A 72,089-nucleotide genomic window follows, 5' to 3' on the forward strand; every position below is an offset into this window, starting at 1 on the left:
AAGTCGTTCACCTCATTCAAGTTCTTCCCAATTTGATAAGGTACACTAAAACTTGCTTCTAAAGACTCAACTGTTACTGGAAGTAACACGAATACCTTATTCCCAATTGCAAAATTGCGAAGTTGTGATTTCTGATCCACTTCCTGTTTCATTGTACGCTGCAATACTTTTAAATGCTGTATAGCCAACTCTCCAGCTCTATTTAAGCGTTTCCTAAATTTTGACACATCGTTCAAATGTGTGGTCTCTGAATTCTGATTTATTAATTTCTCGTTAACCAATAGTAATGGTCCTTTTACTTCATGCCCACAAATTAATTCAAATAGTCTAGATTTGGTCAATTCATTCCGTGCGTCTGTGAATTTCCTTATCGCATTCATCTGGATAATCCTGACCATAAACCCTCAACATTTTCTTCACTGTTTGATACCATCTCGCTCACGCTCACTGTGATTCCGAATACTACGTGGTAGACTTGAATTGCTTTATTCCTAAGTTATCCATCACCTGCTTGAATAGTTCAGATGTGAGGTTTGATCTGTCTGAATCTGTATTGGTAGTCCGTACCTAGTTAAAAAATAAGCTTTTTTTTCTACAACACTTTTAGCTGTAATGTTGCATAACGGGTCTGCCTCTGGAAATCTAGTCGACACATCCATTATTGTTAATAAATACTTATTCCCACTTTTGGGTTGAGATAGGGGACCTACACAATCTATCAACACTCTTGGGAAAGGTTCCTCAAATGCTGGAATCGGTATTAAAGTTGCAGGTTTTATTACTGCCTGTGTGACATGTTTGAGATGTCTGGCAATATTCAACTACAAATTTTGTGTAGTCCAGGCCAATGAAAATAGCTTTGTATTTCAGCCTGTATTGTCCTCACCCCGAAATGATCTCCAAGTGGTCGCTCATGTGTCACTCGCAGCACCTCCTTTCTACACTCAACAGACAAAACAATTTGATGAATTTCTGTCCACGTCTGACCTGCTTCAGTGTGTGCTGATCTCCATATCCGCATTAAAACATCATTTATTAAGTAATAACACACAGGAATGCATTCATTTTCTTTCTTGTTAAATATCTTTTGAGATAACTTTTTTAACTCCTCATCTTTCTACTGTAATTCAATCAACTTAGCAGAGCTAAAAATACGTTCATGTTTTCCTACTTGCTCCTTCTCTGTTCCACTTATCAGATCAAAAAGAAACGTTCAGATAACTCTACGTCAGCTTCCTTGTCTGTGCCTTTTGCCTGCTTAAACCTGTGTATCTGTGATTTTCTGATCACGCAATCAGGGGAAATTCCTGGATAAACATTTTCCAGGTCTTCAGTTGCCTGCATCTCCACTGGCTTTTCAACTAGAGTAGGCAGCACGCCTACCAGTGAATCAGCTATATTATTTGCAAGGACAAATTTTATTCCGGGAGCTGAGAGTTAGGGGTCCAGTACTCCTACCACACATTCTCCACACTTCTCTGTACTCTCCAGCCTCACTTTACATAACTGAGCACTTTTTGGCTCACTATGAATTCCTGTTACCAGCATATTTTCTGGTAATAGTCTCTCAATAGTGCATAAAGCCTCACCCCTCAGCATTACAGATTGCAAAGATGCTGTGTCAATTAATATTGGAACCTCCTTACCAATTACTGCTGGCCTATGTGAATAAACTTTACCCTTTCATGTAAGTTTATTATGCAGAATTGGCATGTCCACTGATCATCTTGTACACTCTGAGGCAGTAGCCTAACTTCCCTTACGCTTTTTGTTACGAGTCCAACAAAACTTCCAGGCTTGTCTAGTTATCCTACATAGTTATCCTATATCTCCCACCTCATCAACACTGTGATTTTGTGTGGCCCACTTCATTACAATGAAAACACCATAGTATTTTAACTTCTTTGTCCCCCTCAAGGTTTTCTTTATTACTGTGGTAAATTATCCTTATGATCTACGCTGTGATCTACCTTTCCCTTTGCACGTGAGGATATCTCTTTGCTCCAATTTCTGTCCCTCAGAGACCATAACTGGTTCTGGAAGCCAAACCAAGTTTATGGACCAGTTCATAATCATCAGCCATTTCAGCAGCTAACCTTGCTGCTTACACTCTCTGCTCTTCCACCTGAGTTTGCACTACTTCAGGCAGTGATTTTTTTGAATTCCTCCAAGTACTAACCTCTCTAAGGGCATTATAGCTTTGTTCGAATTTTAAAGCTCATATCCAACTATCGAAATTAGTCTGTTTGATCCTTACAAACTCAGTGTAGGTTTGACCAGGATTCCTCATTAGATTCCTGGAAGGTTGCCAATGCAGACAAAATGTTTTTTTAACCTCCTCGTTTTTCCAGATACCTCCTCTGATAGGGATGTGAGTACCTCACCAGTCCGACCTACACATTTGGTTTGGATCAACAAAACCCGCAATGCCCCTGGCCACTACATTTGTTTAGCCAACCTTTCAAATGAGATGCAAAGGTCTTCTGACTACCAGGGGCTTGCTCATCCTCACTCTCTTCCTAACTAAGCGCACCCTCAGCCGTTATCTCCAGCCTTTTACACTGACTTTCCTTTTCAAGTGTCAGTTTTTGCTATTCAAAAGCTGTCTCTTTCTCTCTCCCCTGTTGCTCTCCCTTTTGCCAATTTTTTTACTCTCTGTTCTCCTGCTCTCTTCCACACCCCCACACCCCCACCACCCTCTGCATTTTATCGAATGTCAAATGTTTCATTTTGGCTGCCCTTTCCTTGCCTCTCGACGTTAACTCAAGATGTTTCATTTGCAACTGAATTCTTGCCATCTCTGTAGATTCTGATGGTTTCTCCAGTCTGTTTAAGTGACGAGCTACTGCTGTAATTATCTCTCCGTTCCTCACAGAAGCAGTCACTTCCAATTCCAGCTTCTCAGCTAATTCTTGCAAGTTGGTCTTATTCACTTTTCGTAAAATTTCCAAAGTCACTGCATGCCCACCCAGGAAACGTTTGGCGACTGAAATAGCCATTACTATTCGAAGCTTTGTCAACCCAATCAAACTAATACCCGAAATAAAGACACTAGCACCTCCCACTCGCTGCTGAAAATCCAGCAATGAGTCCCCACTCTGTTATGGACAAGGCTAGACCACTCAAATCATTCTTAAGCAAGCAGCCCTGAGCATAACTTTGCAGTTTGTTTTGTTCATTATCCAATGAAAATTACCGGGAGTACTTTAGCTAGGATGTTTTTAAATCAAACAAAAACGTTATTCACAAAGTTACACAATGAAACACAATGAACAGAATAAAGAACACCTACAGAATTCAACCTATCCAGCTAGACTTAATTATGCTATTCCAAATACACACAATAGTCCCAATAATCAAACTTCCTTGAAAAAACGTTATAATGGAATGCATGCTTCCAGGTTGAAGCTGAAGGGCAGAAAAGAGAGAGAGTTTCCACACAGCTCCCAGTTGAACTTCCCAGTTCAAGACTTAACTGAAAACTGCTCAGCTCAGCTCAACTCAGCTAGCTCAGCGAAAAGAGCTGACCATTCCCAGTTCATTATACAGGTTACTTCGAAAGCATGACAACTTTGCCATGTAGTTTCTTCTGTTTATATATAAATAAAAGGCCTCTGAAAATCTCTTTCGTGTCTGCACCAAACCAGACTGATCGCAGCCTGACCCCGTTTTATTGACCCTCTGAAAAACATCAAGGACAGAGTCTACTTGAGCCAATGAACAGCTTTTAGCAAAAACGAAATCAGAGAAGACAGGCTAGTGTTCTGTGTGGAGGTAAGAGCTGTTGGGAATGGCTCATACTATCTGATGACAGATTTGTGAACAACATGACGTTCAATACAGGGTCACATACCAACTGTACATCCAGACGGTGAGACTTCATTCAGAACCTGGAGCTCTCTCTCAACCAACATGGGGGCTCAATATATCTCTTAAACTTTCATCGAGTCATAGAATCCCACAGCACAGAGACAGGCCCATTATCTCAAACAGGTTCATGCTGATCAAAATGTCCATCCATGCAAACCCCATTTCCCTGCGCTTGGTCCATATCCTTCTAAACCTTTCCTATCTATACATTTGTCCAAATGTGAAGGCACGTATCATGGAAAACATGTTCTATCCAATGCTATCCGTATTTTGTTTTGGAAATAATGAGTGTTGATTCATAACACTCCAGTGTTAATGCAATCACGTTTCATTCTTTTTGTATCGTTACAGATTAAACACTCATTTCTTTCAAACTCTCCTCATGGTATCATCACCGCAGGAATTAGTCTGGTGAAACTCCATCACACCGTCTCTCTGTACCAAGGAGATCATTGATTATAAATGAAAGAAAATACTGTCTCAAGTACACTCCACAACTGCAGGACGGTGTCTTCACTCATACTTTAATCATTTGTAATGAACGCACCTACTCATTTATTGTGCTGATTACTTGCTGAGTCATAGAGTCATAGAGATGCACAGCATGGAAACAGATCCTTCGGTCCAACCCGTCCATGCCGACCAGATATCCCAACCCAATCTAGTCCCACATGCCAGTACCCAACTGCTCTGTATGAATTCTGTTAGTGCCCCATGATCAAGGATATCCAGCTCCTTTTCACCAAGAGGACTTCCCATCATCTCGCCTTCTCATAAATACAAAATGCGAAGGATGGCAGTTTTTGCCAATCATTTATTTATGAAGCAAAGTCACACCAACCACAACATCACTGTTGCCATTGGAGTTGATTGGAGATACTGAGGAGGCGATGATCTAGCTGTATTATCTCCGAATATTAATCCAGGGAATCAGGTAATGACCCAGACACCGGATCCGAATCCCACAAAGGCAAATGTTGGGAATTGAATTCAATAAAATATCAGGAATTAAGAATCAAATGAAACAATGAAACCATTGTCGATTGTCCTACCTGGCACCCTCATGCCCTTCAGGAAAGGAAATCTACCATCTTCAGCTGGTCGGGCTTACATGTAATTCCAGACCCACAGCAATGTGGTGAACTCTCAGTTGCAGTTTGAAATAGCTAATCCATCCACTCAGTTATATCAGTCACTTCAAAGCCTCAAAGAAAAGAAACCGCATGGACTTCAGCACTGACTACTAACAGCCCACAGACTGCAGTGGGTCAGGAAGGCAGCTCACCAAAACCTTCTCAAGGACAATGAGGAAAGGGAATTAAATGTTGGCCCAGCATCCCATTCATGAATAAAAGAACATGATCCCACTCAGGGAAGAGAGAAAAACAGACATAAATAACTTTAAACAGGAACTTTGACATATACCTTACATGGTCATATTTATCAGTAATATGGGAACAGGAGAAACATAAGTAAGGTTTAATTTCATTTTTTATTTCCATCCCAGCTGATCATCAACAATCCCTTTGTTTGCTTCTTTCTCTCTATCTCTCTCTTTCTCCATTTATTCAACTCAGTCCTTTTCCCCTTCATAACAGATGTCGGTGTCACCAACATCAATCACGCTATTTCCCAACTGTGTTCAGTTCTGATGTACGGTCATTAGAATCGAATTGCCAATTCTATTTTTCTCTCGACCCGCTGTGGCAGATGGGCTGCCACACCTGCTCAGTTTGTCTTGCACTTTCTCATTCGTTATTGTTTCTGATCTGTTGCATCATTCTTTGCTTTATTTAACCTTCAATTTTGTTATTACTTGGAATGTCTGCATCATGACAGGGGCAGCATTTGTTGACCTAACCAAGTGTCATTTTCTGCGAGGTCATTCTTTCAGGCAGTACAGAACCAAGCACATTGCTGTGGGTCTCACATCAATCTTAAGCCAGACCAGATAATAACACAAGATCTATATACCAAAGGACATCAGTGAAATAGATAAACATATAGACAAAATGCTGGAAATGTTATGGTTGTTATTTCCAATTCCTGTCTTTTGTATTTACTTTCTGACATCGTCTGTGGTAGGATGTGGAACAGTGTCTTTCTGTGTAATAACCTGCGCATCTGAATTACATTCCTTCCGACATGACTGCTCTGAGAGACTGTTCGTGTCATTATGTTATTGTAGAGACAAGAACAAAGTTGTGATCGAAATATTTGCAACTGAAAGAGTGCTTAGAGGAGAGGTGGAACCATAACGTCTGAATTTTACCAAAGTTTAGATAATGGTTTATTAAGCGTCAGATGAAGCCAAGATGGTGACTGGGCATATAATCGAGCTGGTAGTGGATAGGTTTTGTGATGGATAGAATAACGAAACATGAATGAATTTCATTTATTTAAATTCGGTATTGTGAACAGTCTCGTTCTCCGATGCTTGTGAAGGCGGGGGTGTGGGCGGTTCTGAAATTTGTGGGGAACCAATGGAATTTGCATTTGAAACTGAAGACAATAGTTTCCGTCTTTGTCAAATATAGATAACAGAAATAACAACGAAGTTCGCCATGGTTGAAGAGGTTCATAAATGGATGGAGATGAAGAAACTTACCAGGAATACCAACAATAGCGAGGATAGGATAGTAACCCGCCTGGATAATCATCAGTGCACCCCATATCCGAGATGGTAATGTTGACCAAGACCAGGAAAAATAGAAAAGACCCGAGGATAAACTCCTGTCCATTGTTGCAGCATTCCAGTCTAATGTTCTCATATTCTGATCCATTAATGGATCATTCCAGACTATTCTCAGATGTTTAAATCTCCTTTTTTCTGTCTCTGCAGCTTCTGATCCCTTTGAGCGTTGGAGTCGATGCATCTGCTGCTACAATGGCATAAACCATTGCAGGAGGCCCCTTACTAATAGGAGACGGAAAACATCCAGTGACACAACTAGGATCCATGGAGACTGGCATCACTTACAGTCACTGAACAAACAGTTCCATTTAACCCCTTTCAGTATGGTTCCTTCAGTTCACAAAACTACTGGACTGGATTGAATGCTGGCACCGTTGGCTATTGATCACATCTCCCATCACCCATTGCTCTCGTGAAGTTAGTACTGAGGGAGAATGATGCATGTTTTCTTATCTCAGGCTAGATGATTCTGCTGTGTTTTCAGTTTTCAATACAATAACTGGATGGACCTCCCACCACCACCACCCTCAAAAACCTCAATCTACATGCTGTTACCGTGCAGATCTCTCCTCGACTAGAATAGGCACCAGCCAATATACATACATTTGATATATTTGCACACCAATACATAGGGAATGTGAATTTGCCTGGGCATACCTTAATTGATTTAATGAGGCAATTTTGTATCTTCAACACTCAATGTGCTTCAGCATTTTTTTTTAATATAAACTCACAAACACCTTAACACACTTTATAAAGCACAAGTTTCTTCACTTTCTCCTCATGGTAACATCATGCCAGGGTTTAGTCTAGTGGACTGAATCGTTTGGACTGAATCGGGGACGAGATCATTCTTTATAAAGTTGATTCAACCTGTACACAATACACCTAACAGTCTCTCAACAAAACACTATCATTGGGAAAGATAAATTTAGTCTGGTACTTTAATCATTTTGCATGAAGAGCCACATATCATTTACTTCCTGCTGCGTAAATATTCTGTTTGTGACTTATGACCAAGCACTTCCAGGTCTGTTTCAACAACAGCACTTCCCAACCTCTCACTATTTAATGGACATAAACGGGAAATATGATATTTGTTATTCATATCCGAAATATTTTATATCTTGCGAAGAGCTATTGCCCAAACACTGATTCTTCTGATACCCCAAAGCCTTCACTCCAGATAATTATATTATTCTCTTTATTCTCTCGATTATCCCACTTTTAATACATTCGGTGTATTCCACCCCTACCTACCCATGGACTCTAACAATCTCTACTCACCTGTATTCAACCATGTTAAACGTCTGCTGAAAATTTAAATACTTCATTCCCACTGGTTCTCAATTGTCAATGTTACAACGGGCAACCTCCACAAAATCCAGCAGATTTATCATAGATCTAGATCATTTCCCCTTCCTGAATCTAGATTAACTCTACCGAATCATGTCATTATTTTCCAAGTGTCTAGTTGTCACATTCCTCACGAAAGTTTCCAATGTTTTTCTCACAGCTTACATCAAGCTAACCACTGTTTAGTTTGTGTTTGCTCTCTCCGTCCTGTTTTAAATATTTAGGTTTGCAATCGCTGCTTTCCAGTCTGGAGCATCCTTTCCAGAATCTAACCAGCTTTGATGAATAATCAGTAATTCTTTCACTAGCTCTACTGCCACTCCTCAATACTCTGGGATGTAGCTCATCAGATGCAGCAATATACCAACCTTAAATTCAATGAGATTTTGAAAGACGTACCTTTCATTAATTCCCAATTTTTACCGGTCACTCTGTTCCCTTGTACATCAGGAAGTTTTTTCTGTACCTTCCTCAGGGAGATGGACACAATATATTGCTCTTAGCAGACAGATGGGTTCTGTCAGCCTGTGAAGGACTGCACTCCTGTGATGATGGATATGTTACTCACTCCTGCCTGGAAAGTTCCAGAATTAATCCAGTTTAATTCATGGTGAGCATCAGTCCTGTCACTGATTTGAGGCTGCACAGTGACCACCCCAATTTTGAAATAAACTGGTTTCATACCTGACACCTGGTCCAGCTTAGACAAATGTCCCCGGGAATCCCAGGGAGGATAGTGCACTGTACTCCTCCCTATTTATAGAGCTTCCCTTCTGTGGAGTCTCATCTCCATTTGTTTACCATGGACTCAGACACTCTGTAAATGCAATTAATAGAGTCGGTCACCAGACCCACCAGCTAGCAATACAAACCCGAGATAAGTATCCACAGAACCTCAACTGATTTTACAATGACAGGAACAAATCAATTCCCCACACACATGGTGCACGGGTTCAGTGTTGAAAACTATTTCCACTTCTGAGTTTCTCTACCTGGCTGAGAAAGCTGTTGCATCTCTGCACAGTCCCACAGTAACAGTTTCTCTCCTCAAAGACGTAGTTGACAATGTAACATTACGTTTCTCTGTATCTCAGCAACTATAAGGGAAGCACCAATATTGCCAATGGATTTGATCATGACACTCAGAGAAGAGAGACAGAGGGAACCTAACTCGCTATAAACAGGGACATATCTAAACGGACGTGATATTCAAGAATATGGGAAATGGGGAAATGTGAGAATAACTTGCCATTTTGTTTTCCTTTTAGTTTATCAACAGCAATCCATCTGATCACTTTTCATTTCTTTTCCTCTCTTTTTGGCCATTTCTCCATCCATTCTATTTAAACATGCCCCCCACCTCACTCTCCAAACCAACCATCCCTGTTTCCAGGATAAATAATATTATTTCTCAGTTTGCATTCAGTTGTGCAACAGGGTTACTGGACTCAAACTGTTATCTGGGTTGCTCCTGACAGAGGCTGCTATACATGCTGAGATTCTCTAACACTTGCAGATGCTGGAGAATTTTATTTTCGATCTCTCGCACCCACCATTCCTTGGTTTATTTCAACTTGAATGTTGTTGTTTCACGGGATGCCAGCATCACGGGCAAGGGCAGCATTTGTTGTCCATCAGTAATTGTCCTTGATCACGCGGCCATTTGTCAAGAAAAAATGGAGACAACAATTCTGTTGTTGGTCTGAAGTCACACTGAGTACAGACTGGGCAATAATGTTACGTTCCTTTACCAAAGAATATCAGTGAAATAATAAGAATAAATCCTGATAGTTTCTGGTTTCCATGAGTGAAATTAGGTTTCATTCCAATTTTTGTCATTCAAATTTAATCTCTGACAACGGCTGTGGTAGGATTTTAAACACTACCTTGGAGTCACAGCCCATGCCTCTGAAGTGGCCGTCTAGTTGCATTATCACTCTAATTCAGAGTCCTCATTCTCTAGACGGTATTTTCCAGTCCCTGCCAGAGAGAGATGGCGGGGAAGTCAGTTTAATTACCAACAATCAAAAGGATTTTGGGAAAGAAGTGGAAGGGAGATTGAGAGAGAATTTCATGTAAGGTCACAGGTTTGAGAATGCTGAAATGAAGACAGTTTGACTGCATTCTGCAGCATGAACCAATATTCCCAGGAATGATAGGTGAAGGGGAAATTGGTGTAAGTACAGATGATGGAGTGTTTTGGATGAACATTTGTTCTGCAACCATGAAACTGGGTGTGTGGTCAGCAAAGCCTTCAATACATTGGTCTGAATCTAACAATAAATAATCTCAGCGCCATTTTCATTGAGTGTGACAAAGGGATTGTCTGTACGAAGCTGATCTAGTTTCCTGGTTCTATCTTATCGAGCTCACCTCACTAACTAACCACCCAATCTCATAATGTTCATCTCATTTAATGCCAGCCCGATTCTTCAACCCATCATGGCTGGAGGTACTCACCATCGGACTGATGCCCCTGGATATTCCGTGATCACTGGCATTGGTGCCATTTTGCAATGGTCAACGATCACACTGTTGAACTTTCTCAGTTCGGAGCGACACTGCACAGTTGACCCGCGCATGGCAGATAAGGGGAACTAACACGACGATTTTTCATCTCTCTACATCTCTCTCTCTCTCTCTCTCTCTCTCTCTACATATGCTCATATTCTATATCCAATCATAATTAGTTTTCTGGCTATTTCACTTTGTCTCACTTTATTGTATTCAGCTAAACATAGCTTCTAAACACTTGGAGAAAGTGAGGACTGCAGATGCTGGAGACCAGCGTTGAAAAATGTGATGCTGGAAAAACACAGCAGGCCAGGCAGCATCCGAGGAGCAGGAGAATCCAAGTTTCGGGCATAAGCCCTTCTTCAGGACGGTTATGAAATACAATTTGAGCAGTTAACCTTTTATCCTCAGCCGTTTTCTTGACCGTTATCTGAATAGTACCACTTTCCTTGTTATGAACGTTCCTTTTGCCCTTTTTCTGTGACTGTTTCTGTCTGTAACAGTTACACAATCTCCTACTCAGTTGGCTTGATGGCTGGTTTGTGAGGCACAGGGAGGCCAGCAGCGCAGGTTCAATTCCTCACACTGACAGAGGTGACCATGAAGGGGGCGCTCTTTCAACAATGGGCAAACTAGCATGGTCAATCCACTCTAGGCTGCACATCTTTATACTCTGGGAGGAAACTGGAGCATGAGGGGGAACCCACAGAGATACATGGAGAATGTTCAAACTCCACATAGAGGGTCACCTGAGGTTGGAATTGAACCCTGCTCCTTGGTGATGTGAGGCAGCAGTGCTAGCCACATATCCATCATACTCCTCAGTTGGTTCTATTAATTACTTGCAGCTGATTGAAGAAATCTAACTGACTTATTCTGATAACTGATCCTGATCCAGGCTTAGATCTTTATCATCTGCCATATCTGGTTTCATTTAAAATATGCTGCGAGGAGTGGAGGAGTGAAACGAGAGAAGGAAACAGTGACACCCTCCAACTCCAGTCAGAATCGGAGTGAAGAGAAACTCACAAAGTGTGAATTCATTCAAGTGGGAATTCTCTTTCGCAGAAGTTTGGGATGGCTGAATCTTTACATTAAATCGAGGCTGACTTTGACTGTATTTTCATAGTCAGGTGAATCAGGGATAATGTTGCAATGAGAGAAAAGTGCAGCTGGGAACACAATGAGATGAGCCATGACCTTATTGACTGGTGGAATAGTGTCAAAGGTTTTAATGGCCCCCTCGTGTCCGTCAGCGCTATGTTCATATGTTCCATCCAGCCCTTTGGTCCTGCAGTACAGGAGCAGATCGAGGCCAGTCCCATGGTTAAAATGCACTTGGAAAATCTAGGCTGGGTCAGGAAGTGACCCCCACCAAATCCCTCTTTCCAGGCTTCCCCTCTCTGTGACTTCTGCACCAGGTTTAGGTCGTCTTAGAGACCCAGCTTCGCTGTGAATACAGCCCCCATACCCCACATAAGGTCAACTCTGACAAATCCTCTGCTCTCCCTGATTTAACATTTTACATCATGACTTCCAGGAAAATAACCAGTTATTTACCAAAAGCATAAATAAGAACGTAAGAAACAGTAACTGAGACCTGGCTATTCGGCGCCTCAAACTTGCGCTGTCATTCAATAAGAGCATGGCTGATCTACTCCAGGGCTCAACTCCACTTTCCTGCTAACCCCTTGTATCCCTCAACTCGCTGATATGTCAGAAACCAATCCACACCGTCTGTAAATACAATCAGTGACCCAGTTTCCACAACTCTCTGGGTTAGCGAATTCCAGCCATTCACTACCTTCTGAAAGAAGACAATTCTTTGCATCTCAGTTTGAAATCGATATTCCTTATTCTGTATCTATGACCCGGAGTGAGACGCTCTGCCCAGGTGTGGAACCACATTCTCAACATTTACTTTGTCAAGGCCCCCCCCCCCCCTGTATTTTGTCCATTTCAGTAATGCCACCCTCATTCATTTAAACCACAATGAATAATGGCCTCAGCATTTTTGATGTATTCAATAAATCAACACTTTCATTCCAGGAACCAGTCTAATAAACGAACATTTCTACATCAGCATGCTGACGTTATGTTTCATACAGATGAACATTCCAATCCTTTGTACTGCTCCTTTTTTGGGCGTCCTTTCGATTAAATGACAGCCTGCCTTTTTGTTCTCAGTGTCATCCACAAACTCGGATGTATATTGCACTCAGCTCCCGCCGTCAGACTATCAGTATAGATTGTAAGCAGCTCTTGCCATCAGTCTGATATTTCTGGTATTCCAGTCGATACATTTTTTCATAAAGATCGATGAATCCTGACTCTCCGATTTCTAAGTGTTTACCAATTGTCATCCAATGCTAATGCATTATCCGTCATAGTATGAGCTTCTGTCTTGTGTAAGATCCTTTATTTTGTGGAAAATCTCTGGAAAGCCTCATGTCTATCAGTCCACCATTCATCAAGGCCTCTTGATGCATTCTCATGGATCTCCAGAAAAGCTTTGCATGATTTTACAGACAAAATATACTTCGCCTTTAACAAGACCATGCTGACTCTGTGTGAAGCTTTTCTAAATGTCCTCAAGTTCCTTCCATCATAACAGACTCTCACAGATTCCCAGCAATAACGTTGAGGCTTAATGGTTCCTGCTTTCAGTCTCGCTCCTTTCTTGCAGCCAGGCGCCACATTGGATGGTCGCCAGTTTCACTGGAACACTCCTTTAATCCAGTGAGTTATGGAATATTTCACACAGAGCCACCAGCCTGTCTGTGACCATTTCTTACAAAACCAGCTATGAATTGCTTATGATCTGTTTACCCTTGGTCTTATCTGTTTGAGAAATGACTTGCTCCTTTTGTTAGAGACAGTTCAAGAACGTACCTCCTATTACCATGTTGTTTACATCATTGAAATATTTACAGCACCTTCACCTGTGAGGAACGATGTAAAATACTGGTGGAAATGATCTGTCTGTTCCCTGTAGCCAGTTCCCCAGTCACACCCTCCAAATGTCCTCAATAAACTTTCCTGACTTTCTTACTACCAAAGATCACACACACCTCTTGAACTATTCTTATATAAATGGAAAAGCTCGTGCTGCTTGTTTTGATATTTGTTGCCAATTTGTTTTCATCACATCTTTTCTTTCCTTTTGTTTGCTTTCTATATTCATACAGTTATATCGTGCACAAACACAATATTTGGTCCAACTTGTCCATGCCGGCCAGGTTTTCCAATATAAGCTAGTCCCATCTGCTTGCATTTGGCTCAAATGCCTCAAAAAGGTTTCCATTCATATGTTTGTCCAAATGTCTTTTAAATATTGGAGCTATACTTGCATCTGCCAGTCTTCCTCTGGCAGCTCATTTCATAAACATCACTCTCTGTGTAAAAGAAGTTCGCTCTTCCTCCCTTTTAAATCTTCCCTCTTAAATCTATCCACTCTATGATTACATTTTCCTGTCCTTTGGAAAAGTTCTTGGCTTTTCATCTTACCCATGCCTCCCATTATTTTATAAATTTCTACAATGTCACCCCTTAACCTCCTAAACCCCATCAGATACTAACTTCTAGAACAAGCATTTTAAAATAAGCACTGCATATTTAAAACAATATTAAAAGCGACTGGTAAACAGCACTCAGCACAAACGTCATTCTGTTATTTGTTTGTCTATATGTTACAATACAAAGGCAGCATGAAAATCTTACTAGTGCCAATAAGACGTCAAGCACCTGTGTTCCTTTTTCTGGTGGTGGTATGATCTCCACAGTGAAAATATATCTCTGGCCAGATCTGTATAATACCACATGTTCAACATTCTCCCTTCTGGCCTCCCTATGACCTTGTGTGGTTGTTTCTTCATTCTCTTTCACTCAATAGAGGGAACCCCTTTTCCCCAGTCACATCTTAATTTAAAGTCATTTTACATCATCTTCTCGTTCACCACTGCTAAAAACCTGTTCATCTGTTCTTACACCCTCTTTTCTCTGTTTCCTACGCCCTCCCCCTCCACACCTGTGCAAGGGACTAAAATGAAAATGTGTTGCTGGAACAGCGCAGCAGGTCAGGCAGCATCCAGGGAACAGGAGAATCGACGTTTCGGGCAAAAGCCCTTCTTCAGGAATGAGGAAAGTGTGTCCAGCAGGCTAAGATAAAAGGTAGGGAGGAGGGACTTGGGGGAGGGGCGTTGGAATGCGATAGGTGGACGGAGATTAAGGTGAGGATGATAGGTCAGAGTGGGGTGGGGGCGGAGAGGTCAGGAAGAAGATTGCAGTTTAGGAAGGCGGTGCTGAGTTCGAAACGTCGATTTTACTGCTCCTCGAATGCTGCCTGAACTGATGCGTTTTTTCAGCACCACTCTAATCTAGACTCTGGTTTCCAGCATCTGCGTCCTTGTTTTTACTATCTCACCCTAAACCTATGCCCTCTAGTTCCGGACTTCCCGACCCCAGGGAAAGGACTTTGTCCATTTGTCCTATCCATGCCCCTCATAATTTTGTAAACCTCTATAAGGACACCCCTCAGCTTCTGACACTCCAGGGAAAACAGCCACAGCCTATTCAGCCTCTCCCTGTAGCTCAAGTCCTCTAACACTGGCAAACTGATTGTAAATCTTTTCTGAACCCTTTCAAGTTTCACAACATCTTTCCAATAGGAAGGAGACCAAAATTGCACACCATATTCCAACAGTGGCCTAACCAATGTGGGCGGCACGGTGGTGCAGTGGTTAGCACTGCTGCCTTCACAGCGCCAGAGACCCGAGTTCAATTCCCGACTCAGGCGACTGACTGTGTGGAGTTTGCACATTCTCCCTGTGTCTGCGTGGGTTTCCTCCGGGTGCTCCGGTTTCCTCCCACAGTCACAAAGATGTGTGGGTTAGGTGAATTGGCCATGCTAAATTGCCCGTAGTGTTAGGCTAAAAGGGGTAAATGTAGGGGTATGGGTGGGTTGCGCTTCGGCGGGTCGGTGTGGACTTGTTGGGCTGAAGGGCCTGTTTCCACACTGTAAGTAATCTAATCTAATCAATGTCCTGCACAGCCGCATACTCAGTCCCATATCAGGGGAATGACTACAGTCTGACCATTTGCTATGCCCTCAACCCCATCACGATAGTCACATTGGTGGGAGTTCTTTTTGATAGAGCTGGCAAGCAGCACAGAAATAACCTGCTCAGTGTGCTTTCCGATAGGTGGAGATGGTGCTGTTGTGGAAATGGCACTGGATTACTCATCCAGACCAGGCTAATGCTCTGGCAGCTGGTGGAAGTTAACAATAATTAATGAAATATCAAGATGTAAAATCTGGCATCAGTAATAGTGACGTTGAAGCCAATGTCGATTGTAAATACCAATTTGCTTCCTCAATGTACTTTCAAGAAGTGAATCTCCCCTGTTTTAATGGTCTGGACTAAAAGTGACTGCAGACAGAACAGCCATGTGATAACTCTTCAATGCTCTCGGAAACAGCCAAGCAAGACACTCAATTGTATCAAACTGCTCCGAGGTCTTTAAGGATAAACCCGGACAGAGCACCCAGCACCAGTCTCGGCATTGGAAAGGGGAATTGGAAACACAGTCCTATCACCATGCAGAGATCTCCTTCCGAACATCTGAGGGCTTGTGACAACATTTACAGAGCTTTCCCACAGACTGCACAGAAACAGCGGGAAAGGCAGAGGACTTTAAACAGATTGAGCCTTCTCCATTTTAGTTCATAGAGAAAATCTCCTCAATGCAGTTTTCCCCACACAAGATTCATCTCCCTTAGTATGTTTAAACATCGGGACATATAAAATAAAAACTGGTGTCGTCCCCTCGGCCCATTAATTTTGCTCCTCCATTCAATATACAAGCAGTTCTCCAATAATGTGTGCTTATTAACCACGATTTGGCTGCAACACGATTCATGAATTGTGCACTCTTCTTTAAAAAGGGAGCTCCCGTTCACGGTGACATCATTCAATCCCCGGCACCAGCTGAACAGCAAAACCCAACCTCACGGTCCTCTGCCTGCAAAATGCACCCTCAATGTGTTCAGCTAAACCAGGAATATAATCCGCTCTGCACATTTTGCAACTGAGCCTGAGACTGGGAAATGTTAGCGAGGTTTGAGAAGATTTGTAGTTCAGGTTGAGATTATGGATGTATGAACCTTCCAGCTCAGCGAGCAAATCTAAATCCAGAACTGGGAATTGTAGTCGACATTTCGAAGGAACTTCTTTCAAACCAGAGAAAGAATCTTGGGGAGAACTCTTGGGATGAGAGAGTGGCTCAGTGGTTAGCACCATGGACCCGGATGCAATTTCCACATTGAGTTAATTTATGCGTGGAGTTTGCACATCCTCCCTATGTCTCCATGGGTTTCCTCCAGATGCTCCAGTTTCCTCCCACAGTCCAAAGATGTGCTGGTCAGGTGAATTGGTCATTGTGTTAGGTTTGTTAGTCAGGGGCAAATACAGGTTGAGGAATTGGTCTGGCTGGTATGGACTTGTTTTGTTGAAGGGCATCTTTCCTTACTGTCGGGAATCTATTGTAACTGGAATCCCGCAGTAGCGTCATGTGGTCAGTCCGTTCGCGTGCTTTCTGGTGAAGAACTTGGTGAAAGGTAGAGTGCTGTCGTCAGTAACGGTTGTGTGGAAGTGTTACATTTACAACATTATTACATTACAATATATGGTTTCAAGATTTACATAGACTGTGCTGTTGTTTGTGTTAGGCTGACTAATTTTTATGTTTTGATTTTTCCTGACATTATTGGGTCTTCGCCCCTTACTCTCTTTTTCCCATAGCCTTATTATTTATATTGCACCGCTTTCTATAATAGTGTTCCAGAGGAACACAGCTGCCACGTTATCAGAGAACAACCTGTAATGATCGCTGATCCTCTATTTCCACACCATATTCCTGCTCCTTTCCCATCCCCTTCATGTCTAACAATCATTATTTATATTCAGTGCCCTGTCTTCCACAGCCTGATCTGGGAGCGAATTCCCCAGATTCACCAGTCTCTGACAGCAGACATTTATTCTCATCTCAAGACAGAGTGGCCTGCCTGTACCTAATACTGTGGACCCTTGTTTCAGACACCACAGACTGGGGAATCATCATCCCTGCTTCCATACTGTCTCCCCCATCAGAGTTTTATATATTTCACTCATTTTTCTACAGCTCATGGAATACAGATCCAGTCACCCCAAACTCTGATTCCACAACAAGCCTGTCATCCCAGGAATCTGTCTGGTCATCCTTCACTGCTCTCCCTCAATGTCAGATTTGTCATTTATTAGGTAACGACACTAAACCTGCACACAATTCTGCACAATATTTGAGATGGGGTCTCACCAAGGCCCTGTACAGCTGCAGTAAGACGTCCTTACTCCTGTACTCAAATCCCCCTGAAATGATGGTCAACGCACCACTTATCTTCCTAACTGCTTTCACCGTCCATAATCAAACAATCACAGAAGCATATACTCTGTACGGTCAGAAAAGCAGTATGATCTACATTTGTCCCAATTTCTTACATGAGATCTGTAACCATAAATGTTATGATATTTCAAGCACGTTTAATGGTTGTGCGATTACCCATCACAACTATCTTCTCCGGAAGTTTAATCCTGACTCCAATACCCTCTGGGTGATAAAAATCCTCATATCTTGTCTAAACTTCAACCCCTTCACTTTAAAAGTGTGCTCTCTTGTTCTTGTCCCTTTGACTAAAAGGAGCAGATGCTGAATAGCCACTCTGTCCATGCACCTCGTAATCTTACCCTTCTGAATCAAGTCCCCCTCAGCCTTCTCTGTTCCAGTGTAAACAACCCAATCTTATCCAGCCTCTCTCCATAGCTGATATGCTCCATCAAAGGGAACATCCTGGTGAATCTCATCTGCACCCCCTCCAGTGCAATCACATCCTTCCTGTAATGAGGTTCCCAGAACGGTTCACAGTATTCCATCTGTGGCCGAATCAAAGTTTTGTGTAACTGTTATAATCTATGTCTGAATGATTAAAGGATATGCCGACAGTCGCGTGTGACTTCTGAACTAACCTATTACTCTATCTAGTGACATTCAGGGATGTGTGGAGAAGTACACTCTGAGCTTCCTAGTGTGTTGCCATTCATTGAGTCCTCCCCTGTCTGGTTAATTCTTCCAAAGTGCATCTCCTCATAGTTATTCTATCTGCCATTGCTCCGCCCATCTGTATCTTCCTGTAACATAAAACCTTTCTCCTCACTGTCAACCACCTGGATAATCTCTGTGCTCTGGCAGGAGACAGAGAGTAATGGTAGAAAGCTGTGTGTGTGATTGGTGACCAGTGTCCCTTGCGTATCACAGGGACCAGTGCTGTGTCCCTTATTATTTGTGGTATTTAGAAATGATGTCGATGTGAATGTGGAGGGGGGCGGTTGTGGTGAGAGTGTGTTACAGATGCTGGGATCTGTACTGAAACCAACACATGCTGGAGATCACAGTGACTCAGACATCATCCATGGAGAGAGAGCACAGAGCCTTTCATCGCCTATATTCTGATTCCCTTCAAACAAAGCAAACTGAAGTTTTACCTTCCCCAGTTTGTGTATGTTCCTCCCAATACAATTTACTTTATTGTTGTAGGGCTAACTTACTGTATGAATTCTTTTAAAATCCTCCTGATATCCAACTATACCACATCCACTCGTTCTCCATTATTTAGATCGACAAGGGACATTTCAAGCAAACGTTTTGTAAATGTTGCCTTCCCTTTCAGAAATCTAGCATCATTCTCTCGACGTTTGCTATAACATTCCAAGTGTCCAATATCACATTCTTTATAATAAATTCCGACAGATTCCCCACTGTGAGCAATACGTTTACTGGTCTCCCTCTTCTTCACTTCGTAAATCCTTAGAATGCATTTATAACCTTCCAAATTGAATATGTAACGATACAGTGATTCCCAATGCAATTATTATGTCTATTTCTGCTTTCTCTGAAATTCTGGTATGAAGTACATTTGGTCTGCCAGACTTATCAATATCAATACTCAAGGCCAGTTTTCAAACTGTACCTTGTCACTGATATGAATGTTGTTAGTCTTTAGTTACACAAGTCCCATGGTCACTTGGTATTCCCAGGAGATTTTCTGGACCTTCCTCCGTGAAGACAGATATAAAGTAACTGGTTAGTTTCCCGATCATTTTTCTGTTCTCCACAATAAATTATCCTGTCCACACATTCACTCTTCCACATTTGACCTTGCTTTTATTTTCCTTTCAAATATTCAGCGGTTTTTCGTCAGTCTTTTTGTTTCTGGTTAGTTTGTATTGCTGCTCTCTTTATAATTTACTTATCAGTTTATCAGCCCCCTTTTGTTGCAGCCAAAATTTCAATGAATCCACAATAGATGACCCTTCTCTAACGCACTTCCATCGATCTAATGCAATTCTTAACTTCTTTTGTTCACCATCATTGAGTCAACTTTCACTTTTGCGATTTATGCCTTGGAGGTATATATGTACATTGTAGACCTTACAATGTTTCTGTAAAAAGCAGACATTTCCTGTCTTTCATTAAGTCACGTTCATGTACATTTCAAATTCACTAAAGCCAAGTTTATTCTCGTTTCTTAGTGGCTTGTACGACTCAGGTATGTGCCCGTAATATATAAAAAAAACTGCTTGTATTCAGCCGTCATGTAAAATTCAATATATTAAGATCACTATTCCCCAAAGCTCCTCTACAGCAAAGTCTTCGATTTGCTCTTCTGATCACACACCAACTCCAAAATTGCCTGATCAACAGCTCGGTGCTCAATTGACTACGAAAGCAACCCATCTCAGACATGCTCATGATATCCGTTTTCCCAGCATTAACATTCACTTGGGTAAACACTGGTGAGATGTAACTTGAAGCTGTCCATTATTACTCACAAACCTGTATGTCTATTTTCCTGTTTTATAGCATACCCAGCCTTTGTATTGCAGCTTTCACTTTGATACATAACTCTCATAAAGGTTTGCTTCTCCTTGCTGTTTCGAAGATCCACCTTACCAGATTCTGTGGAACCTGAGTGACGTGGGGTCTGGCGAGGTTAATGGTAGATTCAGACAAGATGTTTGGCGAGGCATATCTCAACATGGTTCTTATCTCACCACATCTTCCCCGTTCTTCTCAAGCGTCATTCTGATATTGTCTCCAGATCTCCCGTTATGCTGGTGGAGTAGAGAAGGACAATGATCTTTTAGCAAAGCTGTGTATTCCCCAGACAGCTGAGACTGCTCTAACCTGGGTGAGAACTTTACGGCAGGGTGGTAAAGTGTTCCTGCTGCTATACAGGGTCTTAGTGAGATCACATCTGGAGTAGTGCACACAGATTTAATCTCCTCACCGGAAGTGGGAATGAACTCAAAGATTGTTCCCTCAGCTGATTTCTGCAACGAAGGTGTTAATCATAGAATCGCTGCAGTGTGGAAGCAGGCCATTTGGCTCATCAACTCCACACTGATCCTCCGAAGACCATCACATCTAATCCCACCACCCACCCCACCCAATCTTGTAACCTGGCATTTTCCATGACTGATTCAACTGGCCTCCACATACCCAAACGTTTTGGGTAATTTAGCTTGGCCAATCCACCTGATCTGCATATTTTGGGACTGTGGGAGGAAACTGAATACTGAAATTGTACTAGGATCTCTGGTGCAGTGAGGCAGCAGTGCTAACCTCTGACCTTCCCCATGTGGGCAACACAACTGGCCTGTATAGTTCAGCCCTTGAAAAGTGACATTTGAGCAGGGAGTTTCCATAAGTCCCCAAACCTGTCATTGAGCAACAGGAAGTGGACATTGAGATCTTCAGCGACTTGGTCAGGAACAGGAGCAGGACACAATGTAAGAATACCAGGAAGTGTAAAGCAGGAACAGAATGAGCCCAGACACTTATGCCTCTTACGCAGCAATTGGAGCAGATCTTTTACAGCCTTTTGCCTGTTACACAGGAATTGTGAAAGGAAACATAGAGGTTATAGAAAGGGAAGGACTTCGAATAACCAGCTTCACTGGGGAATGAAAAGTAGTGAGGAAACTTTTGGGATTGAAAACACATTATTAGAATCCATTATGAAGGTATAAATAACAGGAGATTTCCAAAGTCAAGCCACAATCCAGCACAGTCAACATAGTTTCATGAAGGATAAATCATGTTTGAATGATTTGACTAACTTTCTTTAAATAAAACGTAACAAGCAAGGTGGATAATGGGGATCCTATAGATGTATTATATCTGGACTTCCAGACATCAATGCATAACATGCGTCGCAAAAGATTAATATGCAAGACAAGACCACATGGTGTTAGGAACAATTTACTTGCTAGAGGAGAGGATTAGCTAACCAGTAAAAACCATGATATGGAGCCGCTGGTTTTGGAATGAGTGGGACAAGATCAAAAATCAAACGACACCAGAATAGAGTCCAATGGGTTTATTTATAAACACAATGTTTTATTGCGCTGTTCCTTCATGGGTGTAAGAGAGAGGATGACCTTAAACACAGAAGTTTTATGCACATGAATTGGACATACCTAAGATGGCTCTTAAATACTTAATTAGTTAGAATGGAGGTGCAAGTTTGATTGATTATAATGCAAATCGCAGAATTTATTTCAAGTCACTGCCTGGAGATAACTTCAGGTAAATGAAGTAACACTTGCGGTCAGACAATGTATTCTAAGCGTGACGCCTTGTTTGGACGCTGTCTGTGTCTTCACCTGGAGTCAGACTGGTTTTATTTTCAAAGTAGGAGTTTATAAAATATCACATTGACTGACTGTCTACAACTTGAACGTATTTGAAAAAAAAATGCATTTGCAAATACAAATGGTCTAATGCAAGTTCAACCCGCAGATTTATATGTGCATACATGTGTGTGCCTAAGTAGGAGAGAGGGGCGTGTCTGTGTGAAGGGGAGAGAGAGGGGTGGAGAGAGAGAGGGAGAGACACACTGTGTGTATGTAAGAGAGAGTGAGAGGGTGTGTATGTGTGTGTGAGTACAGGACTTAGAGGGAGAGGCTGTGTGTGCATGCGTGCGTGTGACGGAGTGGAGTGCGCATATGTGCATTTGAGAGACGGAGAGTGAGAATGTGTGTGTGGAACGGATAGGGAGAGTGTGCATCAGTGTATGTAATGGGGAGAGTGAGAGTATGTGCTTGTCCAGATGAATACACATACAGATACAGCAAATCCCTTTACCCACACACACTCACTCCGTGTTATCAGAGTGTCACCTCTACGCAGTCTCTGCTCCATTTGGTGTTCATGTTGCAGACGCAGATGCAGTAACTACAGTCCCCATGCTCCATCCAGAGTTGGGTCAGCAAATCCTCAGGTCTCCCTGGATGTCTGACGCACCTCACAGCACAACCTCCAGCAAACCATCCTCAGCCCCGCCACTAACTTTTCAATAACAGGAGTAAGTCACAAGCCCCTCAGCTACAAGCTAGATGTCTATTCCTTAACAATTGTACTCGAGGATTTCCCTCATGTTACAGACGCACGATCAACTGAGAGAGACAAACAGAGGCGTTCCATGGGCAGGCGCATACCAAGTTTCAAACGCGTGACTCAGAGCTTACTGGAACACTGCTGTCCATGGAACACGACATGGGAAACAATGGGAAGTGAACAACAGCCTGACGCACACCATTTCAATGGTTCTGAGCTTCACAATGCCAGCAATCGATACAGGAAGAAGTCAAAAACTACGGCCAGGGAAAGATACAGAAAAAAACCAAATAATTTATTAACTGATAACTTGCTGATAATATGGATAAGGAGATGGGGGCAATAGAATAACGGGATAAGTGACACAATGGTCGGTCCAATCCCAATAAAGCAAACATTGAATAAAGACATTGCCATATCCGCTAGAATGCTCATTGCCTCAAATTCTGAATCTGCTTCACAAAACCAGCACAGACACCGTAAACTTGGGTAAGGTAACGGCTAATATGGAGAGCTGTGTCGGCCGTGCTAGTGGATTACTTGAAAAACTGGATTATCTTCACAGCATGGGGAACATTGCAAACCTTTGCCAGGATATTGCAACCCTCTACCTTCACCCTCTGCCTCCTACCTTTGAGCCAGTTTTGTATCCACATGGCTTTCATATGAACCAACCCTGATAAACAGATGACCATGCACAATGTTATTCAACGCCTTATTGAAGTCCATATCGACAATGTACACCACTTTATCTCAGTCTTTTTTAGTTGCTTCTTCAAAGAAATCTCAGTCAAGTCAGTGAGACACAATATTGCTTGCACAAAGGCATGTTGACTATCCCTAATCACTCATTACCTTTCAAAATGCGTGAAAATCCAATGACTCATAATCCCCTCCAACAACGTACCCACTACTGACGTCAGACTCACTAACTTTTCCTTATTACCCTTCTTCAATCCTTTAAGTAATGGCACCATGTAGCCAACCTCCAGTCTTCCGACACTTTACTTGTTGCTATTAATGATAGCAAGGTGCCCAGCAATCACTTCCCTACCTTCCCACAGAGTTCTAGCGTACATCTAATAAAAGCCAGGATATTTTCCTGCCTTTGCATGTTTTAAGACCTCCAGCAGCTCCTCTGTAATACAGATACTTTCCAAGATGTCACTACTTTTTTCCCAATTTCTCGAGCTTCCATATTCTCCTGCACAGTGAATACTGATTCAAAATACTTGTTCAGTACCTCCTCCATTTCCTGTGGTTCTGCACATGGGCAGTTTTGCTGATCTTTAAGGATGTCCTATTCTCTCCACAGTTACTGTTTTGTCCTTGACGTATTTGTAGAATTCCTTTGGAGTCTTCTTAACTCTATTTGCCAAAGCTATCACATGTCCCCTTTTTATGCTCCAAATTGCCCGCAAGTATACTCTTGTTGCCTTCCGACTCTTTTCGTGATTCACTTTAAATCAGGAATTAAGAGGCTAATTATGACCATTCCGATTGATGGAAAAATCGATCCGGTTCACTGACACGCTTTAAGGAAACAAACTGCCGTTCTTACCTGGTCTGGCCTACACGTGACTTCAGAGACACAGCAATATGGTTGACTTCCAACTGCCCTCTGGGCAATTAGGGATGGGTAATAGATGCATGCCTAGCCAGTGATGCCCTCATCCCGTGAATGAATTAAGAAAACAACCCTCAATTCCTGCTGTCTATACCTGACATATGCTTCCCTTTTACCCGTGACCAGAACCTCAACTTCTCCAATCCTCCAGCATTCCTGGCACGTACCAGCCTTCCCCTTCACCCTAACAGGGACATAATGTCTCTGTGCTCCTGACATCTCATTTTTGAAGGCTTCCCACTTCCCAATTGACCCCCTTTTCTGAGAATATCTGTCCCAATCGTATTCTTAGTTATTATCATCAAAATTGGTTTTCAACAATTTAGAACTTTAAGTTTTAGACCTGGTTCATCCTTTTCCATCTCCATGTTAAAACTAATAGAATTATGATGACTTGCCATAAAGTGCTCCCACACTGATACCAAAACCATCCCCTCCCCACTGCCTTACTTCCCAAGGGTAAGGTGACGTTTAGCTCCTTCTCTGTGCTGGAAAGCATTGGTCAAACAGCTGCAGCGTTGTAACTGGGATTGGGATCAGCAGAGTCTTCGGCTCATTGGTTTGAATCGAACAATAATTTGACTCAATGCCATTTTCATTGAGCGTGACAGGGATTGTCTGCACGAGTCTGAGCTAGATTTTTGGTGCTATCTTATTGGCGCCATCTCATTAACCACCCACCCCATCCCATGTTGTCCCTCTCATTCAATACCAGCCCGATTCTCCCACCCATCAAAGTTGGAGGTAATCACCATCACCTGCATGCCCCTTGGTATTCCGTGATCTTTGGCACTGGTGCCATCTTTAAAAGGCCAATGGGTACATGGTAGAGTTTTCTCAGGTTGGCACTGCCCTGCAGAATTTATCCTGACCATGGCAGATAAAGGGGAATTATACCATGGTTTGTCGACAGAGACACGGAGGTTCTGGTGGATGGGCTGGGCAAGTACAGAGGGGGACCATTCTCTTCCCAGCGGGGGCCACACCACTAGACACAGCGAGCATGGTCTGGGCTCTCCACCCAGCATGCAACACCATCTCTCTCTCCCTCTCTCTCTTTTTCTTTACTCTCTACTATATCTCCCTCACTAATAGCATTGGATGGATACAACACTGTTGACTGACTTCCTCTGGACACGCCACCAGCTCCCCACAACCCCCCCCCCCACCAACATCAGCACTAACAGCAGGGTCACCCAATCCCACTCTCACTCCATCCTTCACCGTCTCCTATTCCAGGACAGACAGCTTGGAATAGGACACAAAGAGTGAAGCTGGGTGGTGAAGTGCCCGATATCCATTTCCCCCACCCCACCCACTTACCTGTGTGTCTGTATTTGACTCTGTGGCTATCTATACGTGGGTGCAGGTCTGACAGTCTCTGTGGTGTTTAAAATGACAATCTCTCCATCAGCTAGCCTCCTCACCCTACTGCAGTGACAGCGGCAGAGGATGAAAACCTTCGAGGATTCAGTCTGGGAGGGAGAGAGGGCAGCAGCTCACAGCACCATCCAAACAGGCAACACCATCAACACGTACAACTTTCCCCAACCCCCTCCACACCCCCACACCCCCACATACACTCACACACAATGCTGGTAGGTGGAAGGTTGCAACTATACTTAGCCCTATCAGTATAGAAATGCTCGCCTCCGAGTGAACCATTTTGTCAGGAGATGAGATGAATTGATTTCTCATTCTGTGACTTGCAATGCTTAAAAATTATGTGATAAAGTATTGAAAAGTCCCAAAAAAGGTCCAGTAATGTTGGGAATGACACAGGAACAACATTGTTTAGTATCAGACAAAACTGCTCTGTGCTTCCAAAGATATTATTTGAAAAATCAAACGGCCATGCAATTTGACAGATTCACAGCAAAGGATTTATTATCTTCTCAGAGTTAAAAACTGTGGCACCGATGCAGTGGTTTGGGTAGTCCAACAGAGGGAGGTATTGTCAGAATCTAATCACAAAACTCAGAGGCGAGCACTGCTGCCTCACAGCACCAGGCACCCGGGCTCGTGTCCACCCTCAGGCCACTGTCTGTGTAGAGTTTCACATTCTCACCGTGTCTGCGTGGGTTCCCTCTGGATGCTCTGGTTTCCACCCACAGTCCAAAATGTGGATGTTAGGTGAATTGGACATGCTAAATTGTCCATAGTGCCGAGTGATGTACAGGTTAGTGGCATTAGTCATGGGTAAGCGTAGGAGAGCATTTGAACGGGTGTGGGGGTGGGTTACTCTTCGAAGGGTCAGTGTGGACTGTTGGGTCGAAGGGCCTGTTTCCACACTGTAGCGATTTTATGAACTCTCTGAACAACAGGGACAGACGGAGAGAGAGAAGGAAGAAGACTTTGATTCCAAGTTCAATCTGTTTACTTCAAAAACAACTTTGCACAGAGATGCAGACAGAGGTACACACAAACTGAGATACTGATACTACCACACATAACACAGACCCACAGAGATACGCACATATATATGGACATTTACACACAAACACACAAACATAACCCAACATACAGGCACACACAATCTTGAATACGGAGAAATATACATTTTTTAATTAATAAGTTATCATTGGCTCGTCAGAGAAGGCAGGAGAATGGGGTTCAGAAATATTTTAGCCGTGATCAAATGTCATGGCAGAAAAGATGGGTTGAATGACCTCATTCTGCTCCAGTGTTCATTGCTCATATGATCTTTCCTGGAATTGTCTTTCCGCGAGGTCAGTGGAGATTGAATTTGATAAGTATTTAGTTTAGGAGAGTTAATGGGAATGTGGATAGCTTTGAGGTGCTGAGTGGTCGATATCTGTTTCTAATTGTCGACTCCTTATATATCAAAAGAGTGGTGATTGGTTTGAGGGGAACACATTTTGAGAATAAGGACAGTACCATTTCAGACTGAGACACGAATGCTCCTTTCTCTTTAGGGTTGTACGATCTGTGATGTTCTCATCCCTAGGGAGCAGTGAAGACTGGGTTACTGAAAACACTCAAGTTTGAGTTCCATGGAACTTTGATGAACTAGAGAATCCAGGTTTATTGGGAACAGACAGGAAAGAGATGTTTCGTAACAATCACATCAACAATGCACATTCCGAATGGTGCAGCAGGCTGAAGGGTCTGAATGGTCAGCTGTTGCCACTAACCAATATGTTGTTCTCTCAACCACTCAATACTGTTACAGAGGTAAAGAAAGATCCCATTCAGCCAGTCAACATCATTATAATGAGACAGGCGGAGACCATTCTGCCCTCTAAGGATTTAGACAGGAATAGATTGAAGTCATTCAGCCGGCTAAGTACGTTACACAGTTTAGGATGAGGCTATCCTGCCTTTCTAGCTTGTTGCCCAGCAACAGGGGAAACCTGGTAAACTATCAGGGAATAAACATTCAGGATAAATATTTATATTCAGGTTGTAAAGTTGTAACTTGGTGGAATGCCTCAGGAATCAGTGTGACATTATCAACAATTTAGAATCTATACCAATGACTTGGATGAGGTGATTAATTGGATTGGAGCTCAATTACTTCATTTACCAAGATAGTCATTTAACAGCATATGGAGACTCTGCAATGGGATACCGACAGGGGAAATTAGTGAGCAAAGCTTTTGCAGAAAACAGTATAACAAGGGCTAAGGGAAGTCAGTGCTCAGAACAGATAAAATAACAGCAACCTCCTCAAATGGAGAGAACATTGCAGAACGCATTGGTACGGAGGGATGTGCGTGTCTCTGTACATGAGCCGTATAAACCTAGTCAGCAGATTCCGCAAGTGATTAGGGAAGTGTATCGAATGATGCTGTTTCATACAAAGGCTATCGGGTATAATCGGGATATTTTACTGCATCTGTACATGACAATGCTGAGACTATATCGAATGTATTGTATGTAGTAATGAACCCTGAAATTGAAAGAAAAAATATGCAAATGTTTTAGAAGATCTTCACAGATGCTTCACTTTACTCTTTGCTAGAGTGAAGGCCTGATAGAATCATAGTGTCATACAGCACGGAAACAGACCCTTCAGTCCAGCTTATTTGGACCGACCAGATATTCTAATCTGATGTAAAATTATTTGCCAACATTAACCCATAACACTCTAAACGTTTCTTGTTTATATATCCATCTATTGCCCTTAAATGTTGTAATTGTACCAGCCGCCATCACTTTTGCTGCCAGCTCGCTCCATACACACACTACACTCTGTATGAAAAAGTTAACACGCAGGTATCTTTTTAATTTTCCCCTCTCACTTTAAATCTTTTCCCCCTGGTTTGGACTCCGCCAGCCTTGGAAAAGAACCTTGGTTGATCCCACATCCATGCCCCTCATGGCCTCTACAAGGTCAGAGTACTTCAGGCCTGAGAATGCGAGCTGATCATAAGACCCTAAGGAGAGTGTATTGGGGTGGAGCTGAGGGATGAGAGAATAAAACTAAGGATTTAATTTTAGAAAACAACATACTCATTTTAACACAGGTACTATGACGATTTTGTACATAATTGTACAAAAATTATGTATACATATATAAATACACCTCCAAATTATAAACTACAAATCATTCCTAAATGTAGCAGGTAACAGGGATGGAGTCATTCAATCAGGAGAATGTTCAACCATACCTTACCTAGTCCAGGTTGGTGTTTGGGTCACAATATTGCATGTTTCAGATCAGAGAAGGGGCAAATGCAACCCGTCGTAGAAGCAACGGCCATTGCTCCGTCTCTACTTGTACTTCTCTACAGCAACAGATGCAAGCTGAAAACCAATCAGCCAACTTTAGAACTCTTTGAGGGTTCAGCTAAGGATTCATTGGAATCTCTCCACTGCCTGCAGCAAAGGGAATTTAGCCAAATCCAACTGTTCCAGGAAGAAACCCCAGTGCTAGCAGCTTCTGTGAGGTAGAATAACTTCAGAAGCAGAATAGCAATTGAAACTCTCTCAATTTAGCTATTGTGATGAAATTAACTGTTATTTGGACAAAGCTTTTTTGAATTAATGTTTGCGTTCAGATGTGTGTGTGTGTGTGTGTGTGTGTGTGTGTGTGTGTGTGTGTGTGTGTGTGTGTGTGTGTGTGTGTGTGTGTGTGTGTGTGTGTGTGTGTGTGTGTGTGTGTGTGTGTGTGTGTGTGTGTGTGTGTATATATGCGTGTGTCTTTGTGCGCATATTTCTGTGTCTCAAATTTATAGAAAAATAAATGTTGATGTACATATTGTCAATGTTCAAACTCTATGTCATTTATGAATCCATCGTATTTTGACTAACTTTGCTTTGGCTTTAGGTTAGTTATTTTACCAAATTTAAGAAACCTGCCTGACTGTCCTAACACTGAACCTGAGATGGATAACATTTACCAAATTACACACTTAGTTACACTGACAATTTGTCGTGACGTCTGGAGGAGAGGAAATAGAAAAAGAAGCAATGACTCTCTAACCTCGGTAGGAACAGGGATCAGGAGAAATTCTCAAAAGGCCATTTGAGTGGGAATTTCTCCTCCCCACAGGTTAGTGGTACCTGTGTGTTTGCATTTATTCAAAGGTGTGTTAGTTAAATACTTGACGGGAAAGTGACTTAAGGATAATGAACTGCAGATAGGAACGTGGGGCTGAGACCACACTCTGATCACCCACAAGCTTCGTGCCTGGTGGGGCAGGGACCGACTCCTGTTCCTCAGTCCGACTTTGCCCCATTCCATTGAGCCCCTCAATCGGCTACCCATGAGCAGTTGGAGATCACTTACTCATACTATCTGGTGCACAGAAACCGAGGAGACCATTCAGCTCCTGAGTACAGTCAAATATGATTTGGTGTGGATTGGAAAACATTCTTGGGAAAAGAGTGGGTGTTGAAAATGTGTTGCTGGAAAAGTGCAGCAGGTCAGGCAGCATCCAAGGAGCAGGAAAATCGACATTTCGGGCATGAGCCCTTCTTCAGGAATGACCTGGGGTGTGCAGTGAGAGAGGGACTCACTGAAATTATTGTAATGAGAGGAAGAGAGCTTCTTCAAGGAAGGCATCCTTGCAAGAGGATTCGCAGTAGGTTAAAATTTTCGAGGAGAAAGTGAGGATTGCAAATGCTGGAGATCAGAGCTGAAAATGTGTTGCTGGGAAAGCTCAGCAGGTCAGGCAGCATCCAAGGAGCAGGAGAATCGACGTTTCGGGTATGAACCCTTCTTGAGGAATGGCTCTCTCACCTCGGTAATGAGGTGTTACTGTGGGTGTTACTGTGAAACAGTCCCCGCCTCTCTCTTTTCAGATGTTCCCCTGTCTCTATTTATTAGTCATGTTGTTGACCCAGATTCACAGGGATTACAGCCCCCACACTGTACCCAGATATTGCTCACAAAATCCTTTGGTCTGTTTGATTACAGCATTCCTTCACAAAACATCCAGGAAAATAGCAACGATGAAACTTCCAAAAACAGAATGCAAGAACATAAGAAGCAGGAGGAGGTTATTCAGCTCCGATAGCCTGCCTTTCGATTCAATACGATCATGGCTGATCTGCCTAAGGCCCCACCTCCTGCAGGGCCTGCCGTGTCAAACATCCATTCATCCCTAACTTCCAACCATCTCAATGTCCTATCTCCGCAATCTCTCTGAGATAGAGAAGTCCCGATGGTCACTCCCCTCTGTGAGAAGGAGACACACCGCACACATACACTGTGACCTTTTGACATCAATAAAATATATGAACACCAGGTAAGATTGACTGACCCAGATAACAAGGCAGTATTTGACTGATGATGGTATCAAGGAACCTGAAGTAAATGGAACATAATGGAGATTATGAGGAATTTCCCCACATTTTTTTTGAGTGGTACAACAGCGAAGGTAAGGCGAATCAGGAAGGCTACAGCTAAGGAGCGGGAGATGTTTAAAATTACTTACCGGTAGTGGCCAGCGGTGTTTTTCTTCCACAGTGGGAGCGGGAGCAGCGGCGTAAGTGACGCGGACCAGAGGGGTAGCCGGGAAGGAAAGTAAGTGACCATATATATTAGCAAGGCCCTGTGGCCCAGAGGGGAAGGGGGCAGAAGAGAAAAGTGCTAGTGGTAGGACACTTGATTGCTAAGAAAATTGACAGGATCAGGATTCCCAGAAGGTATGTTGCCTCCCTCGTGCCAGGGTCTGGGACGTCTCCGATCAGATGAATAAGATTCTGAAAGGGGAGGGCAAACAACCAGACATCGTGTTGCATATTGGCACCAATGATACAGCCAGGAAAAGGATTGAGGATATAAAAAGTGATTTCAGGGAGTCAGGGTGGAATCTGCAGAGCAGTAAGAACAGAGTAGTGTTCTCAGGTTTACTACTGGTGCCACGAGATAGCGAGGCGAGGAACAGGGGAGCGGGCACAGCTTAACACATGGCTGCGCAGCTGGTGAAGGAGGGAGGACTTCAGATATGTAGATAATTGGGATGCCTTCTGGGAAGGTGGGACCTGTACATGAAGGACAGGTTGCACTTGAACTGGAAGGGGACCAATGTCCTGGGTGGAAGGTTTGCTCGAGTGGTTCAGGAGGGTTTAAATTGTATTGCAGGGGTGTGGGAACCTAAGCTATATACCGGAGGTGAGAATTGATGGAGATGAGACAATAGCAAGAGGTAGCGTTAGCTAGTGGGAAGGAATTTCCTGGGAAAGAACCAAGGGATTGGTTGAAGTGTGTTTGCTTTAATGCAAGGAGTATCAGGAATAAAATTGATTAGCTTAGAGCATAGATCAGTACCTGGTGCTATGATGTTGTAGCCATAACAGCGACGTGGGTTTCTCAGGGGCAGGAATTTTTGCTGGATGTTCCAGGATTTAGAACATTAAAAATAATATAAGGAGGGGGGGGAAAGAGGAGGGGTTGTAGCACAGCTAATCAGAGAAGGTATCACAGCTACCGAGGTCTTCATTGTCATGGAAGATCTGCCTACTGAGTCAGTATGGGTGGAAATTAGGGACAGTAAGGCAACAGTCACCTCAGGGGTTTACTACAGGCCGCCCCAATAGCAACAGGGAGATTGAAGAAAGCAGAGATTGGCAGATTCAGGAAAAGTGTGAATGTAATAGGGTTGTTGTAATGGGTGACTTTAACTTTCCCAATATTGATTGGAACCTCCTGCGAGCAGATGGTTTGGAAGGAACTGTTTTTGTAAGGTGTGTTCAGGAGGGTTTTCTAACTCAGTACGTCGACAGGCCAACGAGGGGAGAGACCACTTTGGATTTGGTGCTCGGCAATGAGCCGGGGCAGGTGTCAGATCTTGCGGTGGGAGAGCATTTTGGTGATAGTGACCACAACTGCCTCACATTCTACATAGCCATGGAGAAGGAGAGAAGCAGGCACAATGGGAGGATATTTAATTGGGATAAAGGAAATTATGATGCTATCAGACGTGAGTTGGGAAGCACGGATTGAGAGCAATTGTTCCATGGAAAGGGCACTATAGACATGTGGAGATTGTTTAAGGAACAGTTGTTGCAAGAGATGCATAAATGTGTTCCTCTGAGACAGGCAAGAAGTGGTAAGATAAAGGAACCTTGGATGACGAGAGCGGAGGAGCTTTTCATCAAAAGAAAGAAGGCAGCTTATGTAAGGTGGAGGAAGCAAGGGTGTTGCTCAGCTCTAGGGGATTACAGGCAGGCGAGGAAGGAGCTCACAAATGGTCTGAGGAGAGCCAGGAGGGGCTTTGCAGGAAGTACTAGGGAGAATCCAAAGGCATTTTACACGTATGTGAGGAATAAGAGAATGATCAATGAAAGGGTATGACCGATCAGGGATAGGATAGGGAACTTGTGTATAGAGTATGAGGAGGTAGGGTAAGGCCTTAATGCGTTTTTTTGCTTCTGTCTTTACTAAAGAAAATGACCTTGTAGTGAATTAAACCATTGAGGAGCAGGTAAGCTGATGTGCTGAAAATTCTGACAATTATTAAGAGTCACAAGTCGCTAGGGCCAGACGAGATATGTCCTCGGCTTCTTTGGGAAGTGAGAAATGTGATTGCTTTGCCGCTTGCGAAGATCTTTGCATCCTTGCTCTCCACTGGAGTTGTACCTGAGGACTGGAGGGAGGCAAATGTAATTCCTCTCTTCAAGAAAGGAAATAGGGAAATCCCCGACAATTACAGGCCAGTCAGCCTCACGTCTGTCGTCTGCAAGGTGTAAGAAAGGATTCTGAGAAATAGGATTTATGATCATCTGGAAGAGCGTGGCTTCATTAAATGCAGTCAGCACGACTTTGTGAGGGGCAGGTCATGCCTCACAAATTTTATTTTGTTCTTTGAAGATGTTACTAGACACGTTAATGAGGGTCGAGCGGTGGATGTGGTGTATATGGGCTTCACAAGGCACTTGATAAGGTTCCCCATGGTAAGCTCGTTCAGAACGTCATGAGGAATGGGATACAGGGAAATTGAGCTGTCTGGATACAGAATTGGCTGGTCGACAAAAGACAGCGAGTGGTAATGGAAGGAAAGTATTCTGCCTGGAGGTCAGTGGTGAGTGATGATCCACAGGGCTCTGTTCTTGGGCCTCTACTCTTTGTAATTTTTATTAATGACTTAATAAGGAGATTGAAGGATGGGTTAGTAAATTTGCAGACGACACAAAGGTTGGATGTATCGTTGATAGTATCGAGGACTGTTGTAGGCTGCAGCGTGACATTGACAGGATGCAGAGATGGGCTGAGAGGTGGCAGATGGAGTTCAACCTGGATAAATGCGAAGTGATGCATTTTGGAAGGTCAACCTTGAAAGCTGAGTACAGGATTAAGGATAGGATTCTTGGCAGTGTGGAGGAACAGAGGGATCTTGGTGTGCAGGTACATGGATCCCTTAAAATTTCCACCCAAGTGGACAGGGTTGTTAAGAAAGCATATGGTGTTTTGGCTTTCATTAACAGGGGGATTGAGTTTAACAGCCGTGATATCTTGTTGCAGCTCTAGAAAATTTTGGTTAGACCGAACGTGGAATACTGTGTCCAGCTCTGGTCGCCCTATTATACGAAAGATGTGGATGCTTTGGAGAGGGTTCAGAGGAGGTTGACCAGGATGCTGCCTGGAATGGACGGCTTATCTTACGAAGTGAGGTTGACTGAGCTTGGACTTTTTTATTGAAAAAAGAAGGAAGAGAGGCGACCTAATTGAGGTGTACAAGATAATGAGAGGCATAGATAGAGTTGATAGCCAGAGACTTTTTCCCAGGGCAGAAATTGTTAACATGCGAGGTCATAGTTTTAAGCTGTTTGGCGGAAAGTATAGAGGGGATGTCATAGGTGGGTTGTTTACGCAGAGACTTGTGAGAGCATGGAATGTGTTGCCAGCAGCAGCTGTGGAAGCGAGGTCATTGTGGATATTTAAGAAACTGCTGGACATGCATATGGTCGTAGGAATTTGAGGGTTCGTACATTAGGATTACCTTACATGAGGATCAATGGTTAGTACAACATTGTGGGCTGTTCTATATTCTATGGTTGGAGTGATTCAACACAAAGAAGATGGCTGTGGTTCTTGGACATCCACCACCTCAGTCCTGGAACATCTCTGCGGGAGATCCACAGAACAAGCATCCTCAGTTGCTCCTCAATGTCTTTCCCCCCATCATAAGCTCAGAAGTGGGGAAGGTCAATGAAGATCACACATTGTTCAGTATAACATGTCCTCCCTCAGCTCCTGTAGCAGTCTGTGTCCATGTGCAGCAAGACCGGGGCAGCATTCAGGCTTGTGCTATTAAAATATCGGTAACATTCATGCAACAGTCCTGCTGGGCACTGTGCATTACCACAGTAAAGAGAAGAGTTCATTCAGCACCTCAAGCTCACTTCACAGGAATGTGAGGAGCTCATTCAGCCCATCAACACTATTGGATAAGAATAGGGATAGCCCATTCAATGCCTCCTGCCTATTACACAGGAAAAGAAGGAGCCCAGCCAAACACATTGAACTGTTAGACAGGAACCAGGTATTGCCCAATCAGGCCCTTGAGCTTCTCCCCTGACACCAGGAGGCGGCCATTGAGGCCCTCAAGCCCCTTGTACAGAAACAGGACGATGTTATCAACGCCCCAACATGCCAACTAATGAAGCAGAGACTGCACGGATAGACTGCTCCATCTTGTTCCTCCTGGCTCCATTGCTAATGGTACACAATTGATACATCAACGTGAGAGGCTGACAGTGAAGAGGGAAGACAAATGTTTCATGTGAAGTCTCAAAGAAGCATCTTCCAACTCTGAGAAGTAGACTTGTGTTCTCTATGGATGGCAGAAGCTATTGCGAATGGCTAACTCTTTCAGAAGTAAGGCTTTGTAGCTGCTGACAGATTTGTGAACAATGTGACGATCATTGCAGGGGTCATACACCAACTGCACATTGAGGTGGTGAGAGTGCAGTCAAAGCCTGACGCTCTCTCTCAACAAACATGGGAGCTCCACAGAGCTACATAAACTACCAAGAAGCATGTATCATGGGGAAAATGCAATTTCTCATCTCACCAATGTCTTTCAATGGAAAGAATGTGTGTTCGTCTATGATGTTCAGGTTTCAATGCAGTGAACTCTTATTCTGTCACCATGCAACAAATTAAGCATCCATTATTTCACACCCTCTTCATGTTACCATCATCCCAGAATTATTGTGATAAAATAGCTTTGCACTGCCTCTATGACAAGGATTTATAATGGAGAGAGTGTCTGTCGACAATAGCCCAAATGCTGCCTCAACAACACTCCCCAGCTCCTACAAATGATTCATTTTGTAATGAAGGCTGGCATTTTATTTCCTGTACTGTTAATGGATGCCCTGCATGAATTCTGTTCATGACTTATGACCAAGGGCATGCAGGTCCTTTATTGCAAAAAGCACTTCCCAACCTCTCACCTTCTAATAAATACAACATGTAAAGGACTGTATGTGTTGTTCACATTCAAATCACTTCTTTGTGTTACAAATAGCGGTGTTCCAAGCGCCCCTAGTCTCTGTGTTCTCTCCATCATCCAATTCTCAATTCATGTAGGATATCTCTCACTTACCCAAGGACTGTAACTTTTTTCACTCACCTGTGTGCAACCGTGTCAACCTTCTTCTGAAAATTCAAATACACTGTTCACCCTAGTTCTCACTCGTCGATGTCACAACCAATACCCTCCATAAACTCCAGTATGTTTTTTAAAGATAGTTTTCCTGTCCTGAATTTAGGTTGGCGCTGCTCAATCATATCACTGTTCTCCAATGATCTATTTATGATTAATTACAAAAATTGTTCACAGTTTCCTCACTCATGACATCAGCTTATCCCCCAGTTGGTTTTCTGTTTTCAACCTCCGTCCTGTTGTATATATGTATGGTCGTAATAGCCGCTTTCCAGTCTGCAGGATCCTTTACAGAATATAAAGAGCTTTAACCACCCTCATATAATTAAGGAAAAGTCAGGAGAGAAGGACGCTATTGACCCATTCTGTCTGCACCAGCTCCGAAAAGAGTTATCCAGCAAGCTCAGTTCTCCAACCCTATCGTTGTAGCCCTCTAAATTCATCACTCCTCTGTTCCAGCAGCTTACCAACCTTCAACACAATGAGTTTTTCCAGGACTTCAGCTTTACTAATACTAAACTTCCTGAAGTTCCTCGCCTTCGCAGTCACCCTGTTCTCTAGTATTTCCAAACAGATTTTCTCTTGCTTCTTCTGTTTGGACAGAACAAATGTATTCACCTCACCGAACAGAAATGGCCTCTGTCACCTCGTGAATACGTGAGAGGATGGGGCTCAGACATAATGGATATGTCCCCATTCCTGCCTGTAAAGTTCCAAAATCAAAATGGTTGATGGGCATTTTGAGTGCAGCCCTCTCCCTGGTGTGAGAATGCACAGCTCTGTGACTTCCTCATTGTTCAAATAAACTGGCTTCGTTCTTTGCACCTGTGAAAGGTATACCATTGGGAAATAGTTGTGGAAATCATAGAAAGAATAGTGCAGTGCCCTGTTCCTCCCTACCTAGTCTCCGCAGACCCAGACACACTGTAAAATATATCCCCATACCTTGCACAGAGTAGGTACACCAGGCCATCTAGTCTCCCTGAATGAATGCAGCAGCTGACAACACAAATCCAAGGAAACCATCCAGAGAACCTACATTGACGTTCCAATGCCTGGAGCAAGTCAATACGTACATATATGGCACACGAACTCAGTGTTGAAGATGCCTACCTCTCCTCTGTTTCTATTCCTGGCTGATAAACTGTTGCATTTCAGTGCAATCCCTGAAATATGAATAGTTCTGCTCTCCATGGAAATAGTTGACAAATTATCTGCGCAATTTTCAGTACCTCAGTTACGATAACAGCAACACCGCTATTGATGGTGGAGATGCAAGGGAAGGTGATGGTCTAACAGCATTTTCTCTAGACTATAAATTCTGATATCTCCACAAATATTTCCCAATTGTATACCTTTCCCAGATGATGACGCAAACCTGGACTTCAATCCCGCCACAGCAGATGGTGAAATTTGAATTCAATAAAGTATTTAGAATTAACTATCTAATAAAATTTTGATGGTTGTCAGAACTAAGAACATCTGGCACACTAGTGCCCTTCAGGGAAGGGAATTTTCTATGTTCATTGGTCTGGCATACATGTGATTTCAGACGTCAGCAGTGGTAGACTCTCAAATGCTGTTTGGAATGGTCAAGTCTGATATTCAGTTATACACTACAAGGTCTCAAAGAAGTGAAACCAGACAGACCTGAGCACGGCCAGTCTACAGCACGTAGAAGTGCAGTGGTTCAGAAATGCAGTTCTCCAGCACTTTCTGAAATCAACTCGGAAAGAGAAATAAATGCTGGCCCAGCCAACAACACCCATGTCCCATTAAAAAGAAAAGAAGATGACCACACCCAGCATGGAGAAATAGAGGGGGCAGAACTCCCTTGAAACAGGGACTTGGATATATATATCTACATGGGCATGGGAAAAGGTGAAAAACAAGTGAAAACGATCTCTCAATTTATTTCCATACTAGCTGATTATCCACAGTTCCTTTGGGTTTTTTTTTCTGTCTCTATTTCTCCATATATCCAACTCAATCCACCAACACATATTACACTATTTCCCAGCTGATTTCATGACTGATGCATGGTGAGTGGACTCAAAAAACTAACTCTGTTTTTCTCTCAACAGAGACTGTCAAACCTATTCCATTTCCTCAGCACTCTGTTTCCTTTTGGTTTAGAACCCCAGCATCTTTCTTTGTTTGATTTAACGTTTATTTTTCTTATTATATCGGACATTAGCCCATCAAGTCCACAATGACCCTTTGCAGAGCCTTGCACCCAGACCCACCTCATACCCCATTCTTGCATTTCCCATGGCTTACACGACTTCTAACCCTGTCCCTGCGTCTCGCACAGCTAACACACCTAACTGCACATGATGGGTAATTTAGCATGGTCTATCTACTGAACCTGTGTGCACTGTGGGAGGAAACAGAACCTAACAGAGGTGAATAGGAGCATGAGAGGTATGAGCAGAGTGAACAGACAGCAGCTGTTCCCTTTAGTCAAAGGGTCAAAAATAAGGAGGATCACGTTTAAAATGAAAGACAAGGCATGAAGAGAGGATTTGTGGAATCTGTTTTGAACCCAGGCGATGGTTTGTGTCTAGAATGCATTGCCTGAGATGGCGGATACGAAAGGAAACCTCACAAACGTTATAAAGCACTTGTATGGGCATTGGATGGTGCAGACTCGATGGGCCTTTTCTTTAATACAAGATTTCATGTGGTGGCAGCCATGAAAGCTCTGATATATCCTGAAGCAGCAACCAATGAGACTTTTCGGTTTGTCCCATCGAACTGTGCTCAGTAAATGGTGAGATTACAAACCAGAATCATCCCATGGAGTATCAGTATTTACTCAACCTAGGACTGCCCAGCCATCTCTGAAAACATCCATGTTATCCACATGCTCAGTACAAGAATCGTCCAACGATAGCATCAGCATTATTTCGGCTGTTTGACACCATTATTTTAAGGACACCAATAACATAGAAACAGACTTTGCTTCATTATTATGCAGACTTCTCGTGAAAGGTTGTTATTTCTCTGAAGAATAATAAATTCCTTCTCATATATTCGCATTGACAAAGAGTTCGTTTTCCTGCGAGCGGTTTGTGTAACACTCCATCCATCAGCAGTAATATTTACTCCCAGTTAAACCAGTACATAAGGTGTACAGCTGGCACTCCCTCTCAACAGCCACTTGAATGGACCAACACCAACTGCACCATTAAAATCCCAAATGAACTAAAAAGACAATTCGATTTTCTAATACTTATTAAACAATGAGGAAATCTTATTGATCCAATGAGTGTGTCGCTGTCGTTGAAGTTGTGTGATCTATTTCCGTGAAACCATTTCGTGCATAAATTGAAAGAATAAAAGCTCAGGTCACATATACACGGTAACGCAACATTTAAACACAAGATGCCAGGGAATAGTAGGTTACAGATCTTCAGGAAAATGGAAATAATGTAGTTTGGTGTTTTCTGGCTGATGTAGTTGCATTGGGCTGAAGGGTCGGTTTGTATGCTGTATGACTGTCACTGTAATAGTTGGAAACAGAGAATGAAATCTCACTATTTCCATAGCTTGTGAGCATCAAACAGTGAGGAATACAATCTCCAAGGAAACACAGGATTTGAAGATATATCATTCTCCCTTCACTATCAAATTGTTAAGAACCCCGTTTCTCTCTTTGTAACATACCTGTTAGTGTTCCTGCACCACAAGAACCCCTGGCGTCAATCACCATATTCTAAATAGAAATTAAACACAGGCAACAGACTGCTGGCCTTCGTAATGAAACCCACCTCACAAGAACAAGTGAAAGGAATCTGTTGTATTAAAGTTATCCATTCGACCCAATCTGATTTTAAAGCAGTTTCAAGCGAGACTTTCCCTTTGCCCTTTGCTCCTGACCTCTCTACATCATGAACCTTTCCTGAGTGGTTTAGAGTGCCGTTTAAAAGACACATATTGAAAGCTGTGCCCAATAATCTGAAAGGGAAAGTCTTCATGTTCATGAGAAACGTGTCGTAATTTTTTTAGTATCTAAAAACAACAGAAATGTAGAAACTAGCATCAGGAGTAAGGAATCAAAACAGCTCAGTTATGCGATAAGGTCGTGGATGATCTGATTGTGACCTCAATCACACAGTCCTCCTTTGCCCTCACAACGTTAGTGCGTCATTCTTAGTCAATAGTCTGCCTGCCTCTGCTTTAGGAATATTCAATGTCTTATTCTCCTACGCTATCTGGGAAGAGAATTCCACAAAGACACAACACAATGAGATGATTACTCCAAATCACCAACTTCGTAACAGAGACATTTTTCAGTTTTATAATCCATCCACTCATGGTAATCTCTCACACAAGCTGAAACATTGTTTCAGTATTCAACTTAAAAGACTACTTGGAATATTCTGGGATTAAACAAGATCACATGTCATTCGCCTAAAGCTCAGCAGATCTAAGGCCAGTCAATTCAAGATTTCCTCCTGAAATATGCGCTCCTCCCAGGAGTCAGCTGTGTGAATCTTCTATGGATTGCATTTCATATCATTGTGGCCATCGCTCTGTTGATGTGCTTACACCACTACCTTGTAGATCTGTAGAAAATCGCCGCTACTTTTAAATGTATTCTGTTTCAGAAAGTTTCAACATTTATCTTAACTCCCTAAAAGTTTGATGTGCACGTAACGTTTTTATTTTGTAACCCAGGTGCCTGGTTCCTCTGTGCCTAAAGCCAATCTCTCCACTGAAATAATACATTACGTTTCCATTCAACCCGCCAATATCTTTGAGCACAGACACATTTTTCCTACTATGTTTCATACACCAATATTTGCTTGATCACTTGGCCCAACCTATATCTCTTCATGGACTCATGTCCTCTTCATATCTTTTTTCTCCAACAGTTTCAACAATTTGTATTCTTCCCTAATACAGACAGAATATTTGGCCAAAGAAACACACTGTGGCGACATTTCAAAGTAATTTGAAATGAAATATTTTTACTCCATGTCTAAAGTAAAAATTTAGAACAAAGCTAAAGTGTGCTGCAGTCCTATCACTCAGTTCCCATTACTCAATGTAGGGTCAGATGGTGTGGAATGTGTGTGGGTAGAATTGAGGAACCACAAATGTGTAAAACCATAGTTGGAGTAATGTACAGGACTTTGAATCATAGTCAGGAGCTGGAGCGCATGATAGACCAGGAGATAGAAAATATATGTAGGAAAGGCAAAGTTACAGTGAGTGGGGGGATTTCAATATGCAGGTGGGTTGGGAAAGTCAGACTGGTAGTGGTTTGCAAGGAAAGGGATTTGTGGAATGTCTACAAGATGGCTTTTTGGAGCAGTTTATGGTGCAGGCAACAAGGGAATGGCAATACTGGATTTAGTGTTGTGCAGTGAGTCAGACGTGAGAAGGAAGCTTAAGGTGAAGAAACCCTTCGGAGATAGTGATCGTAATATGATTGAACCTAAACTTCAATTTGAGAGGGAGAAAGTAAAATCGGAGTTAATATTACAGCTGAATAAAGGCACCTACAAAGACATGAGGGAGGAGCTGGGTAGAATTGACTGGGAGAGGAGCCGAGCAGGAAACACAGTGGAAGAGTAATGGACGGAGTCTCTCGGAGCAATTTAGGAGTCACAGCAGAGATTCATCCCGAGGTAATATATATATTGTACAGGGAATGCATGGCTAGGGTAAAAACAAAAGAGAAAGCAGTTAACATGGCAAATGGCAATGGGAAACCAGAGGATTGGGAAGCTTACAAAGAGGAACAGAGGACAACAAAATAAGAAATAAGGAGGGGGAAGATTAAATATGAAGTTAAGCTATCCAGTGATAGAAAGGATGATTGCAAGAGCCTCTTTAGATATATTAAGGGCAAAAACAGGAAGAAGAAGTGGATATTGGGACACTGGAAAATGACGCTGGAGTGATAGTAGTGTGGAACAAATAATAGATGAGAAACTGAATAATTATTTCACGTCTGATTGCACGGTGGAAGACATGAATGATATCCGAAAAATTAAAGAGAGTGGGGAGGCAGAACTGATTAGGAGAAGTTGCTCGAAAAACTAAATGTATAAATAAACTGGATGGAGACATTAATGGTGATATTCCAGAAATCTTTGGAATCAGGGAGGTTCCCAGAAGACGAAAAAATTACGAACGTGACACCCTGTTTGTTTTTAATAAAAAGAAGATTTTTGATTTTTTTTTACAAAATTACAAAAAATAGTACAAACTAGTGTATTCTGCTTTACAATATAATAACAACCCCAATATAGAATTTAAAAACAAACTATACTAATCTATTCTCTAAACTAGCAAACCATAAAATAGGATATCCCACATTACTAAAACTAAACAAAAGGAGAAAATAAAATAAATAAGTGAATAAATAACTAGATGCATATGTTTTAAAAATTATATTAAGTCATAACAGAACCCGTATTGATTCAGGAGTCCTCCCCACAGGAGCCCCCAAACCAGCCAGAACCATCACCACGGCGAAGCAAAATCACTGAACAATTTGGCTGATATATCTGTGTCAATGTAGTTCATAAAGATCTGCCATGTTCTATAAAATAATTCCGTCTTTTGTTTCATCATATTTGTAAGGATGTCAAGTGGGATATATTCCATGACTATCCTGTGCCAATTTGAAAGCCCTGGGGCACCTTCGGATATCCAATTCACTAAAATGTTTTTGCCCTGACAAAAGAAAAGGATAATGAATAATTTCCTCCCGTATACATCCAAAGAAGGGAAATTTGGAGAGGCCAAAAGTAGAGGCACTGGGTCCCACCCAATCTCAGTACACAAAATCTTTGCCAAGGCATTCGCTACTCTGTCCCAATACACGCGGATCTTACGGCATGTCCTCAGACAATGGGTGAGAGTACTAACTTCTATGTAGGATACATTGGCGATGCTCCTGCCTTGAACTTTGCAAGTCACTCAGGTGCCATGTGAGCCCAATGAAGTATCTTCAATTGGATAGCCTGAGTTCTGTTACAGATATACAACTTCCTGACGTTTTCCAGGACGTCCTCCCGCATCTCTAAGCAGATTTCCATCCCCAATTCTTGACTCTAGGTTTTATACAACCGTTCCATGTCCTTTGATACCTTATTAAATAGTTTATGGTAGAGACTACTGACCACGGGCGGACCCATCGGCCGAATCACTCTCGTTCCCCTACCCGATTTATAAGGGTCAATTATCAACATGGTCTTTTTTTGTATAAAGTCTCCCGTTTGAACATATCGAAAAAGATCTTTGTTATGCAGCCGAAAGTTCTGACGCAGCTGTTTGAAGGACATCATGACATCCCCATCGAACAGGTCTCCCAAACAGGAGATATCTCTGAACTCCCAGGTTCTGAATACAGTATCATTCAGTCCTGGCTGGAATCCCAATAGTCCCACTATAGGGGTATAGGGGGAGGATTTTTGTCGCATTATCGTCCAGGCTTTGATTGTATTTAATACAATAGGATTTTTACAATGTTACGTAATAACTCTCACCTTGTCCGTAAATAGTAGATTGAAGAGGGGATATTTTGCTTGGGAGGCCTCAATATCTAACCAGATTGATTGTGGGTCAAAAGAGACACAATCAGCTACGTAGGATAATAGAGATAATAATTGGTACCTCCTGAATTCTGGAAAATCCAGCCCACCGCTTACTTGTGGAAACTGTAGCTTTTCTAATTTAATAAGGGGCCGTCTATGAATCCAAATAAAGGAGCCGAGCCAACCATAAAGCGTACGCAGCACCTGTCTCAGCAGCATCCAGGGGAGCATTCTCATAGCATATTAAAGGAGAGGTAGGATATGCATGTTGAACAAAGTTATTCTACCGAGCCAGGATATCAGGAGATATTCCCAGCGTTGAATGTCCTATCATGATTTCGCCGATAAATGTGTATATTTGACTTTATATAGCTGACCAAACGCCTGAGTATTAAAAAGTAAAGAAAAACTCCCAGTGACCACCGAAAACAAAATGGAATCTTGAAGAAGGGCTTATGCCCGAAACGTCGATTCTCCTGTTCCCTGGATGCTGCCTGACCTGCTGCATCTTTCCAGAAACACATTTTCAGCTCTGATCTCCAGCATCTGCAGACCTCGCTTTAACCTGAGAACATGCCAAATAATTTAACCACTTGAATTAAGCGGGGCACAGATGTCAATGGAGAACTTAAGAAAAGGAGAACATCAACTGCATAGAGAGTAATTTTGTGCTTACCCGAGCCAACCTCCGGAGCCATTATATTAAGGTCAGCTCGTACAGATTCTGCCAACGGCTCAATCACTGGTGTAAATAATAATGGTGAGAGAGGGCATTCCTGACGAAAATCTCTGCCAACGCGAAAGCTATCTGAACTTAAACTGTTGGTGATCACCGCTGCTTTGGGATCATTATATAATACTTTAACCCATTTAGTAAAGACCTCTCCAACACCAAACCAGTCCAGCATATAAACGAGATATGGCCATTCTACCCGATCGAATGCCTTCCCTGCCTCTAGGGAGACAACTAATCCCGGCATCGCTCCCTGCTGGCAGGCTTGTACCATATATAAGACTCTTCGAATGTTGTTAGATGATCTGCGACCCTTTATAAACCCCATCTGGCCTTCTTTAATAATGAATGGCAAAACCCTCTCCAGTCTTAATGACAACACTTTTGAGAGAATTTAAAATCCGCATTCAGCAAGGATATCGGTCGAAATGAAGAGCAGTCATCTGGGGCCTTTTCCTTGATAAGAATGAGACAAATATTTGCTTCTCTCAGAGAAGGCGAGAGGCAGCCCTGACTATGTGAATAATTATACATATATATAAGTGGCCCGACTAATTCCCCAATCAATTCTTTATAGAAATCAGCCTGGAATTCATCTGGTGCAGGCGCTGTGCCACTCTGGAGCTGACTCACTGCCTCCTGTATTTCCTAGGTTGCTAGGGGGGCATTCAAGAACAACACCTGCTACCAGGTTAGGCCCGGGAGGGCAAGATTTTTAAAAGAATAAAGACTCTATCGTCCTTGTTCTATCCTCACAGCCCTGTGACCTATACAATTCGAAATAGAACATTCTAAAGGTTGCATTGATCTTTTTACGATCACAAGTCAGGGTACCAGCACTCTTTCTGAAGACGTAATGGCTTGGGGAGCCTTTTTCTTTCTGGCAAGGTATGCTAGCTACCTGCCAGGCTTGTTGCCATATTCAAATAATCTCTGTTTAACAAGTAATAGCTCCCTCTTGGCTTTTTGAGTAAGTGTGGGATTCAAAGTTGCTCTAAGGGCTGTGATCCACTGTAGTTTAGTAATGGAGGGTCTATCCACATACGCTGCCTCAGCCGTCTTCAGGCGAGCTTCGAGCAGACCCTTTGTTCTCCCTTTTTGTCTTTTCCGGGTCACAGAATATGAGATAACCAAGCCTCATACGTAGGCCTTACCAGTTTCCCACATCACCGAAGGCTTACTGGCAGTGTTGGAGTTGATATCCCAAAAGGTTTTAAATTCCTGCCAGAAATATTTTATGAACTTACGACCCTTCAATAGGAAAGGGTCCATTCGCCAATGCCGGGAAGCTAGCTCATCATTACTAATCTTAACCTCCATATATACTGCGGCATGGTCGGAAATAGTAATATTACCTACTTTACAAAACAATATTGAGTTCAAAAGTGTCGAGGGGACAGATACATATCGATTCAGGTATGGCATTTGTGTGGATTAGAATAAAAAGTAAAGTCTTTACCCTCAGTGTGAACACATCCACATATCTACCAGCCCCAACTCCCTACTCAGATCCGCCAACTGCCTCGGTCTCATAGATATGCCCGCAGAGATCTTAGGTATTCTGTCCAGCCATGGGTTGATGATACAGTTACAATCTCTCCCTATAATTGTGTGGTGCACCCCGAGAGCCATCAACTTGGAGAACGCTTCCAACACAAACTTAAAAGGGTGCACTGGGGGACAATAGAGATTCAAAATCCCATATTCCTCTCCATATGTTGGGTTTTAATTAATGTATACCATACAGACTCATCTTTTATTGGCTTAGCATTTGGAAGGGAAGATTCGTCTGGATAAGAATGGCTACTCCTCTACTTTTTGAGCTGAAAGATGAAAAGAACACCTGGCCAAATCCACCCTATTTCAACCTCGAATTCTCCTTATCAAGTAAATGTGTCTCCTGTAGAAAGGCTGCATCCACCCTTTCCTTTTTAAGACTTGATAATATCTTTTTCCTTTTGATTGCTGAGTGGCTCTCCTTGACATTCCAGGTGCACCACCTAAACGAATGACTAGCCAAGATCGTCCAAGCAAGACCGAGACCCCCCAGGAGGGAGAACCCCACCCAAAAGACATTGAATAAAAACCAAAAATGATTTACACATAAAACACTCTTTAAAACAACGAAATCAAACTACTCCGAAAAACAAATTGCATAAAACATACTTAAAAGGAGACTTTCTCCCTTGTTCATAAGGGGCACTACCAGCTTCCAATAATCCCGCCATAACATCTCCCAGCCAGAACCATGCCCTCGGCTCAGGCATTACAAAGTAGAGTAAATAAATTCCAATATCTTATAAGACAGACGTGAAAAGGGTGGGAGCTAACCCCGACCCCCCACACACCATCTTCGCCTCATCAAATGCCTTCCTCTTTCGGACCACATTATTCTGGAGCACTTGTATATCATGACATGGGGATCCTTTCCCAACACTCTGGAGGTCTCGAGCAGCATATGTTTTTCCCTGTAATGTTGAAGTTGAACTAGGACTGGGCGGGGGCGCTGGCCCAACCCGGGCTGGCGCACAGCAACCCGTTGTTCCCGTTCAACCCGCACCTGGCCCAGCTCCGACTCCAGTTTCAGCAGCTGTGGGAGCCATTGCTTCAGGAAAGCAAAACGCTTGGCTTCCTCCTCCCGTTAGGGAAGGCCCAGCAACCGAATATTTTCCCGGTGACCTCGATTTTTGAGGTTGTCAATATGTTCCTCTAAGGTCGGGATTCGATATCCCAGAGCCCAGGCCTGATCCATGGATAACTCAGCAGTGGTCTCGGAGGCCGTGGTCCATTGCTCTGCATCTCCGACACGCTGCCCGAGTTTCTCGATCTCTCCGTCATGTTTCTGCAGCATGACCGAGATTGACTCCCACCTGGACTGGGTCTCTCCAATGGAAGCATCAATCTTCTCTCGGAGTGTTACAAGCTCCGAGATCAGGCTCGCCCCTGCAGGTGAGTCCCGCAGGGCGGCCGCAGACTTCTGCCTTGCTGCCAGGTGGGGGTGGGGGTGGGAGAGGGGTCCCTGCCTGTTGGGAACTGCGAGAGCCTTTGCCTTTGGTCATTTTCAAAAGCGTCAAATTCTAAAGTTTGATGTAGAATGGCCAAGGCTGCTGGGCAAAAACTATTTTAAACAATTTAACAGGTGAGGTGAGGGTGGGTACCCCACTTTGACTGAGTCTTGGGCAGAGCTGTGCAGACTCATACCTACTGGGTGCCGCCATCTTGGATCTCACTGACACCCAGCTTAAAAAGGGAATAAGGCAAAAGACAGAAAATTACAAACTGATCAGCCTAACCCCGGTCGTGGGTAAGTTCCTGGAATCCATTGTGAAGGATGGAATTTCTGAATAGTTGCCAGTGCGTGGTAAAGTATGGCGAGGTCAGTATGGTTTCGTCAAGGAGAGATCGAGGTAATGAATCTGTTAGAATTGTTTGAGGATGTAACAAGCAAGTTAGACAAGGAGAGCTAATGGATGTTATCTATCTGCACTTCAAGAAGGACGTTGACAAGGTACCTCACAGGAGGGTGCTGAGTAAGATAAGAGCCCATGGTGTCAGATACAAGGTACTAATGTGTACTGAAACTTGACTATCTGGCAGAAAGTAGAGAGTGGGAATAAAAGGATTCTTCTCTGGATAGCAGCCGATGTCAACTAGTGTTCAGCAAGGGAACCAAAACGTTTTACTTTGTACATTAACAATCTAGATGACGGAACTGAGGGCACCCCGGTGAGACTTTTAGATGATGCAAAGGTAAGTAGTGGAACAGGTGTCATTGAGGAGGCAGGGAGGCTGCAGAAAGGTTTAAGCAGGGGAGGAGAGTGGGCAAAGAAGTGGCAGATGGAGTACAACCTGAGAAAGTGCGTGGTGATGCACTTTAATAGGAAGAAGAGAGGCATGGACTATTTTATACCTGGGGAGAAAATTCAGAAGTCTGAAGTACAAAGAGTGTTGCGAGTTCCAGTCCAGGATTGTCTCAAGGTAATCAGCAAGTTGAGTCAGTAGTTAGGAAGGTGGTGTATCTGCCCCACAATGTGCTTGAAATCTTATATTCATCAAAAGAACTGAGTCAACTCTTACAAACAATAATATTCGTTTATTGAACACAATTAATATTAGAACAATAAAACGTATTATAACGTAATGTAAAACACTGCAAGTTATCTTATGGTTTAACTTGACTTTGGATGATCACATACCACCCATGAGAAGTCGACCACATTCCACGTGGTGAAGTCTTCTTGTTCTTCTGATAGTCTTGGAGGTGTCTTCTCTTTCAGTGGTTATTCTCGAGTTAGCACTCTCAGAGGGTTTTTACGATGATTCTTATCCTTCCAAGTCTTCACTCCTTTTGGGAGGGTGTGGAGGATCTGCCAATGAAATGATCAGGTACATTAAATTGATCAATCAGACTCAACCAGGTGTTGTCACATTGATGGCCCTAGGGCGACATTCCATTATCCTGTTCAGGTCCAACTTCAGGTTTGTATTACATGGTCTGTTGCTTCAGGTTTCTTTGCAACCATCTTTGGGTAGCTGCAGCCTGTCTGGATTCTGCAGAATGTGGATGAGCACAGAGCCTTTGGTCAAGGCTTGGTTCTACTTCACAGCATGCTTTAATCATTGTTCGTTTTTGTAACTCCATGGTAAATTTATTATTGTCCATTGTAAGATTATTATTTCAGGTGGTCAATCTGGTCAGAAAGGCAAATACAGTGATGGCATTTATTTTGAGAAGACTTGAATATTACAGCAGCGATGGATTTCTGAGGCTCTATAAGACTCTGGTCAGAACACATTTGGTGTATTGTTTACCATTTTCGGCCTCATAGCTCAGTAAGGGTGTACCGCCCAGAGCATGTTCAGAGGGGGTTCATAAGAATGGAATGAAAAGCTTAACATATGAGATCTCTGGGTCTATACTCGCTGGAGTTTATAAGGATGAAGGTGGATCTGATTGAAGCATACAGAATACTGGTTGGCTTGTCAGAGTAGATGTTGGGAAGATGCTTCCACGGCTAGGAGAGAAAGGACTCAAGGACATAGCCTGAGAGTCAAGAGAAAATCTTTAGAACTTGAACCCAGGTCACTCGAACATTATCTGGGTTTATCGCATCAGAATTCAGTGATAACACCACGAGGCCACTGACTTGCCCAATCCTCCACAGTGTGACTAACATGTGCAGTACGATATGTACTGGGATTTGCCTTCATGTTATCCTTGATTTCCTTATCAAGATATGGATGATTTTTCTCCGAAATGAAATTCCTCTTCGGTATTTAGTATCTCCCTAATTGTTTGCCAAATTTCTTCAGCTGTCCTGCCTTTGACTGTTCTTTTCTCCCCCCAGACCACCACAGCCAAATGCTTCCTTAGGCCAGTATAATTATCATTACCTAACACTAAAACTCTCATGTATGACTCAGTCTTCACTCTTTCAATCTGAATGTGAAACTCCAGCATGTTGTGGTTATTCCAAGGCAAATCTCATCCACCAATCCTTCCTTTTTACATAATATTAAATCTAAATTTGATGAGATGCCCTACAGTATGGAAATAGGCCCTTCGGCCCAACAAGTCCACACCGACCCTCCGAAGAGTAACCCACCGAGTCCCATTTCCCTCTGAGTAATGTACCTAACTCTATGAGCAATTTAGCATAGCCAATTCACCTGACCTGCACATCTTTGGACTATGGGAGGAAACCCACGCAGACAGTCCCCCGAGGCTGGAATCGAACCTGGAGGCCTGGTGTTGTGCTAACCACCGAACTACCGTGCCGCCCCATTCTCTGGTTGTTTCCATGACATTCTGCTCTCAGAAATAATCTCTCATACACTCTATGGATGTTTATTCAAGGATATCACTGTCAAGTTGATTAATTGAGCCAATTTGCATGTTCAAACCACCCATAGTTACTGTTGTGCCCTGGTTACAAACCTTCACTCTTTTCTACCTCAGAAGTACTTTGGGGGGACAGTGGCTGAAAATTACTCTTTTCAAGCGGTTTCTTCTCTTGCTTTTTATTTGAACTGAGACGGATTTCAAATTTGTTTGGCACAAAACACTTTGCAAAGGTCTGAGTTCCCACTCGCACGAACAAATGTTTATTTTCTTTTCACTAGTTACATTTCACAGTAAATATCGACGATTTAAGAGGGCTAAAAGTAGTCATGAGATATTGATAGCAAACAGGGTTGAGGAAAATCCCAAAGAATTATTTTTATATATAAGGAGCGAGGGTAACGAGAGAAATGTTTAGCCCACACAAGGACAAAGGAAGAAAGTTATGCATGGAGTCAGAGAAAATGGATGAGATTCTTAGCGAATACTTTGCATCTGTATTCACCAAGGAAAGGGACTTGACAGATGTTGAGATTAGGGATAGATCGCTGAGTACTCTGGTTCAAGTCGACATAAAGAGGGAGGAAGTTTTGAATACTCTAAAAGGTATTAAGGTAGACAAACCCCAAGTCCGGATGGGATCAACCACAGGTTACTGAGGGATGTGAGTGTGTAAATAACTGGGGCTTTACCATATATCTTTGCAAGATGATTGAACATGGGTGAGGTCCCGGAGGACTGAAGAATTGCTAATATTGTCCCCTAGTTTAAGAAGGATAGCGGGGATAATCCAGGGAATTGGAGACCGGCGAACCTGACATCAGTGGGAGGGATGCTGCTGGAGAAGATACTGAGGGACTTGAGGAAGGAGTTTTATTAGGTTCCCCATGGTCGGCTGATGGAGAAGGTGAAGTCACATGGGGTCCAGGGTGTTCTATCTAGATGGATAGAGAACTGGCTGGGCAACAGGAGACAGAGAGTAATAGTGGAAGGGGATTTCTCAAAATGGAGACCTATGCCAGCAACAGCGATCTGTGCCGGGACCACTGTTGTTTATGATATATATATCAATGATTTGGAAGAAGGTATCAGTTGCCTGATGAGCAAGTTTGCAGATGACACTAAGATTGTTGGAGTAGCAGATAGTGAAGGGGACTGTAAGCTAATACAGCAGAACATAAATAGATTGGAGAGATGGGCACAGAAGTGGCAGATGGAGTTCAATCTGTGCAAATGCGAGGTGATGCATTTTGAAAGAACCAGTTCAAGAGTTAACAGCATAGTAAACAGAAAAGTCCTGGGGAAAATTGACTTACAGCGAGATCTGAGTGTTTGGGTCCATTGTTTCCTGAAGGTGTCAACACAGGTCAGGAAAGGGTCAAAGCAGCATATGCCATGCTTTCCTTCATTGGATCAGGTGTTGAATACAAGCGCTGGCAGGTCATGTTACAGTTGCATAGGACTTTGGTTTGGCCACATTTGGAATACTGCATATAGTTCGAGTCAACACATTAACAAAAGAATGTGGATGCTTTGAATAGGGTACAGAGTAGGTTCACCAGGATGCTGCCTGGGTTGGACGGTGCTAGTTATGAAGAAAGATTGAGTAGATTAGGACTATTTTCATTACAAAGTCGAAGGTTGAGGTCTACAAAATCAAGACAGATATACACAGGGTGAATAGCAAGAAGCTTTTTCCCCAGATTGTGGAACTCAATTACTCGGGGTCATGAGTTCAAAGTAAGAGGGAAAAGGTTTAGGGCAGATATATGTGGGATGTTCTTTACACATAGGGCAGATGCAGCCTGGAACTTGTGGCCAGCGGAGGTGGTAGGGGCAGGAACGATAGCGTTATCTAAGATGTACTTAGACAGAAACATGAATGAGCAGGGAGCAGAGGGATACAGACCCTTAGAAAATAGGTGGCAGGTTTAGAAAATAGGAGGATCTGGTTCAGCACAGGTTAGGATGGCCGAAGGATCTGTTCCTGTGTTGAAATGTTCTTTGTTCTTTATCATTCAATCTAAAAATAGCACGTTTTCAACTTATTGTATGCTACAATTTAATAATGTAAACGATTTATTTATTTGATAGTGCATGTCAAATTATTGTCATTTCTAAATTACAGTCACAGGGTCAAAGCGATGTACAGCATGGAAACAGACCCTTCGGTCCAACTTGTCCATGCCGATCAGACATCCCAACCAATCTAGTCGCACCTGCTAGCACTCAGCCCATATCCATCTCAACACTTTCTATTCATATACCCATCCAGACGCCATCTGAATGTTGCAATTGGACTAACCACCACCACTTCCTCTGGCAGTTCACTCCACGCACGTACAACCCTCTGAGTGAAAAAATGCCCCTTACATCTCTTTTACATTTTTCCCTTCCTAACTGAAACCTATGCCCTCTAGTTCTGGACTCCCCACCCCAGGGAAAAGACCTTGTCTATTTACCCTATCCATGTCTATCATGATTATTTAAACCTCTATAAGGTCATCCCTCAATCTCCAGCGTTCCAGGGAAAACAGCCCCAGCCTGTTCAACCTCCAGCTATAGCTCAAACCCTCCAACCTTGGCAACGTGCACGTAAATCTTTTTCTGAACCCTTTCAAGTTTCAACTGATCGATCAGGTCCTGGGGATTTTTGCATCTTCATGTTTTTCAAGACATCCAGCACTTCTTCCTTTGTAATATGGACATTTTTCATGATATCATCATCTATTTATCCGTATATATCTACATCTCCCATCTCCTTTTCCTGAGTATACACTGACACAAAATGCTCGTTTAGTATCCCTCCCATCTCCTGCGCCTCCACACAAAGGCCACCTTGCTGATCTTTGATGGCTCTTTTCTCTCCCTGTTTACCCTTGTATTCTCAATGTATTTGTAAAATCCTTTGGATTCCTCTTAACTCTATTTGCCAAAGCTATCTTATGTCCCTTTTTTGCCTTTCTGATTTCCCTATTTAGAATACTCCTCCTGCCTTTATACTCTTCTAAGGATTCACTCGATCTATCCTGTCATATCCTTCTTATTCTTAACCAGCCCCTCAATGTCTTTAGTCATTCAGCACTCTCTATACCTACCAGCCTTTCCTTTTACCCTAACAAGAATATACTGTCTCTGGACTCCGGCTATCTAATTTCTGAAGGCTTCCCATTTTCTAGCCGTCTGCTTACCTGCGATCATTTGCCGCCAACAGCTTTTGAAAGATTTTGCCTAATACCGTCAAAATTGACCTTCCTCCAATTTAGAACTTCAACGTTTAGATCTAGTCTATCCTTTTCCAGCATTGTTTTAAAACTAATAGAATTGTTGGCAAATAACTGAAGCTGACACATTTCAGGTGAGAAATTAAATCGATTGATTATATTTAAATGTTATAATTCTATTTGATTGTTCAATCAAATGCTCACTCTGAATATTCAATCTGTCAGATGTCAACTATTTTGCAAATGATAGCGCGACAATATAGGCATTTGAATACTGAGATTCAATGTGTAATTGTGATCACCAGCATAGTCAGGCAACATGTTCTTTTTCGATACAAAACAAAATGTGCATTCTTTACTTTTGGATAATAAAAGGTCATTCGGTGTTTATATTTTAATTCCATCAACATAGAATCAATTTTATTGTTTTCAGAGATGATGCAGATATTGTTCAGTTGAATAATTGTATTTCATACCTTATTATTGCACAATTCACAAACATGGCAAACTCCTGATTATTGTGCAGGTCAGTAAACCCATCACTTTGCATCATGACCGACATTAAATGTGGATTCCAAAAGGGTGAATTCGTGTACAGTGTTACTGGACCTCACAGCTGCATGTAGCATTCAGCGAGACACTGGCCTGGCCCTGAATCTGTGAAGAGAGTTTCCAACTTGGGTCAGGGCAGTCATTCAAACATTCCCTCACAGAGAATCATTTGGAATCCACCTTGAGCAGGAGGAAACTAGCCAAGAGGCTATCACTGCTCTCAGTGTAGGTATAAATGCTGTCTAAATTAGATACCAATGACTGACCAGGAACCATGCCTTTTAAATTCAACCTCAGTCAGAGCCTGGCCCAGGGAGCAGATGTATGGACATGGAGTGTCAGAATCACATTTCACAAGTTACTTATGGTGATGACATCTGGTATGTCCCCAAGACCCCATACATCTGCACCCTGGACCAGACACTGGGTGAAAACCTTCACAATTGACAGTCTATTGCAGCATCTTGTGTCTCACAGTGATCCCTCTGAAACTATATCCAATAAATGTACCTTCACATTCAACAGTATCAAAATAAAATTATACATCCCTGTGGATACCCAGATACTAAATCAAAGGTCACCCAGCAGAATGCATCTGAAGAAAGCAGGAACAAACGGGAAGCCAAAAATCGTTTTAATAACTCAACTTGGTGGATTTTGTCTGGTCGTGGTAACCACACATATTGTGCTGACACTCAGGTGAATGTAACAATGCACATCAAAACTGGACCTCTTGGTCTAACGCCCCTCCCCAGCTTCCTGACCTCACACACCTCACTCCCTCAACACATTCACCAACTGATGAGAATCCACAAGCTGAGTGAAACTTGGAACATAGAACGGTACAGCACAGTGCAGGCACTTCAGCTCTCAATGTTTTGGCAGCCTTTTATCCTATTCTAAGATCAGACTAACCTCCATAACCTTCAATGCACTAACATCTGTGTGCCTATCCAGGAATCTTCTTAAATATCTCTATTGTGTCTGACTCTACTACCACCGCTGGAGGAAAGCCCTAGCTGCTCAAACTTTCATTGTAAGACATGCCCTCCAGTTCAGGCAGCACCCTGTTAAGTCTCCTCTGTGCACTCTCTGTGGCTTCCACGTGTTTCCTATAATGAGGCAACCAGAACTGAACATAATATTCCAAGTATGGTTGAACCACAGCTTTATAGAGCGAAGAAATAACGTCGCTGCTCTTAAACTCAATCCCCCACATAATGAAAGACAACACACCGTATTCCTTCTGAACAACCAAATCAATTTGGGTGGCAACTTTGAGAGATCTATGGACAATGAACCCAAGTTCCCTCTGTCACTCCACACTGCCAAGAGTTCTGCCTTTAACCCAGTATTCTTTATGCAAATGTAACCTTCCAAAATAAATTGCTTCACGCTTTTTAAGGTTGAACTCTAGGTGCCACTTATCAGCCCAGGTCTGCATCCTGTCAGTATCCTGTTGCAACCTACAATAGCCCTCTACACCATCCACAACCCGACCAACCTTCGTGTCATCGGCAAACGTACTAACCTACTTTTCCACTTCCTCATCAAAGTAATTTATAAAAATCAAAAATAGCAAAAGTCCCAGAGCCGATCCCTGTGGAACACGACTGGTCACTGAGCTCCAGGCTGAATACTTTCCATCTGCTACCATCTTCTGACTTCTGTGGGCCAGCCACACCCGTATCCACAGAGCCAAATTTCTCTGCTCCCCATGCTTCCGTACCTTCTGAATGAGCCTACAATGGGGAACGCCTTGCTAAAATTCTTGTTGACCACATCTACTGGTCTACCTTCATCAATGTGTTTTTTACATCTTCAAAGAATTCAATAAGGTTTCTGACGGATGACCTCCTCCTCACAAAGCCATGCTGACTATCTGTAATCAAACTATTGTTTACTAAGTAATTGTAAATACTGTCTCTCAGAAACGTCTGCAATACTTTGCCCACCACTGATGTAAGACTCACTGTTCGGTCATTTCCAGAGTTATCCCTATTGCCTTTCCCGAACAAGGGAATAACATTTGTCACCCTCCAAACATCTGGCTGGCACTGCTCCAGTGGACAGTGAGGATGCAAAGATCATCGCCAAAGGTACGCCGATCTCTCCCGTCACTTCCTGGAGTAACCTAAGGTAACCCCATCTGGCCTAGTGGATTTATCTATTCTTATGTTTGTAATTCATTCAATCAGTGTATACTTCCCTTAAACTTTTCTACACCCTGACCAACCAACTGATTGACTGCTTTCCATTTCAGTGCAATATACAGTGCTGTCTTCCGAGTAAATACAGTTCACAACATTCTGGGAATCATGGAATGAAAAAAATAAAGGAATGCACCAATGCTTTCCTGATGAAGAGTTTACGACCGAAACATCAACTCTCCTACCCCTCGGATGCTGCCTGACCTGCTGTACTTTTCTAGCACCACACATTTTGATTTTGATCTCCATCAACTGCAGTCCTCACTTTCTCCATTACTGAGGGCTTTCCCCTCTGCACACTGAGTAGGCAATTAACCATCAGAAACTCATTGTATGTGGAGCTGACTGCTCAGTTCTCGAAAGTTGCACTTGATGAATACATTTTTTTTAAAAAAGTAATTACAATTCCGCAGATGTTCATTCAGTGCCAGAGTTAGAAATGTGGTTCATGGTTTCAGCAGCTTGATATCAAACAGGAAATGACTGAAGAACTCTGAGGTACAGGGTATTCCAGGTATTATATTGCAGCTTACATTAATGCTGGAAGTATTTTTAGACAGGCTGACAGATGTGATAAGGGAATGAGTTGACATGTGGAGGTGTGACGTTTTTACCATCACAGAGGCGCATTTGAGGGAGTTCAGGGCTAACAACTCAATACTCCGTTGTACTGGAACTATAGACAGGACAGGGCAGGGTGTTAAAGATGAGGTGGTGTTGCTTTATTAATTAACAAGTCAGTTACTGGTGAAAGGATGGACAATATCTTGGAAGGGTCTTCAAATGAGGCTTTGAGGGTCGAGATTTGAATCAAAATGATGACACACACACTGCTTTTTAAAGCACACTTTAGCTTACAGTGTGTAAACAGGGCCTTCTGACCAACAAGTCCACACAGACCCTCTGAATAGCAACATTAAGATTGACAAGTCGCCAGGCCCGGATCAGATTTGTCCTCGGCTGCTTTGTAAAATGAGAAATGTGATTGCTTCGTCACTTGCGAAGATATTTGCATCCTTGGTCTCCACTGGAGTCGTTCCTGAGGACTTGAGAGAGGCAAATGTAATTCCTCTCTTCAGGAAAGGAAATAGGGAATTCCCGTGCAATTACAGTCCAGTAAGTCTCACGTCTATTGTCTGCAAGGTGTGAGAAAGGATTCTGAGGGATAGAATTTATGACCATCTGGAAATGCATGGCTTGGTTAAATGCAGTCAACACGGCTTTGTGAGGAGCACATCATGATGAGCGTCAAGCTGTGGATGTGGTGTATACGGACTTCAGCAAGGCATTTGATAAGGTTCCCCATGGTAGGCTCATTCAGAAGGTCAGGAGGAATGGGATACAGGGGAACCTAGCTGTCTGGATACAGAATTGGCTGACCTACAGAAGACAGCGAGTGGTAGTAGAAGGAAAATATTCTGTCTGGACGTCAGTGGTGAGTGGTGTTCCACAGGGCTCCGTCCTTGGGTCTCCATTGTCTGTCATTTTAATTAATGATTTGGATGAGGGGATTGAAGGATGGTTTAGCAAGTTTTCAGACACCACAAAGGTTGGATGTGTCGTTGACAGTATAGAGGGCTGTTGTAGCCTTCAGGGGGACATTGACAGGATGCAGAGAGGGGCTGAGAGGTGGCAGATGGAGTTCAGCCTGGATAAATGCGAGGTGATTCATTTTGTAAGGTCGAATTTGAAAGCTGAGTACAGGATTAAGGATAGGATTCTTGGCAATGTGGAGGAATGGAGAGATCTTGGTAGCCAGGTACATGGATCCCTTAAAATGGCCACCCAAGTGGACAGGATTGTTAAGAAAGCATATGTGTTTTGGCTTTCATTAACAGGGGGATTGTGTTTAAGAGTTGTGAGATCTTCTTGCAGCTCTATAAAACTTTGGTTAGACCGCACTTGGAATACTGCGCCCAGTTCTGGTCGCCCTATTATAGGAAAGATGTGGATGCTTTGGAGAGGATTCAGAGGAGGTTTACCAGCATGCTGCCTGGAATGGAGAGCTTATCTTATGAAGAGAGGTTGACTGAGCACGGACTTTTTTCATTGGAGAAAGGGAGGAGAAGAGGGGGCCTAACTGAGGTATACAAGATAATGACAAGCATAGATAGAGTCGAAACCCAGAGACTATTTCCCAGGCCAGAAATTGCTAAAACGAGGTGTCATAGTTTTAAGCTGGTTGGAGGAAAGTATAGAGGGGATGTCAGAGGCGGGTTCTTTACACAGAGAGTTGGGAGAGCATGGAATGCGTTGCCAGCAGCAGTTGTGGAAGCAAGGTCCTTGGAGACATTTAAGAGACTGCTGGACATGCATATGGTCTCAGAAGTTTGAGGGTGTACACATGAAGATCAATGGTCGGCACAACATCATGGACTGAAGGGCCTGTTCTGTGCTGTACTGTTCTATTTTCTATTTTCGAAGTCCTTGCACTTAATAATAACTTGGCCTTGGGTGTGGAACTGAGGCCCATAATTTCAATGCTCCATACTGTGAGTTGTGCACTGTTTTCACCATATTGTTGTAAAGATGAACTGAATAAAGGAGGGATTTTGTGTTTATTGGACAATCTAAAAGTTGGTATTACGAAAGGATGTCGGACCTTCAGTAAAAAGACTTTGCTGTTAATAGTTTGAACAATGGTGCAAACATTTACACAGAGATTTCCAGCTCAAGTCACACACAAGGATGTTGGGCTGGGATCATACTGGCCATCTTTGGAGCTGCACAATTCTGTTTGGATACTGACATTGTGGAAATAACATACACTGGATATGGTTTATGAGGGATTCAATGTAAGATGCCATCTGCTGCAGGAACCCTTCATCTTTATAACACATTCATTTAGGATTGGGTCCAAGGTATAAAATTACAGAAGGGATATACTTGCAATACATGGTTGTTTACTGGTCATTGTTAGAAATGTTGAACTGCATCTGGACCAGCGCCATGTGCTAGTCCATTGACCAGTCTGCCCCACACACATCTCCCTGTTGTTCAGGTATGTCTCTAACCAGTCTATTGTGAGGCATTGTGTGACTAACTGTCCAGCTCAAGTTAGGAAGCTCACTGAACAGATTTTGGAGATGGCCAGTGTTTTTGGAGGTCGTGGTGAGGGCCAGTAAAACTGTGCCTGAATGTAGGTTTTTTCTCAATGTCATTTCCAACAGCTTTTCTGCCTGCAAGATGGTGTGTTCACCGAACTGGACATGAATTGGCTGTTTACTATAGTTACTGAACTGTAATACTTAGGTGTGCGCTCTGGTAAGTCAATTATTGTTCACTTCAATTGCTTTCAACTGAAAAACAATGATGTTTGGTTTATTTTAAAATATGTAAGAAATAAAGTGATATTAATTCATCATTATACCGAATGTAAAAGTGACCTGCTGTATTTTTCCCACAGACGAATCAAGCAACAATCAGACATTGTCTGGAAAGCAAGATGATGTGAACAGGACTATGTCCCAGGCAACATCACCATCCTCTGTGGTAGGTTCTGTCCCACTGACAGGACACAGCCAGGCAGAGGCGGACAGCTCCTTGACATATAGTCAATATGGGGAGGCATGGTGGCTCAATGGTTAGCATTGCTGCCTCATAGCACTAGAGATCCAGGTTTGATTCCAGCCTTGGGCCACTGCCTGTGTGGAGTTTGCACATTCTCCCCGTGTCTGCATGGCTTTACTCCCACAGTCCAAAGAAATGCGGATCAGGTGAATTGGCCATGGTAGTGGGTTGCTCTTTGGAGGGGGTTGGCGTGGAATGATTGGGCCAAAGGGTCTGTTCCCACACTGTAGGAAATCTAAAATAATCATAGTGCTCAGCAGTGATGTGGATCCTGTGGCGGCTAGACTGCTCTGCGGCAGGTTATGGGGAACCAATAAAAGGGAAACCAAAAATTGACGACATCATCACCGATCTGCCTGCTGCAGATACACTCCTCCATTTCATCAATCGGTAAGAATGGTCACTGCACAGTCCTGATGGGGAACAAGGGCTAACTTCACAATTTGCAGACCCTCCACACCGTGAAATCTACTGAATGGTACAGACTTTAAACAGATTAAGCAACCAATGACGATGCATCCATGAGATATAATGGCCCATCGGCAGCAGCACAATCATATTCTGTACAACTCATACAGTCTGCAACTTCCTGGACAGACATAAATCCCACTATACAGTAACCACCACGGCCGGACATCTCTCCCAATGTACAGTAACCATCACGGCCCGACATACCACCCACTGAACCGTAACCATCACGGCCCGACATACCTCCCACTGTACAGTAACCACCACGGCCCGAGATAACTCCCACTGTACATTAACCATCACGGTCCGACATACCTCCCACTGTACAGTAACAGTCACAGCTCGACATATCTCCCACTGTACAGTCACCATCATGAAGAAGGCTTTGTGCCCGAAACTGGATCAGTGGTGCTGGAAGAGCACAGCAATTCAGGCAGCATCCGAGGACAGGCAAAATCGACGTTTCGGGCAAAAGCCCTTCATCAGGAATAAAGGCAGAGAGCCTGAAGCGTGGAGAGATAAGCTAGAGGAGGGTGGGGGTGGGGAGAGAGTGGCATAGAGTACAATAGGTCAGTGGGGAAGGAGATGAAGGTGATAGGTCAGGGAGGAGAGGGTGGAGTGGATAGGTGGAAAAGGAGCTGGGCAGGTCGGACAAGTCCGGACAAGTCAGGGGATCGAGTTGCTGGAGGTTAGAAACTCGGATGAGGTGGGGGAAGGGGAAATGAGGAAACTGTTGAAATCCACATTGATGCCCTGGGGTTGAAGTGTTCCGAGGCGGAAGATGAGGCGTTCTTCCTCCAGGCGTCTGGTGGTGAGGGAGCGGTGGTGGAGGAGGCCCAGCACCTCCATATCCTCGGCAGAGTGGGAGGGGGAGTTGAAATGTTGAGCCACGGGGCGATTTGGTTGATTGGTGCGGGTGTCTCGGAGATGTTCCCTAAAGCGCTCTGCTAGGAGGCGCCCAGTCTCCCCAATGTAGAGGAGACAGCATCGGGAGCAACGGATACAATAGATGATATTAGTGGATGTGCAGGTAAAACTTTGTTGGATGTGGAAGGCTCCTTTAGGGCCTTGGATGGAGGTGAGTGAGGATGTGTGGGCATAGGTTTTACAGTTCATGCGGTGGCAGGGTAAAGTGCCAGGATAGGAGGGTGGGTCGTAGGGGGGCGTAGACTTGACCAGGTAGTCACGGAGGGAACGGTCTTTGCGGAAGGTGGAGAGGGGTGGGGAGGGAAATATATCCCTGTTGGTGGGGTCTGTTTGGAGGTGGCGGAAAGTTTTACCTGCACATCCACTAATATCATCTATTGTATCCGTTGCTCCCGATGCGGTCTCCTCTACATTGGGGAGACTGGGCGCCTCCTAGCAGAGCGCTTTAGGGAACATCTCCGAGACACCCGCACCAATCAACCAAATCGCCCCGTGGCTCAACATTTCAACTCCCCCTCCCACTCTGCCGAGGATATGGAGGTGCTGGGCCTCCTCCACCGCCGCTCCCTAACCACCAGACGACTGGAGGAAGAACGCCTCATCTTCCGCCTCGGAACACTTCAACCCCAGGGCATCAATGTGGATTTCAACAGTTTCCTCATTTCCCCTTCCCCCACCTCATCCTAGTTTCTAACCTTCAGCAACTCGATCCCCTGACCTGTCCGGACTTGTCCGTCCTGCCCAGCTCCTTTTCCACCTATCCACTCCACCCTCTCCTCCATGACCTATCACCTTCATCTCCTTCCCCACTGACCTATTGTACTCTATGCCACTCTCTCCCCACCCCCACCCTCCTCGAGCTTATTTCTCCATGCTTCAGGCTCTCTGCCTTTATTCCTGATGAAGGGCTTTTGCCCGAAACGTCGATGTTGCCTGTCCTCGGATGCTGCCTGAATTGCTGTGCTCTTCCAGCACCACTGATCCAGAATCTGGTTTCCAGCATCTGCAGTCATTGTTTTTACCTTTATGCCCGAAACGTCGATTCTCCTGATCCCTGGATGCTGCCTGACCTGCTGCGCTTTTCCAGCAACACATTTTCAGCTCTGATCTCCAGCATCTGCAGACCTCACTTTCTCCTCAAAGTAACCATCATGGTCCAACATACATCCTACTGTACAGCAACCATCACGGCCTGACATAACTCCCACTGTACAGTAACCATCACGACCCAAAATACCTCCCACTGTACAGTAAACATCACAGCCCGACATGCCTTCCACTGCACAGTAACCATAATGGCCCGACATGCCTCCCACTGTCGATGAACCATCACGGCCCAGCACACCTTCCACTGTACAGTAACAGTCACAGCTCGACATATCTCCCACTGTACAGTAACCATCATGAAGAAGGGTTTATGACCGAAACTTCGATTCTCCTGTTCCCTGGATGCTGCCTGACATGCTGCGCTTTTCCAGCAACACATTTTCAGCTCTGATCTCCAGCATCTGCAGACCTCACTTTCTCCTCAAAGTAACCATCATGGCCCAACATACATCCTACTGTACAGTAACCATCACGGCCTGACATACCTCCCACTGTACAGCAACCATCACGGCCCGACATGCCTCCCACTGTAGAGTAACCATCACAGCTCGACATAGCTCCTATTGTACAGTCACTGTCACACGACCCAACATACCTCACACTGGACAGTCACAGTCATGGCCCGACATACCTCCCACTGTACAGTAACCATCACGGCCCATCATACCTCCCACTGTACAGTCACTGTCATGGCTCGACATACCTCCCACTGTACAGTAACCATCACGGCCGACATACCCCCCACTGTACAGTAACCATCACGGCCCAACATACCTCCCACTGTACAGTAACTGTTACAGCTCGACATACCTACCACTGTACATTCACCATCACGGCCCAACATACCTCCCACTGTACAGTCACTGTCATGGCTCGACATACCACCCACTGTACAGTAACCATCACGGCCTGATATACCTCCCACTGTACAGTAACCAAACCGGCCCGACATACCTCCCACTGTAATGTAACCCTCACGACCCAACGTACCTCCCACTGTACAGTAACCATCATGGCTGGACATGCCTCCCACTGTACAGTAACCATCACATCCCGACATACCTCCCACTGTACAGTATCCATCACGGACCGACATACCTCCCACTGTACAGTAACCATCACGGTCCAACATACCTCCCACTGTACAGTAACCATCACGGCCCAATATACCTCCCACTGTACAGTCACTGTCACGGCTCGACATACTTCCCACTGTACAGTAACCATTATGGCCTGACATACCTCCCACTGTACAGTAACCATCACGGCCCAACATACCTCCCACTGTACAGTAACTGTTACAGCTCGACATACCTCCCACTGTACATTCACAATCGCGGCCCAACATACCTCCCACTGTACAGTCACTGTCATGGCTCGACATACCTCCCACTGTACAGTAACCATCACGGCCTGATATACCTCCCACTGTACAGTAACCATCACGGACCAACATACCTCCCACTGTACAGCAACCATCACGGCCCAACATACCTCCCACTGTACAGTCACTGTCACGGCTCGACATACTTCCCACTGTACAGTAACCATTATGGCCTGACATACCTCCCACTGTACACTAACCATCACTGCCCGACATACCTCCCATTGTCGAGTAACCATCACAGCTCGACATACCTCCCACTGTACAGTCACTGTCACACGGCCCAGCATACCTCCCACTGTACAGTCACTGTCATGGCGCGACATACCTCCCACTGTACAGTAACCATCATGACCCGACATACCTCCCACTGTACAGTAACAATTATGGCCTGACATACCTCCCACTGTACACTAACCATCACTGCCCGACATATCTCCAACTGTACACTAACCATCACTGCCCGACATACCTCCAACTGTGGAGTAACCATCACAGCTCGACATACCTCCCACTGTACAGTCACTGTCACATAGCCCAGCATACCTCCCACTGTAAAGTCACTGTCATGGCTCCTCATACCTCCCACTGCACCGTAACCATCACAGCCCGACACATCTCCCACTGTACAGTAACCATCACGGCCCAACATACCTCCCACTCTTCAGTAACCATCAAGAGCTCAGTGCTTAGTACTGCTGCCTCACAGCACCAACGTCCTCGGTTCAACTCCGGCCTTGGGTGTCTGTGTGGAGTTTTCCCATTCCCCCAGCGTCTGCGTGCGTTTGCTCCAGGTGCTCCGGTTTTCTCCCACCGTCTAAAGATGTGCAGGTAAATGTAGGGCAGGCGAATGGATCTGGTTGGGTTGCTCTTCTGATGATTGGTGTGGATTGGTTGGGCTGATGGACCTGTTTCCACAATGTCGGGAATCTAATCTAAACTCCAAGTTTCAAGTCAGGAATATGATGGAATAGTCACTTGTCTGAATGAGTGCAACTCCAACAGTACTCTAGTATGGACTTATGAGCAACAGGCAACACAGTTGTGTGGGGAATATCTGTCTCACAAACGTGATGGATTATTTTGAGGAAATGACAAAATTGATTGATGAGGGCATGGGGCTCGATGTTGGCCGTTTGGACCTTAGCAAGGCCTTTGATATGGTTCCTTATAGCAGGCTCATACAGAAGATGAAGTGAAATGGGATCAGCGGTCAGTTAGTAAGATGGATAGAGAACTGCTTGGTCATAGAAGACAGAGTAGTGATGGAACAGTGTTTTTGTGACTGGAGATGTATAAATAGATTGGTGGAGTTGCAAATTATGAGGATGATTGCCAGAGAATACAGCAGGATTTAGGTCAGCTGCAGACTTGGACAGAGAAAACACGGATGTAATTTTATTTGGGTAGTTGCGACGTGATGGGTTTTAGAAGGTTTAATGCAGGAGAGAAGTATAAAGTGGATGGAAAAATTACTGGCCGCATCAACATCCGAAGTGATCTAGGTGTATATCTCCACAGTTCCCTGAAAGTGGCAACACGGGTGGATAGGGTGATCAAGAAGACTGACGGCAAACTTGCAGACATACACCGCAGCATGCAGTATGAACATTAACAGGTCACATTGCAGTTGTAGGGAAACTTAGTTCGAGGTACATTTAGAATATTGTGTACAGTACTGGTTGCCCCATCAGCAGAACAATATGGAAGTGTTGGAGATGGTATGGAAAAGTTTTACCAGGATCTTGTCTGGTCTGGAGGGTATTAGTCAGAAGGAGATATTGAACAAACATGGTTTGTGTGCAGCTGGGCATCATTGGCTATGGGGCTACCTGATAGATATTTCCAAAATTATCAGAGGCATAGATAGAAGGACAGTTCAGGTTTAGGTAAAAGGGAGAAAGTTCAGGAAATGTGATCGGTAAGGTTTTATTTCGCTGTTCCAGACAGAATGTGAAAGTGCCTGGAATGCACTGATAGAGGGGAAGAAACCAATATAGCAAGGTTTAAGAGGCATGTTGGCACAAGTATTACTAAGTAGGGAATAGAATGACATAGAAGGTATCAGAGCAAAAACTTTTATTTTAACTTTAGAATGGCATCATGTGTCAGTGCGAGCTTGCTGGGATGAAGGGCCTGTTCCTGTGCTGGACTGTTCTTTAAAACAAGATTTGTGCGGGAATGGCAAGATGTTGACTGAATGATGACTGATGATCAACAGCCACATTCAATGGATCTCTCAACAACTTACAGCTTCATACCTTCCCACCCACAGCAGGGAAAATCAATATGGAGAATTGTACGTGAAAGTCCGAGCTGGTAACTGGTGACTTCATCTCGCCCCTCGCTCCGACGGCCTTCTATCTTGGACACCAACATCTCGGTGGACATTGCACAGACAGAAGCTGCATGTACTCCACACCCACCAATGCAGGCATCTGACACATGCCAGCCTCACCATGCCATCCCAGCACATTTCCGACACACTGACAGTATGCTTCTGTACTTCAATGCTGCAGCTCAGGGTGCACTGACAAGTCTCCTTGCAATACTCCTGCAAGGACACTGTGCTCAGGGACACACACCCAGCTCATGGACTGTCTCTCTGGGCCTGCTCACTCCGTGTTTGTACACACTCAATGCTGCTGCAAGGACACTGTGCTCAGGGACACCCACCCAGTTCATGGACTGTCGGTCTGGGCTGCTCACTCGGTGTTTGTACACACTCAATGCTGCTGCAAGGACACTGTGCTCAGGGACACCCACCCAGTTCATGGCCTGTCCCTCTGGGCTGCTCACTCGGTGTTTGTACACACTCACTTTGAACTGACTTGAATACTCACAGAATTATTGCCTTGCCTTACCCTGCCCTCAGCAGTGTTTCCCCTTAGCCAGAGCTACCAGGCTCACCCGCCTGCTGCATTTTTTTGGTGTTAAGCACAGACACAAACCCAGGAAGCTTGATATCATTGTCCACAGTCAGTCACGGTGCCCAGTGCAGTGAGACAAGAGGTGTCTCAGATCTCAGTCCGGGAGCTTGGACGCGGTCAGTCAGCCTTTCATGGTTGTTAGGGTCAGGATCCTTCCCCTGCGATGGGGTGAGGAGCTTAATGTTGGGGAAACCCCTATTCCTCTTGGCTCTTTCTGCTCTCGTGTGGGGTGGTTCCTTCCAGGGAAGTGGAATTGCTTGTAACAGTTGGTACAGACCGATAGAAGGTGCTGCATTCAGTGACAGTGGGAGAACATGAGCCTTTGTGGGAGGTGGGTGCAGGAACAGAGAGACAGTGAGGGCGAGGTCACAAAGTGCAGATGGTGGCACTTACCATGGTGACGTGGAGATGGTCACTGACCTCCTTCCGACACTGCTTGGCATTCACTAAGAAGGCTGGCACCTCACTGACACAGGGATCAACCTCCAACCAAGCTGGCAGGGTGTAGTGTCATGGCCTCCCTTGCCAGTCCTGGAGGAAGATAATGTCCCTCTCTTGCACCGTGCCATCCACCAGAACCTCAGCGGCTTGGTCTCAAAGTGAAACCCCAGTTTTACCCGCTCTGCCATGTCCAGGCCAGTTTCGGATTGACAATCCAAGAGTATAATTGCTTTTTAAAGATGGCCCCGTAACAGGAAGGCTGGTGCATTCTGGGATATCCAGGCAGTGGGCAGTTGTTATGACAAAGGGAAAAAAAAAATCATCTGCTTAGTGTCAGATGAGAGGAAGACCATGTGGGCAGGGAAGGTAGTTAATTAGACAGATTGGGGATGGTATCATGAGAAAATGCACTTCACCTTGTGGAGAGAAACCCTCCATGACCCGTCTAAAATGAGACTTGACCAAATCATGAGATGGCTTAGGCCTCTGTCTGTCTGAACTAAAATAGGGATGCAGTGTGAAATATTGGGAGCAACAAACTTGGAGCGGAGAATTTTACAGGAGATTCAAATCCTTAAAATAGGGGTAACACAATGTTTTAGACTGTTAAAAGGAACCGGGGAAAATCCCCTGCCTTATAGTTACCCACATTATCCAATCCTCACTGGATGCAGGGATGGTGCCGGAGGACTGGAGAATGGCTAACACCGCAGCTTTGTTTAATGTGGAGCAAGGGAATGACTGAATAGGTCGCGGCCGGAATTCTGAGACAGTGGATAAACGGTCACTGAAGAAGTCCCTGGGACTCCAGGATGGTCAGTCTGGATTTGTTCAAGGAAGATCGTGTGTAATTAATCTAACTGTGTCGGTCTGAGGCAGTAAACTGTAACTGCATGTGACTTACTTGGATTTGACGAGAGATTCCGTGGCAGACAGTTTAAAAACAGAAACTCTTGGATCCAGGTGAATGGAACAAACAACCCAGAGAAGTGCAAGGAGAGATATGTACAATAAATGACAGTATAGTCAGTGTGGGCAGAAGGAAGCTGGAAACATTAATAGTCTTGTTAATATAGCAAATGGCATTATTTCCTCTATCAGACAAAATACGGAACTTCAAAGCAGCAAGCTTATGAAGGAACTGTACAAATAATGAGTTCAGTCACAGCTTGGGCACTGTGTACAGTTCTGGTCACCCCATCACATGGAAAGATGGAATTGGACTGGAGAGGGTACAGAGGAGATTCGTTATCCTGTGACAGTGGAAGTGCAGTTATGAGGAAAATCGAAATGGTGGATGCTGACAGGAGATTTGATTGGGGTGCACATATTGTCAGGAGCCTGGTTAGAAAGGGAGAGAACACCTTGTTCCTGTTGAAGAGCTCAGTTACGAGCGACGAATATTTAATGTAATTTGTTGAAATATTTGAGAAGTGGTGAGGAAAGTTGTTATTTTACCCAGAGTATGGTCGGGATCTGGGTGTCACACATGGAAGCGGAGTAGAGGCAGAAACTCTCAAACTATTTTAATTACGTGCCTGGATCTGCACTTGAAGTCCTACACTGTCCGGGGAAACAGAACTAGGGCTTTAAAAAACGCCACATCTTTACCATCACAGACAGTGGACAGAGTGATCTCCTCTGTACTGTGCTATTTTATGAATTTTTCAAAGGTTACCAATGTTTGACATAATCAATACGCAAGGATGAGCGGTGAGGGCAGGGAGGAGCAGTGTGTAAATTGATTAGAATCACGATAATAATGATCCCATTCTTTATCCACAATGATACTTCACTGTGTTGGCCTATTTAACCTACCTGTAAAAATGGGGAAAACGTTTGTTTATTCAAATCTCAGTCATGGTCACACTGCAGCAACATCTCCATAATCCCAGCTCAATCTGACCTGGTTCACTCTATTGAAAGCTGCAATTTCACTGGCCTTGTTGAAAGGTTCCCAGCTTCATTCTTGTCCCATTGAAGGCTGCTCTCAGTCAACTAATGTTTCTCACTCTCAATTATTGCACATCATTCTCTACCATCATCCTGATCTTTACAATAAAATGATCGCTGCGCCCCAAAACGTTCCCCTACTGACACTGGATCCACTTGCCCCACCTCTTTCCGAAGGACCAGGTCCAACAGTACATGCCCTCTTGGGCTGGAAACATACTCCTGCAGTCAGCCCTCCTCCATGTAACCCAGGAACACTTGCCCCTCGTGACCTTTCACCACCAGTATCCCTGTCAAGATCTGGAAACATTAAGTTTCGCAGTATAACCGATCTGTAGTATTGTCATCGCTCTCAAATGAACCTGCCTATTTATTCCCTCCATCCTTTCCAATGGTGCCTGCCTGACAGACTGTACCTCACAGTGTAATTGTACACTTGTTGTTCTGTAGCTCCAGCCAAATTCATTCTGTTCTTGGACGGATCCTCTTTCTCTTGGACTCCTTAACTAACGCTAATCAAAACCAATACTTCTACCTTCATCCTTTCCCTTCCCTTCAGCATTTCAGAATCCTTTATACCCAGCAATATTTAACACCCAGTCCTGCCATTCCTTGAGCCAGCTCTCGGTGATCCGTCCATCAGATTTCCACAATCTGCATCTGGAACTCTGCACATTCCGAGTATTCACGTCCATGCAGAGTATCTCAGATTCAGGCTTTCGTTCTTAATCCATCTTCCACTGATAAAATTGTTGTTGTAAATTAGAACTAACTGCATCTCCCATTATTTTTATAATCCTGGTAGTCTCCTCTACTATTCCTTTTTGGATCCTAAGCACACACCCAGTTATTTTCAATCCCTCCCACACACCCCGTAAGGAATTCAGTCCCAGCTCTGTCATGTTAGCCCATACAGCTTGTACAGTTGCTGCCTTCTCCAGAACCAGTCTCAGGAATCTGAAGCCCTTCCTGCAGCACGATCGTTCCAGTCACACTCCCATCTACCTAAAACTCCAAGTCCTGTTCTCACTTGGACACGGCAATGGGAGTATTCCAGGGATTGCTACATTTGCGGACTGGCTTGCTAACCATCCACCTAGCTCCCTAAATTCTAACTCCCAGACCACTTCACCCTTCCTACCCAGGTCATTCCTACCAACAGGGACATGACCTTTGACTGCTCATTGTCCCCCAGACGAATGTCCTGCAGCCACCGTGAAATTCTTAACCCCACTATCCTGGAATTACAGAAACACTGACACCTTCTTCACTTTCCTGACTCCCCTGTGCCTATTGCTTCTCCTTCCTTCTCCCTCCACTCCTGTACAGTCAGGCTGCTTGTGGGGCCACAGACATGGCTCTGACTTCACTCCTCTGAGCAGCCAATACCTTCATCAGCTTCCAGACTGGGAATCTGAATTGGGAGGGAGACACCAGGATATTCGTGTATTCCCTGACTGTTTCTCTCCGATTGCTTCGTTCCCCAGACCCTTCCTTCTTCCAGGCCGTCATGTCTGCAGGGTGATCTGCTCTGCGTGTGTGTTATCCACCTAACTCTCAGCATCACAGATCTCCCATAGGGTCTCTCGTCACTGTCTGAGCTCCATGACCCAGTGTCCATCTAGGACACGAGCACGGGGCTATGACTTCCCAATGTAACAGAACACATTTTCCATCTGACAAGTATGTCTTACCATGTCTTAAAATACAACATGTCTGGAGTAACTTAATTAATTACTTAGAATGAAGTTAACATTCGGGAAATAGCAATATGGTTAAGTCCATTATTCAACTGTGGCTTACTGAGGGTAATTTATTATATTGGCTCACAATTTCACTTGTCCCTCTTATTTCAGTGTTCAACCCTTATTTCAGAAGTTGAAAAAATAAATTTGCTGACTTACAACAATTAACTGACAGTCACTAATAACAGTGTCTTTATCTGCCAGTGACTTTACAGCCTTTTCTGTGATGGCTCTTGCATTTCTTTCAAACTCAGTGCAGGTACGTCCCAGCAGCAGAAAGGTATCACTGTGACTCCCAGGGACGTGTAATCCTCCAGCTCCCACTCCACTCTGCTCCCTCACAGGGTCACCATCTCTGTGACTCCCAGGGACGTGTAATCCTCCAGCTCCCACTCCACTCTGCTCCCTCACAGGGTCACCGTCTCTGTGACTCCCAGGTGCGTGTAATCCTCCAACTCCCACTCCACTCTGCTCCCTCACAGGGTCACCGTCTCTGTAACTCCCAGGGACGTGTAATCCTCCAGCTCCCACTCCACTCTGCTCCCTCACAGGGTCACCATCTCTGTAACTCCCAGGGACGTGTAATCCTCCAGCTCCACTCCACTCTGCTCCCTCACAGGGTCACCATCTCTGTAACTCCCAGGGACGTGTAATCCTCCAGCTCCCACTCCACTCTGCTCCCTCACAGGGTCACCATCTCTGTAACTCCCAGGTGCGTGTAATCCTCCAGCTCCCATTCCACTCTGCTCCCTCACAGGGTCACCATCTCCGTGACTCCCAGGTACGTGTAATCCTCCAGCTCCACTCCAC

The sequence above is a fragment of the Chiloscyllium plagiosum genome, unplaced genomic scaffold, assembly GCF_037043375.1.
Source record: "Chiloscyllium plagiosum isolate Xiang-an unplaced genomic scaffold, Cpla_swu_hap1 HiC_scaffold_45, whole genome shotgun sequence".
NCBI lineage: Eukaryota > Metazoa > Chordata > Chondrichthyes > Orectolobiformes > Hemiscylliidae > Chiloscyllium > Chiloscyllium plagiosum.